The sequence below is a fragment of the Nicotiana attenuata genome, unplaced genomic scaffold, assembly GCF_001879085.1.
Source record: "Nicotiana attenuata strain UT unplaced genomic scaffold, NIATTr2, whole genome shotgun sequence".
In the NCBI taxonomy this organism is placed as follows: Eukaryota; Viridiplantae; Streptophyta; class Magnoliopsida; order Solanales; family Solanaceae; genus Nicotiana; species Nicotiana attenuata.
The window spans coordinates 10,662-82,750 of record NW_017674851.1 but is presented as its reverse complement, the minus strand read 5'-3'; the positions used below and the strand labels follow the sequence as shown (position 1 = coordinate 82,750).

The following is a 72,089-nucleotide window of genomic DNA, read 5'->3' as shown; positions in this document are numbered from 1 at the left end:
GAAGTTTGAGGCCGGGGGTGGAAACTATTGGTGTGCAGCAGATTTGGATCCCTCATCTATCTTATGACAAAAACTCCTCTCTTCACCGGGACAGTTTTGGTGGCTATCTGATCATGGGCGGGTACCCGATTAATTGTTGGGAATGTAATGTCTCCGAGTAATCACACAGGTAAGTCAGTGCGGGTGATCAGAAACTATCCCTTCCCCAGCTCTCTTGACCATGTACTTCATGGGACTCTCAAGGTTGAAAGAGCGCATTTGATTTTAATCAATGTAAAGCAACGGCCTGTTCTCATGTATAGCATGCAGGTGATGACAACTACCTGAAAATGTATAGAACTACAAGGAAATCAGCCACTGCTCTAAGATGGCCAGTCTTGAATGAGTGCCTAAGTTTGTGGAGTGGTCTACTGTGACCTGCTTCCTACACAGCTAAGACATCCCCTGTGTTCCATTCCACTTAATGTAAGCAGTCCTATACATATCCACTCCCGAGCCTACCCGTGACTGCATCACCCGACTTGCGCTAGGCTTTCCTCAGCATCATCATATGTGATGCGTACAGCTTCTATCTCAAGTTGTTCTGTCCTCACCACTACAGTAGCAGTCTCAGTCGGCACCTCCATGCGCTCAGGTCCCACAGTCTATTGAGAATGCCCTCAAGGAAGATTTCTAGAAAAATAGCAGAAAATCCTTGATAACTCAGAACGAAAGCTACGGAAGCTATGGATGCTCAATGGGAAAAGCTCTCAAAGGACCTTCTAGGAGGCCAAGAATATGAGAAGGACTCGACTTCCAAAGGAAGTCCGTGAAGGAATTGAGGGTTGAGGTTGACAGATTGAAGGCAGATCATGCTGCCTTTGGATTTACTTTTCAGGACCCTGGTGCCCAGCAGCCCATCCCCAGCCAGTGCAGTCAGAGAGGCCTCACAAAGAGGCAAAGGGTGATTCCCCGTGCAGAGATCGCAGTCATCCGTGGAGGACCCACCCGGAGGCCCTTCCTCCCAGTCAGCCACAGGATACAGCAAAGGAGCCTGCCCAGGTCCCAGCAATATGAGCAGCAGGTCATAGGGAACCAGTCTGAGGTTCCGAGCAATATTGAGGACCCAGGACCACTCAGGATCCCATGCAGACAGGCGGGCCATAGGAGTCCTCTATAGATCCTTTTTTTTCTATTTTGTGCTTATTTTGCTTAGTTGGTCATTGAGGACAAATGCCAGCTTTCATTTGAGAGGGGTAGGCCCTACTTTGATTTGTATGGATGACTGTATATTTTAACAGATTTTTGCTTTCTTTATTTTTCATCTTTGGTATGTAATATAATTTTGGTACTTCATTACATTTTTCTGTACTTTCACTTTGGGTCTGTATATAAAAGTATGTTACATTGTATCTTACTGTTATATTCATCCCTGTAATAATACATTTCGATTAAGAAACCCTCTTGTAGCATATTCATTCTACCTTTCCCAGCATTTTCTTCTTTTCCGTAGCTTCTTAGTTATGATTCGTACTTCCTGTTTTGGAACGTTTGCAATAAAGCCTTTGGTTTTCTTAAATGCCCACGGTTCTTTCAAAGGTGGAATTTGTGTGAACCGGGTGGCTCTTCCCATGATAGATTGGCGTGACAACCTTCTTAAGGGTTTGAGTCCGTTTTTTTCTTTTTGTTTTTAGTAGTTAGTGGTTAAGGGTGCCTCAAGCAAAGCTTCACTTGGGCCCTAGCAACATTCGCCTTTGGAATCTCCATGGGTCAAAAAATAACTTGTGTTGTGTTTAGGATGGTGAAGTCGTGACCTTGAGACTCTTGTGTTGTCCGATAATCATCAAGTGGTTTTTCGGGACCATTGTGTGTTCAAATCTTCATTCTAAGGTCGTGTGGGGACCCGAACTCTGTGTCTTAGAATTCCATAGCGTGTTGTCCGTGAGAAATTGCATTGGCCAAGTCCAAGTCCCGGGCCCATTGGTCTAAGAACTTGCCCTGAATATTTGTTAGGCGAAATCCTAAGTGAATTTTTGGCTTGAGACATGAATATAGGCTCTCCTTGAATTCCAAATGATAGCTTGAACATTTTCCATAGCTACCCAAAGATAAAATCCCCTAGTCAAACCCTTTTGCGCCTTAAACCTTTTTCTTCAAGAAACCATGATACAAGCCTTTTACATTCTAAAAGATACCCTCTCTGGCACCCGATCTTTCCTTAGCAACATGGAAAGTATAAGTTTGGGGGGAGAATATAGGATTGCAAACAAAAGTGTAAAAAAAGTAACAGAAATGAAGAAAAGGGAAAGGCAATGAAAAAAGAAAGAAAAAAAAAAAGACAAAAAAGAATACTCAATGAGGAAATGAATAAAAGGGATTCAGAAAAGCAAAGAATGAAAGGTGTGGAAAATTGGAGAAAGGAGAAAACATTTGAAATGTATAAAGAAAGAGTGATAGTGTGTCCTCTCTAACCCCTGAAAGAAGTGAATCAAGACTCAAAAAAGTCAAGTGAATTTGTGCCAAAACATGAAACAAAAGAAGTGCTTAAGGGAAGAGGAACCCTAACTAAGCCCCAAACATTGCCTACCCAGAATCAAAAGCCTTCACCATTGACTCCACAAAAGCCTTATATGCTCTAGTTGAATGAAGCTTTACTTAATGGTGATCACATAAGGGGCAAGCATATGTCTTAGAGCGGACTTGTGACTTTACTTTTTGAGAGATGAGTGAATTTTTCATAACCTGTTCTGAGTGCCACTATTCTAAACAGGTGAAGGTTTGCTTAGGGAGAGCTGAGGATGTGTATTTTGGGTTCCAGAATGACCAAAGTAATAGAAAGAGTTCTTTATGTGTCGAGTCAACTTTGATGCTCTTGTGTCGGCACTTAATCCATGGTGATTTGAAAGAGTTTAAATGTTTTAATGATTCATTTGTATTGGAGGGAATTGTTGTCAATTAATGCCTAGATGAGGTCATTTAGGATAGCTGAATTTTCATGGATTTTCTCTTAAAGGGTGGGTCCTTTATTTGGTTCACTTTGAGGAAAAGCAAAGCTTAAGTTCTTGGGGAGTTGATAACTAGGAATATGACGCATTACACCCTTCATGGCTCATGTTTGATTAAAATGTGTACAAAATAGTCCAAGAGCTCACTAAGTTTGTCTTGAATTGCAGGTTTGATCAACAGGTGACAAGTGTCTATAGATCAGTCAAAAAGGAAGTAAACTTTGCACAAGTACAAGACAACGACAAAGCTACAGGCAGAAAGGCCAGTGCGGCCGCAAACCATTCCGTGCGGTCCCGCAACAGTGGTTCCAGAGAGGCTGCTATTCAGGCTACAAAGGCATGCGGCCGCAGGAAGTTTTTGAGGTCTGCACTGGGATCAATGCGGCCCAACTCGATTTAGTGCGGTCCGCAGAGGGAAGACGTTCAGAGAGTTGCCAATCAGTTTGAAGACCAAATGCGGTCCGCGCTCCATTTATGCGACCCACTAGAAGCACCGCGGCCTGCACTACGACTTTGTGCGGTCCGCATTGCCAAGTTTCATAGAAGTTCTGGTCAAGTAAGAGCCTAGTGCGGCCTGCACGTGATTATGTGCGGTCGACTACCCGTCAGGGGTATTTTTGTCCGAGAGTTTGTCAGCTTATATAATGCTTCTTTTCCCATTTTTAGAGGAGACAGATATTCTTGGCTACGTAGAGCTGCGCTCGATGACTTGGGTCTATTTCCTTCTATTTGAGAATTTATTTTAGCTTAATTTTACCATTGAATCTTCAAGTTCTTCTTAGTATAATTAATTATATGAGTTATCTTCATCTATTCTTTTGTTTTTCTCTCCAATTATGTGTAGCTAGAACCACATAGCTAGGGTTATGGCTCAACCCTAAGATGTGGGTAATTGAATGGTCTTGTTATTTCGGGCTTGATTTGAACGTAATGGATGTTTAATATTGGGCTAAATTTCATGTTTTATTGCTAATAGTGGTTGCCAAACACTAGTTTGTGTTTATTGCTTTATGCTCTTCTTGAGAAAGACGAGCCTAAGTCTTAAATTAGCCCAACAAGGAATTGGGCGATACTCAAGAGAATGATATCCCCAATTCAAGAGGGTTATAACCGAGAAGATCGTAATCCCACTTGAACTTAAATGCTTGTGCAAATTTTCATACCCAATTGTCTTGAAAGCAATTCGGGCAAAATCACTCGAACTACCGAGAAGTATAGAGTGAGTAGAATCGAGCAATGGTTATATATCAACTCCCAACACTGTATCAATCTGCTTTAGACATCAAGAATCACTCGAATTGACACCTATAGGCGAAGTCACTACCCTAGTGCTTTTAATATTTGAACAACTCTCAATAGTTAATTCCTAGCTTATTTTAGTTTAATTGAGCATTGCTAGTTTATAAAATTAGAATCATAATTGAAAACAAAATGTGTAGAAGTGAAATTTGGAGCAAAATAAACAACTCCACTTTGTAGATAGACCCCTAACTCCAATAGCTAGCTCCCTGTGGAATCGTCCTCGATCCAAATCGGGTAATAGCCCTGCGTTCGACCTCTCTCGACTCAAAGAATAAGTGCAGGGTTGGCCTCTGGATCAGCACCACCACCCTGGTGCTTCAAGAACTGGCCAGTTGGAGCAGTGCTGTTCCTTGAAGTCTTGCCTTTTGGTTGTCATCACCTACACTGATGTCACGAGAATGGGGCCTTTTACTTTGACTTTGATATCGAAGCCGCTTTTTAAACTTTTAGGTCGCCGGAAGGGTAACATGGTCAAAGCCAGCTGGGGAAGGGATAGTTTCTATCTCCTTCAGCTACTACCTGTGTGATCACCCGAGACATCACATTCCTGACGTTAGTGGGTACCCCTGCCATGACTGATGCTACCAGTACTGCCCGGTGAAGAGGGAAAAAGGGGAGTTGTCAATAGTACTGGGGTCAACCTGCTGCAAACACGAATGTTTTTCTCCATCCCCTTGGCCTCGAAATTTCAAACCTTCTTCTCAAAAAATTTTTACTCCCTGCATTCAGCATCGGGGGTGGTACATGGTATTGCCAATACTATCTAACCAAGGGACGGAGGCTCCATCACCTAATTCGCATCTTCGCCAATAACAGTGACTCATACTCTCATCAAATATCCAAGTAGTCATTTATTGAACTTTCAATCAAACAACACTTTCAAATTTCGCACTTTGGTCACTTTGGTGCCTTTTAATGTGGGCAAACATTGTATTGATCCTTGACAAGTGCTCGTTCGCCTCCACACAAATCCCCAAGAAGTATGCCCAGCCTATTCTCTCCTAAATTGCTTCTAACATTGGGTTTTGAGGCAATAGGTCTCTTTCAACAAAGCTTTCTCCTCTGGAATCATTTCCTCACCGGGCCACTCATTCCTGAATTATGGTAGGCGTACCCTCACTTTACAAATTCGATCTGCCACACTTCGGGTTTCTAGTTCTAGAGCAAACACCTCCCACCTGAGGTTCACCCCCTTCACCTACTAACCCTCTTCTTCGCCTACTGCACCCCTCTCCGGATAATGAAGCTGTGGAGATGGTGGATAAACTCATCCTTATGCTTCGGCTGAGCCCATTCCGACGACCCAAAGATACATGCACTGAAGCTGAGCATGGGAGATGCTGGAGGAGTGTTCATCTGTCAGCCTGAATCTGTTCCGGGAATCAATCCATAAACCCGGAACAGAATCAGAGTCAGTAAGCTCATTGGAAGGTACATACTCACTTCCCGAGGAACTGGGAAGCAACTCTATCAGCGGCCCGAATCGCCTTCCTTGTTGCTTTTATTTCCTCCGAACTTTGGGGAATTAATTTTATCTTTCCAACGTCCCCTCCCCCGGGAGAACTCCTCCTCTGCTGGGTTGTTTTAGCCATCCTGGCTCTTGATTTTACCATTGTTCTGCAAAACAAATTCAGTCATGCTTTGTTAGTCTCAGTTAATATAATGAAGTTCAAGATTGCAGTGAAAGGAGAAATGTTGCAGAAGTTAATTTGTTGAACAGTTGCGGTCCCGCACAAATTAGATGCGCCGCGCTGAGAGCCAATGCGGACCGCAAAAAATCCATTGCGGTCCGCAACAGAGGTGGGGTTCGAATACCACTCTCTGATCTAATGCATTCGGACCATACACAAATGTAATGGCATCTGCATTGAGCACCGGCGGACCGCACAAAATGTTAAATGCACGTCGCGGTCCTCCAGTGTCAGGTTTCAGGACAATCTTCAAATGCACCTCAGTATAACGTGCATGCCTCCCCGGCGATCCGCTGAAGGTCCGCCACAAAAAACAATGCGGACCGCACAGGGTCACCGCGGACCGCACAAATATCCATTGCGTTCGCACATGAGTGCCCATCACACATTCAACTTAGGGTTGACGGTATTTTTGATTTTAAGTCCCCATTTTTACACCTAAGAAAGGTCCCTTAAGTATTTGGCCAGTGATGTTAACTACCTAAATCTAATTTTAAACAGAATTTAACTTACCCTAAGCTACCAAATTAACAGATAATGGCGAAGAAAAAGAGAGAAGCTAAGAAACAAAAAATAAAAGACAATAATCAATCAAACAATCAAGAGAGAAGTAAAAATTACAGATGTTAAGAGTTCCTGATGATTAATTAAGGACAGCATGATGAACTTGTGCAAGAATAAATGTAACAGTAATTTTATGAGGTCTGAGAGCAAGAGGATCGAAAAGTTTAAATGTTGGGCTCAGTACTATTATAGAAAAAGTCCTGGGGCCCAAGCTTACTCTACCCCAATGCGGACCGCACAAAAATGGACAGCGGTCCGCATCACACAGTGTAATTCCAAAGTTTAGAAGGCAAACACATGCGACGCACAATGTAATGCGGGCCGCAGTGGTCCCACCGCGGACCACACAAAATGTAATGCGGCTGCGGTGGCAAAACTTCAGAGGAGCTGGTATTTTCAATCCTTCATCAGTGCGGTCCCGGCACTTTCAAATGTAGTAGGCCGCATTGAAAACTTCAGAGCCTTGAACAATTTTCCACTATGTCCGCACTATCATCAACACAATCCTGAACAAATCTCACAACCAGTCATTCAAAAATAATCCTATACTACAATGAAAATCAAAGGAAAACAAGAAGAAAAACACATGGGTTGCATCTAAGGAAGCGCCTGATTTAACGTCGCGCAACGACGCATGTTAATCACATATTTGAAATGAACAAGTGCCACCACAATGGCTATCAATCAAATTTTCCCAAGTAGTGCCTTGACCCTGTAACCATTAAACCCCGGAAAATCTCCCCCATTTTTGTTCTTCAAAGGGCACCAAACGGGTCAACAAACACCACTCAAAAGGTCCGCCCATTTTGACTTTACTTTTCTGGAAACAACCGTAACCGAGAGTTGGAAACAAGAGCACAAAATCACCTACTCCTAACTCCTGCCACGAGCAATATTAAATCATGAAGGTACTTCATCTTGTCCTTGTACAAGGAAGAAACTGGAGTAGGCATGGAAACAGAATTCATCAATGTTCATTGATTTGTTCCAACCGAGATTTGCAAGCCACGTCCATTCAAGGTTCATTTCTTCAAAGCCACAATGGCCTTGTGCTCTAACATCCAACGGTAATGCAAGCTTTCCCCCAAACCCCAACGGGTAGGAGACAACCAATTCGGATCTTGTAAAGCAGTTGGTAAGCCCATCAAGCATCGTCCCCAACTTTCTTAGACCCAATCGGTCCTATTGGCAATTGACTAATTTTAGACAAGATGCTTTGATTTCCCTGTAAGACTGTCAACTGGCCAACCGCCTGAGATGATAAGGAGTAGACACTTTTTGTGGGTTGACACCATACTTGGCAAGCAAGGTGTCAAAAGCTCTACCCTTGGCAAAAATGAAATCCTCCATCACCTATAATTCACGAAGTGCCAAACCTTGAAAAAATGCTCTCTTTAAAATGCAACCACACTCCTAGCTTCATTGGTTGGGCAAAGCGAAAGGCCTCGACCCATTTTGAGACATAATCAAAGCCGCTACAAGAGTAGGTGTTGCCGCACGAACTTACAAATGGGCCATGAAAATCATACCCATACATCAACAGATATCCACTTCTAGAAGGTGTTTGAGAGGCATCTCATCTTTCTTCGAAATATACCGCCCGCTCTTGACATTGGTCCACACTTTTCAACGAGATCAATTGCAATCTTTGTCATAGTTGGCCAATAACAATCCACAACTTAGAACGTTCGAAGTGTCCTTGCCCTCCATGATGGCCAACCATAGGGAGAGGAATGACAGCCTCTAAGATACTCGTGCCCTCCTCCCGGGACATACCTCCGGATCACTCCGTCAGTGCAAATCTGAACAGGTATGGCTTCATCCAATAGAAGTCCAGACTATCCCGTTTGAGTCTCCTTTGGTTAGAAGAGATCTCCAACGGGATGATGCCAATACAAGGAAATTAGCAACATCCCGCAAACCATGGCAATATCACATCATCACACAGAAAGTACTGCTCATCGGGAAATGTAATCAGTTGATCTTAGGCCTCCACATACGTTCCTTCCTCCCGCTCCAAAGCGGGACAAGTGAGGTTCCGGCCACTCTGGTGTTTGGCCCTCACCTTTTCGGTTCCCCCGTTATGGGAAGCCCGGTCCTCGTGGCACCATCGATCATTGCATGTCTTAAGTACTTGATGCCAAAGCAAGACTCCAAAGCTAGGACTTATGCGATGGGTCTTATTCTTTCAAGAGTTTTGATTTGGTTTTAGATTTGCGGTCCACCATTTTCAATCAAACTCTTGAAGTAATAAGACCCATCGCATAAGTCTAGCTTTGGAGTCTTTCTTTGTCATCAGTACCTAAGAGCTGCATGATCGTGGCACTATGACCTTGGCTCCCATAAGCTAATGGCCGAAATTTTCCAATTGCGAATACAATAGCAAACAACTCTTTCTCAGTTACGTGTAGTTCCTTGTGATCCTCATTTCATTGTCTTGCTCACAAAGTACTGGATGAATCATTTTTATTCACTGCCTTGATCCCACAACTGCCCAACGCAACATCACTCGCGTCGCACATGAGCTCGAAAGGCAAGCTCCATTGGTGCAGTAATGATCGGGGTGGTGGTCAACTTATGCTTGAGAAGTTCAAAGGCTTTCATACATCCCTCATCAAACACGAACTTGGCATCCTGTTCTAGCAGCTTGCATAAAGGATTCACTACCTTCGAAAAGTCCTTGATAAATCGCCGGTATAACCCCGCATGCCCAAGAAAACTTCTAACCCCTTTGACAAAAGTGGGGGGAGGAAGTCTTGAAATCACATTAATTTTGGATTTGTCAACCTCAATACCATTCTTTGAAATTTTATGACCCAACACTATGCCCTCCTCAACCATGAAGTAGCATTTTTCCCAATTTAGCACAAGATTGGTGTCTTCACACCTGGCCAACACTCTATCCAGATTTTTCAGACACTCATCAAATGAATCACCCACAAAACTGAAGTCGTCCATGAACACCTCCAAAATATCTTCCACCATATAGGTGAAAATGGCCATCATACACCGTTGGAATGTTGCCGGTGCATTGCACAACCCAAAGGGCATCCGAGAAAAGGCAAAGGTGCCATATGGACAAGTAAAGGTTGTCTTCTCCTGATCCTCTGGAGCTATCAAAATGTGATTGTACCCTGAATAACCATCCAAGAAACAATAGAAGTCACGCCCAGCAAGACGATCAAGCATCTGGTCAAGGAAAGGCAACGGGAAGTGATCCTTGCGGGTCACCTTGTTCAGCTTGCGGTAGTCCATGCACACCCTCCATCCAGTCACTGTCCGGGTTGGAATAAGTTCATTATTAGCATTGGTCACCACGGTCATACCACCCTTCTTTGGCACACACTGCACCAGTGAAGTCCACGAACTATCAGAGATAGGGTACACCATTCCGGCATCTAACCACTTGATCACCTCCTTTTTCATAACTTCTTGCATTGCCTCGCTTAGCCTCCGTTGATGTTCCAAGGAGGGTTTTGCATCATCTTCCAGAATAATCTTGTGCATACAGAATGCGGGGCTTATTCCCCGAATGTCAGCTAAAGTCCATCCAATTGCCTTTTTCCGCTTTTTGAGCACCGCCAATGTGGCATCTACCTGCATGTTAGTAAGACAAGAGGAAAGAATAACTGGTAAAGTTGAATTAGGGCCTAAGAATTCATACCTGAGGTGTGGAGGCAATGGCTTCAACTCCAACACCGGATGTTCCTCAATTGAAGGGTTTGTTGGAAGGGTCTTTCTATTTTCAAGATCCAAAGAGAGTTTCCTAGGCTCATAAGAATAAGAGCCCATTCCATGTAAAGCATTCACGCACTCCACTCGGCCCTCATCATCATTGACATCAAGATTCAACAATACGGCCTCCAAAGGGTCCTCCACATTGATCATTGCACTAGTATCATCAATTATCACAGCCGTGACAAGATCCACAAATGAGCACACTTCTGTACAATTGGGCTGCTTCATTGACTTGCACACATGAAAATCGACCTTCTCATCACCCACCCTGAAAGTGAGTTCCCCTGCTTCCACATCCACTAGAGCCTTCCCCGTAGCAAGGAAAGGTCTCCCCAATATGATCGGGACCTCATAATCCAGCTTACAATCCAAGATCACAAAATTAGCTGGCAAGATAAATTTGTCCACCCGGACAAGCACATCATCAACAATACCCAATGGTCGCTTCATTGATTTGTCTGCCATTTGCAATCTCATGGAAGTTGGCCCCGGTGGCCCAATACCCAAAGTCTTAAAAACTGAGTAGGGCATCAAGTTGATACTAGCCCCTAGATCACACAAAGCTTTAGCAAAGTCTGCACTCCTAATAGTGCAAGGGATAGTGAAAGCACCGGGATCCTCTAACTTCGAAGCCATTGAATGTACTATAGCACTAACTTGGTGGGTCATCTTGATAGTTTCACAGTCCATGAATCTTTTCTTTGTCACCAAATCTTTCATGAATTTAGCATAGCCAGGCATTTGCTCTAAAGCCTCCACCAAAGGCACATTAATGGATAAACTCTTCATCATGTCAATGAACTTTTTGAATTGATTCTCATTTTTCTGCTTATCTAGCCTCTAAGGATTAGGGGAAGGTGGCCTAGGCAAGGGTGCCTTGGCTTTTGGCACAACCGGCTCCGGCATGTCTATTATGTGTTCCCTAGACGGGTTCACGTCATTTCGCATTTCCACCTCGGCATCTTGAATATCAATCCTCACATCTTGATTCACGTTTTCATCAACCACATTCTCAACCACCAAGGAACTTCATCTTCTTACAACTCAACTTCATCACCCAAAACTTGCTTTTGTTTGGAGGCATTCACATCACCGCCTCTTCCACTCCGTGTAGTTACCGCCATAACATGATTGTTACCACCCTTTGGGTTAACCACCGTATCACTCGGTAGAGCCCCTTTTGGGCGAGTATTCAAAGACTGTGAGATTTGGCCTAGCTGGACCTCCAAATTCCTCATTGAAGTGTTGTGAGAAGCCAATTGCGCATCGGAGTCAGCATTTTTTTTCATCATCTGTTCAAACATCATTTCAATTCTACCCATTTCATTGTTGGAAGAACTAGGACCCAGGGATGGAAAAGGCGGTGGGTTGCTCGGTTGTTGGTACATTGGGGGCCTTTGAAAGCCTTGCCCCTGATTTCCTTGGTTATTGTTCCATCCACCCTGGTTGTTGTTGTTTCCACCCCAATTGTTGTTGTTGCCCCAGTTTCCCTGATTGTTCCGATTGTTATATTGATTTCCCCAATTGTTGTTCCCTTGTTGTTGATTGTTCCAATTATTGTTGCCTTGTTGTTGGTTACCCCAATTGCCCTAGGATCTCCATTGTTGTTGTTGGTTAGAAGAATTGCCTCTTTGGCCTTGGTAATTATTCACATATTGCATCTCTTCGTTCTGCCCATCATAACAATCATCTTGGAATCCACCATAATCATTGTCAAATTGATCTGAATTCCCTTGGTTCTGTTGACCTCTCTGTCTTCTATTGTTCACAAGCATGTTAACACCCCCCATGGCATTTACTTGGCGAGGATTCTGAACTTGTTGCAATTGTGCCTTTGCTAATTAGTTCATTGTTGTTGTAAGTTCTGCTATAGCCTGTCCATGTTCATGTAGTTATTTGTGCAAATGAGTGACCGTGGGATCACCCTGTGGCACATTGGCTCTACTTTGCGAAGCGAAGGATGTGCCGGCCATCTCGTCAAGAATAGCACAAGCTTCATCATAAGGCAGCTTCATGAAATTTTTCCCAGCCAATTGATTCACTATGCATTGATTCGTTGTATTGATTCCCCGATAGAAGGTATGTAGTATCATCGCGTCTGTCAATCATTGTTGGGGCATTCCTTCACCATAGTTCTATATCTCTCCCAAATCTCGTGTAATGGTTTGGTGGGCTCCTGCTTGAAGGCTAAGATCTCATCCCGTAGTGTTGTCGTGTGCCCCGGTGAGAAAAATTTGGCAATGAACTTATCCGCCAACTCATCCTAAGTTGTGATGGAATGGTTGGGAAGTCGCTCAAGCCAATCCAATGCCTTCCCTCTAAGTGAAAATGGGAAGAGCCTCAATCGAAGTGCATCCTCGGACACATTGGTTTTCTTGCTCCCCCAACAGGTATCCACGAACCCCTTGAGATGTTTGTAAGCATTCTGAGTGGGAGCACCCGTGAAGTACCCGCGCTGCTCCAACAATGTCAGCATCACATTGGTTATTTGAAAATTGCCCGCCCGGATCCGGGGAGGAACAATTGCACTCGCATAGCCTTGGTTGGGAAGAACTCTAGGAGCCACTCTTGGAGGTGGCGGAGGAGGGTCTGAAATGTTATCATTTGCATTGTCCTGGCGGCTTCTACGTTGTCCTTGAGGCACAAGAGACACCTCATCCTCTCCATTACCATCAACCTCCTCCCCCGCAATCACGTTTCCAAGAGGGTCATTAGCATTTAATGTCATTTTGTACCTGAAGTTGAGACACACACAAATTAGTAACAAAGAAGGAAAGAAGATCAAAACACAAAACTATCTAGATAGATAGCCAGAATCGTTAGCTCCCCGGCAACGGCGCCAAAAAGTGATTGTAGCCAACCTGCACTACTCTTGAGTAGCGAGAGAGGGGTCGAAGCAGCTTTTACCCGATTTAGGGTCGAGATCGATTTCCACAGGGAGCTGGATATTGGAGTTGGGTGTCTATCTAAAATGGAGTTGTGTATTTGCTCCAAATTGCACTTCTACACATTTTTGGTTTCAATTATGATTCTAATTTTTATAAAACTACAATGCTCAATTAAACTAAAATAAGCTAGGATTAAACTATTGAGAGTTGTTCAAATGATTAAAAGGCACTAGGGTAGTGACTTTCGCCTAGGTGGTCAATTGACGGATTCTTGATTCTAAAGCTAGATTGATACATTTGGGGAGTATGATATAACCATTGCTCGATTCTACTCACTCTATACCTCTCGGTAGTTCGAGTGATTTTGCCCGAATTGGCTTTCTCAAGACCAATTGGGTATGTAAATTTGCACAAGCATTTAAGGTTCAAGTCGGGTATTACGATCTCTCGGTTTAACCCTTTAATTGGGGCTATCAATTCTCTTGAGTACGCCCCAATTCCTTGTTGGACTAATTTTAGAGACTTGGCTCTCTTTCTCAAGAAGAACCAAAATCAACTAAACACAAACTAGTGTTTGCAACCACTAATTTAGCAATAAAACATGAAATTAGCCCAAATATTAAACACCTATAGTCAATCAAGCCCGAAAATACAAGACTCATCAATTACCCACTCTAGGGTTGAGCCATAACCCTAGCTGATGGGTCTAGCTACTCATAATTAGAGAGAAAAACAAAGAAATAGATGAAGATAAACTCATAATAATTAATTACTAAGAAGAACTTGAAGATTCAATGGTAAAATTAAGCTAAAATTACTCAAAATAGCAAAATAACCCAAGTCACGAGCGCAGCTCTACGTACAAAACTATCTGCTTACCTAAAAATGGGAAAAGAATCTATTATACTAGGCTAAAAATCTCGGACAAAAATACCCCTGCGGGGCTAGTGCGGACCGCACAATATCACGTGCAGCCGCACTAAGGCTCTTGACTTGAATTTCCAGATCTCTGAACTTGGGCAATGCGGACCGCACAAAGTCTAGTGCGGCCGCGGTGGCTTCTTGTGTGGTCCGCATGAAATAGAGCGCGGACCGCATTGGGCTTCAAACTTGAAATTGGCAACTCTCTGAACCTTCCCTCTGCGGACCGCACTAAATCGAGTGCGGCCGCATTGATCCCAGTGCGGACCGCAAAAAATCTCATGCGGCCGCATTGCCTTTGTGCCTGAATAGCAGCCTCTCTGAAACTCACTTGTGCGGACCGCACAGAATGGTGTGCGGCCGCACTGGCCCTGTTCTGCCTGAGCTTTGTCTTGTCTTGGTACTTGTGCAAGTTTCACTCCTTTTTGAGCTGATCTTAGACACCTTGTCACCTTGTTGATCAAACCTGCAATCAAGCACAACTTATGAGCCTTTGGGACTATTTTGTACACATTTCTAATCAAAACTTCAGCATGAAGGGGTGTAAAATGTGTCATATTCCCTAGTTATCAGGCTTCATATACGTTCCTTGTTTCTTTTGTTGCCTATGTTATCCAGATTATGTTCTGTTTTCCATCTCTTCTGTTTGTTTAGCGGTGAGGACAAAATATTTAATCAGGTATAAGCTTCAAGACAGATGTTCACTATGGTAATTGAATGCAATTCGAATGTGACAAATTCTAAATTTCCCTATCTCTAATTCTTTTTTATTTTCTATTTGATTAGCCGATAAACCGGTCGATAATCGCTAATTTGTTATCGATCAGCCCAATGTCTTATTGGTTTGCGAGCGAGTTACTATATTTATAAACAGATAACAGATAAGCCAAACCGTTAAACTGAATATCCACCCAATATGCCCGATAAGTACCCCTACTTAACGGCGTTGCACTAATTTTCTTATCTCTACCTTTTTTTTGGGGTAGTGCAACTCTTATTTTCAATTCTCATGCAATGTTTGCTTTATATAAGTTTTTTCTTTGTTTGGTGTTAAACAATAAGTATCTAGTGGTAACAATTTATCATTCATTCATACAAGTCTTGCAAATGAAAGATAAACTTGGAAGTTATATTAGCAAAGATTGTGTTAAAAGTACGCAATGGTACGGTCAAACTAAGAATAACTTTGATATTACTACCAATGTTTTCCATTAGATATTCGTATTTAAGAATGAAATTTTTACATTCCTATACCATATAGTAAACTATATTACCCTTAATGTTTAAGGTTTGATATAATTACATTTAGTATACCTAATTATCAATTATATACCATTATGTATTTTAACCGTACATTAAAGGTACCGTATATCCCTACTAAATTAATGGTACCGTATATTCCTCAAAATCGCCCCTCCCCCCCCCCTCCCTCCCCCCACGTTTCTCTCTCCCAAACCCACATCCTCACCCACGTATCACCCCACACCCACGTTTCTTTCCCATTATTTCCTCTGCTAAAACCATAGAAACATATGTAACCCCCGCCATTAACATCCAATTTCAAGTTTTTTCTTCTACAACCAGTCAAAATTGAAGTCAATTCTTCAAAGTTCATACACACATTTACCTTCAGCTTCAAATTTTCTCAATGAAGAAGAACAAACCTTCAAAGCACAACCCTAAAAAAGCTAGAGAAGCTGATATACCTTCTTTCAATTTGGGTGTATTATCACCACATTCACCCAAAAAGCATGGAAAATCTGCACATGCAATTGTAGATAAGAAGCATAGTCTTTCTCCGCGTCAAATCAGGGCTGAAGCTAAAACTAAACAAAAACATGATTTCGATGCTGGAGAATCTTCGAGGCCAATCAAACAAGCGAAAGGAAAGGAAAATAGATAGTGTTCGATGATGACTTTGTAGAAGATGTGCCTATCAGTAAACCTGGAAAGAAAGCGAAGGTGTCTCCCAGTTCAAAAACTCCCAAAAATAAGAAAAATTCAAAAAAAGCCCCTACTGTTAAATCTCCTAAATATGTTCGAAAACAGTCATTGGTGAAGGTAAGAATTTAGTAATTTCTTCACTAGTTATTTCGTTTGTTTTAGTTGTTAAAAATCTACATAATCTGTGTTTTTTCTGCTTTGTAGATAATTTGTCTTCATTTTGAAGATTAATTGTAGCTATATTGATCCGTTTAAAATTGTAGATATTTTGTAGATTTTTTATAGTTATTTTGTGTATAACTAAAAATTTAACCCTTTTTTTTCTAATCGTTTGGTAAATATTGATATTTTTTTATCTTTGCATTAATTGTGGTGTATTTGTTGCTGCTTTTGCAGAGTATGTTAGTCTTGGAGAGTTATCAATTCCGGCAGAAGACCTTTCTGATATTGACCAACATCGTAGACGCTATGGAGCGCTACTTTGGGACTATGCTAGAAAGAAGCAGGAGCATGGGGCAATCAGTGAAAGTGAGGTAACTGGCAAATTGGCAAGGAGAAAAGGTGCACCAGCTTTGAATGAGAAAACACGAGTCCAGAGAAAGAAGAAGTAGTTGTAATATTTTGTATGAAACATGTGGTACAATTGTTTAGTTGATGCTAGTTTAGAAGAAGATGGTAGACAAGTTCTTGAACAATATTGTTGTGTTTTGATTGTAGCAGACTTGCACTATAATTATAGTAGCCTTTATTTTTTTTTTCTTATCCAATATAGTAGTTCAAATGGAAATATTCTGTTGGTTTTATATTCACTTGTTGAATGTTTACAGTACTTGATCTTCATTATTTTAGCATATAAATCCTTTCCAACTGAATTTTTATACAGTTATTCTGTCAACGCAAAAATATGTAGTTATTTTGTTTTTTTCTGTAGATACAGTGTAAAAATCTGTAACTAAACATTTTGTTGCTTTTACATTCAATTTGTTGAATGTAAACAGTACCTGATCTGCATTATTTTTAGCATATAACTTCTTTCTAGCTGAATTATAATCTAGTTATTATGTCAGCTCCAGCTATTGTAGTTTTTTTGTAGTTGAATTTGTAGATAATTTGTAGAAAATATTTAACAATGTGTTTTGTTGCTTTTATATTCATTTGTTGAATGTAAATAGTACTTGATCTACAATATTTTAGTATATAACTCCTTTCCTACTGATTTGTAATGTAGTTATTCTGTCAATTCCAGTTAATGTAATCTTTTTGTAGTTATATTGTAGATAAATTACAAAAAAATATTAACAACTATGTAAAGGATTCTATGAAAGTATTATCTCAATACAGAAAAATCCTAACTAACTACATTATGATCTTAAAAAACCTCAACAATTACACATCAAATTCTGTTATCCTGAACTCATCAATAATTTTTATGAAATATTCTGTTAACTACATAAAATTTTATTTCTTTTTGGGTGCATTCTTGCAAGATCTTTTGTTATGCCCTTCTCCTCCGCAGTTGCCACATGAAACCTTGTACTTCTTTGAATTTATTTCATCATATGTTTTGTATCTTTCTTTTTGAGGTCTTCCTGGCTGCCTTTTCCCTTTTGTAGGTGAATTTACTACTTCTTCAGATATATGTTGTGGCACACTCCATTTGCTTTCATCAGGCAGGGGATTTACTGGTATTTCATAAGTACGCAATAGGTTATTCCTTGTGTAATAAGGAGAACAATATTGTTCAAAAGACTCATCCCTGTGTCTTAAAGCAGCCAAAGCATGTGGACAAGGAAGTTCATCAAGCTGGAATTGCCCACAACTACATCTCTTGTTTTCTAGACAAATAATATAGCGCCCCACACCATCTAGTACTGTATGGATGTAGTCTGTTGAAACCCTCACCTACAATTACATTACAAACAAAAAAACAATTCATATACGGTTAAATACAAAATATCTACAAATTATCTACATTGTCATGTATAAATTAATTTGATGCAAGAAATGATCAGATCTTACTCTAAGCTTGTACGACAATGTTCTGTTGTCATCCAACTCTTTGTTGAATTTAAACCCAAGGTATGTGAATGTACCATTTGCTTTCAATAACTTTTCCTTCGTCCAACGTTCAAGAAGAGTCCTCATATACTGTATTTCATATTAATTTTTCAAATGATATGTAGTTTTATTGTAGAATAAATGTAGAAATTTTGTAGATATTGTAGAAATTTTGCAGATAATTTGTAGAAACATTGAAATTCTGTATTTCATATTAATTTTTCAAATGATATGTAGTTTTATTGTAGAATAAATGTAGAAATTTTGTAGATATTGTAAAAATCCATACTGATATATATATATTTACTCTGACATGTAGTTTATTTGTAGATAAAATGTAGATAAAGTGTAGGACATTGATATACAACCAGAATTTGATAGAAAATGTAACAGCACAAACCTGCAACTGTGTTCTCATTGGTGATACCCAATTCCATATTGAAATCGCGAACAGTTATACATAGCGGATATGATCCTAAGTTTTTGTTTTCCTTTTTCGTCTCCATGTATACACGAACACCCATATCGTTCCTAATTTTCATTGGAGGACAATGCTCGTTGACAATGTATTTAATTTCTATATTTTTCTCGGATGTATCGATCATTAATTTTTGTGCTATTGTAGAAATCAATATACTATAACTCGCGTCCTCATCGACTACAATGCCATCGACCTGAAATTCTCTAAATCTCCCATAGCTATCCCAATTCCCATTCAGTTGTAGCATAAATAGGATTTTGGACATAATTGCGTTTGTTGCATAAGAATTGTAGAAGATTTAGTCGTTTTTGATTTGTGAAATCAGAAAAAATGTTGAAACACAGTGTATCGCAAAAACAGAGTCGCTAAATTTTGAATCGAAACAGCCGATAATTATTAATGCGTGATTTGCGTTGTAAAATATCTAGAAGAATATTTAATTCCCCAATATTAGCGCGCCTAAATAAGGAAGCCTACAGCTACAATGATTCCTTATTTAATGAATTGTCTATATTTCGTAAAAATATTATTAGCATGGCGGGTAATATGCAAACTATGAACATATTTGGTAATATAGTTTCATATATGGTATAGGAACGAAAATTTCCCTTTAAGAATTGGTTCTGTTCATGGACGGAGAAGACCTGAACCCATGCTAATAATGTGATCTTCGTGCTTTGTGGGCCTCCGCCTTAAGAGGTTTTTTTGGGAACTTATAAGACCTTAAATATCTTAGGGAAACTATCAGCTATGTCCATTTATAAGCAGCTCATTACGAAAATTGGTCAATTCATAAAATATTATTAATATTAGCCAAATATTACTAATATAAGCCAAATAGCTATTTGTAGCAAAAAAGTCAAATTTTGCTTTCTTTTGAGTGGGTGTTATTAGAATAGATTGGGTAAATCTTAAGAAGCTTGAATCTCAGTTTTGAGATAATTTGATGAAGTTTTGAGGTGATTTGAATTTGAAAATTCGAATTAAAAACTTAACATGAAAAAAATGATATGTTTATCACACTGTGTATCATTTGTGTATCACATATGTATCATATTCGTATCAATCGTGTATCACATGTATATCCATGTATACCTGTGTGTGAGATGCATACGTGATACATGTTTGATACATGTGTCGTAGTCTTGCAGAAGACTTTTTTTAACTCAATTTAATTACGAATTTTGATACAAAACAAGTCCAAATCACCTCCAATCTTCCTCGAATTGTGTATATAGACTTATTTATTTGTTTTTAATGAATTTCAACTATACCCATTGAAACAAGTTCTTTTTTTTTTCTTAGATTTTTGGAATATTGGAATTTTTTTTTTTTTGTATTTCACCTTATTTGCTACCTCATCCATGAAATTTCCTTTCCGTCTTGCATCTAATGTTGCTAATCACGCTTAAAAATATGGAAGGTGATTTTTGCATGTAATGTTTTGAGAGAAAGAACCTTATTTATTTGGTTTTTCGATTTTTACATGTATTTGGCTAGTTTTGGTAAGTCTATGACTAATGGCTAGAGGTTGGTTAAGACTTACAGCTTGTTTAGATGGTTGTTCTCCGTTGTATCGTATTGTATTTTTATCCCAAAACAATGTTTGTTTTGATTGTTTCATTAAAATTGGTTGTATTGTATTGTTAAATCCATTATTCCGGAATAATGAAAAGTCTCCCTTTTTTAAACAACCGATTTGGTGTGGTGGGATTGTTTCTTATTTTTCTTTTCAATTAGCCCTAACTTATTACTCCAAAATTCTTTTTTTTTTATCCGTGGTTTCCGGCATCGCTTTGCGAACCCGACTAGCTGTACCCACCGGGACCCGCTATTTCAACGCGTGTACCACGGTTAGTTCCACGGCGCCCTGGAGACGCGGCCGGTTTGTAATGCCTCCAGTGACCCTGCGGGGGCTCGAACTGGCGACCTGAAGGACTTTGTCCTCATGCCTTTACCAGTTGAGCTACCCCTGAGGGTTTACTCCAAAATTCTATATTACCCTTTACCTTTTTTTTCTATTTTAACTCCAAATCGCCAACCTATAACCTACTTCGTTTTTTTTTTCAGAACTTTCTGCCGCCGACGTTAAAGGTGTTTTGCCGCCTTTTGTTTTATTTTTTCTACTAATTTTCTTTTAACTCAATTCTAATTAGTTGTGCTCCTTTATTTTGCCTTCTTCTGTCTCGCTCCTTTGTTCTGCTTTCTTAAGGTGTTTTGCCTTCTTCTGTTTTGTTTTTTAAACTATTTTTATGCATAATTTTTGTTAAATTTAATATTTAAACAATTGAGGGTATTTTAGTCAACTTATCAGTTACAGTACAGTACGATACAGTTAAACCAAATAGAAAAATATTATTTAACAATAACAAACAATACAATCTATCCAAATATTGCATTTATAAAACGATACGGTACAATACAATACAATACAATACAATACAATATATTATAAAACGACAGAGAACAACGATCCAAACAGAGTGTTATTTGGGACATTTGTGTAAGTTTCCCAATATCTTACGGGTATATTGTCCCGTCAAGATTTAAATCATTAATGTGTCTATTTCCTTGAAAAGCCCTGATTAATATACATCTAGTATTAATGCCGCAACAATTTTAATAGTCAAAGGCCTTTCATCATTTTATACAACATGGGGAGTTAAGATGAAAATTCCTATACACAACAACAACAACATGGGGAGTTGATGTTCTTCTTTTGGGGTGGACGGTGGGTTGGGTGGGAAGCTGCGTTATTAAAAAGCCTAAGTAGAATAAAAGTGCATTAAGACCCTATAAATTAACTAAGACAAAGTTTTCTTTACATTTAAAGAAAAAATCCACTCCACGTTTGAGTGGGATACGTTTTAATTTAAAGATACGCTTTGATATTTGACACCATTCTCGTGCTTCGGGGAAGAGGTGTGAAAATACCATTACTGCCATTACTACCATTCACATCAAGCTGCTAACCTTATCAAAACAAAAACAAGAAAAGCATGGAGAGTTGTTGTTGGTTTTCCTTTTTGGGTGGGCGTGAAATGTAATCTGCAGTCAAAGAACCTAATTGGAATAGAAGTGCATTAAGACCCTACAAATTGACTAAGCCAAAGTTATCTCTACATATCAAGATAAAATCCACCCCAAATTTGAATGGACACATTTTAATTTGAAGATACACTTTGATATTTGACCCCACCATTCTCGTGCTTAGGGGAGGTGGCGTGAAAAGCACCATAAGTAGTGCCATTAGTACCATTTGCAGCAATATCCTTTGTCCTAGTCTCCACATACTTTCCGGCCATAGAATCAAACAAAATCCCAGCGCCAATGCCAACTGCCAAATCAATAGTGTAATGACCTCTAGTGCTTAGCAACCTCACCACTTGCAATACATTCAAGGTGTCAAATGCTCGAGCCAATTCCCATCTCTGCATGCGTTTCATATCCAGCGAAGCAATCACGGAGGCCGCAACATGTCCGGAATAAAACAAGAAAAACGACACATTCCCGACTGGAAAATCAACGCCCGACCCCAAGAAATCCTACAATCAGAAAGCGATCTATCGGTGATTTTTTATACTAGTATTAAATTGAATCGTAGATTGAAATTGGCGCACCACATGTAATGTAATTGAATAAATGGTAAAAGAGTGACCACTTGTCAGCTTCAAAGCTGAGTAATGCATATTTAATGTTTAAAAAAATGCAGAACTACCACCAAGCAAATAACATACTAGTACCGTTTCGCTAGGACAAGTCCAAGCAACTATTTATTAGACAGCTACATAATACGTGACATAATGTGCAGTTGGGCCATATGGTCCCCTAATTATTTAAGAAAAATAAGGTACTATATATGGAGCAACACTTTCGGCATTATTACTCCTTTTGTTAAAATAAAATATTGTTTGAAACATAACGTAATTGCTTCTTTGAGCACAAGACTACACGAAATTTCAAGGCAATCCGTCTAAAATTACTATTTAATTCAAGAATTCAAATTATATACGTCGTCACTATTTTTTTTTACTCTATCAAGTCACTCAACCGATATCTAATATGACCCTTACACTGATGGCTTAAGGTAATGGTTAACTTGTGATCTAAGCGAATAAAGTGGAAAGAACACTTATTTAAAAAAGCTTTAAAGCAAAAGACATCTAGCTGTAAACAAAGAGAAATTGTCGAAAAAGTACCTCAGGCAATGGCAGCTGTGTAGCATACCCAAGAATGCCTCTGAACGTAAACATGAACAGCGCCGAAATTGTCGCTCTCGGCCGCCCTTCTATTAGAAAAGTCCCCAAAATGTACGCCGTTTGCATCGCCACGAACACCTAACCAAACCCAAAGTAGATTTGTTAAAAACCAAAAAAATAAACAACCATCAACATGCACTAGCAAAAAAAAAAAAAAAAACTACACCAAGAAAAATCTAAAAAATGGATGAATTTTGATAAATGGGAAAATTCTTTCGATAAAGTGCAGACAATGTAGATCCGGTCAGTTGCGAAGCCAGGAATATTTGAATCTATAGACACAATATAAGTTTTTATAATATTTCGTGTTCAGTTGACCACCCTTCAATATGTATGTGGCTACACCATTAGATCCATTACATAGCAAGAAAACATAGACATGCACAAATTTAAACAAGTGCGTACCGTGTTTAATCCAGCAAAAATAGTGTTGAGAGCGGGTTTGGCTGCAAGCAAACGATTGAGAGGAATCGTAACAATGAATCCCAGATCAAACGGTGGAGAAGTAGATGGGACCATACGAAGAGTGTATTCCACTCCCATGAAAAACAACAGCGAAGCAGCAAAGACACACGGTATCGGGTGGTACTTCACCACACCGAATACATCCTCCACCCTCCACTTCATGAAATACGCATTACCTAGCCACCCATTATAACCACCCAAATCGGACGACGATTTCTTCTTCATTTCTCTAATCTTACCGTTCTGCTCAATTTTCTCCTTGCCGTTATATTTTCCGTTAATGCTACGTCTATTGCTGAGGGTAGGGGAAGAACCATTACGAGCGTCTCCGTTCATTGCTGCCGTTAGAGATGGCGGAAACGGAGACGGAGAAAAACATAGTGAATGTGGTTGTATTTATATAAATATGGGAATGAAAAGTGACGGATTATCCAAAGATAGGGTGTCGTGGAGATTTTGTAGATCTTAGTCTAATGGCACTCACAGAGGGGAAAGGGATAGAGTTTTCACAACAAGTGTAGGAAATGCAGGACAATAGGGATACCTACTTGTCGACTATAACGCCAAATAAACGATGATGTTAAAGATTCCACACGCGACTCTGAGCGCGTAACATAAGGAGTTTTCGCAAATGGTGCGCTGTTTCAATAGCAGGTGGGGTGACACTCACGTTATTATATATACGTTATAAAGGGCAGCCAAATTGCCTCTATGCGCGGGATCCAGGAAATGGCTGGTCCACAAGCAATGGCGAAGCTAGAGATTTTATTTAACGTGTTCAAACTTGAATAAGTAAAAAAAGTCTCCGATAAAGGATTTCAGTATGTGTTATATATCATTAAAATCTAATATTTTACCTATATATACAGTGTAATTTTTCGATAAAGGATGGTCGGTTAACCACAAGGGTCTATTGTACGCAGCCTTATCTTGTATTTATGTAAGAAATTATTTTCACGGCTTGTACCCGTCATCTTCTGGTCATATGACAACAACTTTACCAGTTACGCCAAGACTCTCCTACCCTTACCGAAGGAAAGAAAAACTTTTTTTTTGGGGTAGAAGAAAGAAAAAACTTAACACGGCATGGCCATCACTCTCACTTGACTAACTTCCTATTTGGGTTCTAAAACTTTTTTAGTATAAATTTCTTAGATTCACTCCTACGCCTTTAATTTACTTATTAGTAAAGATTATTATAAGCCTTTAAACACTTTCTAGAAAAGTTGATGAACATTCAAAAATATCTAGCTAAACATTAGGAGAAATATGATGCTACTTTGTTTTGTTCGTATTATCTGGCTTTTAAGTTTTTTATACTTTTTAAAAAGAGGTTTAATAATTTAATCCTTAAGTATTTATCAGAAGTCAAAACTACCAATTTGTATTCTTTAAATGTCTCACTTAATAACTAATGCCTAACTGAACAAACTGTAGATTTGAAAAAATGAAGTAATAAATGACTAGTCTATACTCTCTCTGTTTCAATTTAGATGAGGTAGTTTTACTCGGCAGGAAGTTTAAGAAAAAGAAAAAAAAAGACTTCTGAAACTTTTGGTCTAAAAAGCTTAAGGGGTATAAGTTTTGTTGGGCTGCGGCATTTTTGTGGTTAAAAAATCTTCTCATTAAGGGTAAAATGAATAAAATAAAGAGTTTAAAGTTGAATTATTTTCAAATTTAAAAATATGTCATTTATTTTGGAACAGACAAAAAAGGAAAGTACCTCATCTAGTTTGAAATAGAGGCTGTACTATATTAAAAGCACGAAGGCCCTTAACAAAATATCATTCGCCTTCTTTACCTTTTAAAAATAGAATTTGCACTAGACAAAATAGTCATTTAATTATTATCCTAATATTTTGTACTTTGAAATCGACTAAAATTTTAGTTAGTAAATCTTTTCCTATTTGAACTAGGTAGAATTTCCAAAAATTTAGGAATTTAAAGTCCATTAAAATTCTACCTTAAGTAAATTTTTTCTTATTTGAGCTATATATGTAACTTAATTATCATTTTTACATGTTACTTTTCGTGGATAAAAAAGAGTAAATTAATGAAACTAACAGCTTGTTTGGATGATTGTTCCCTGTTGTATCGTATTGTATTGTTATCCCAAAATAATATTTGTTTTGATTGTTTCATTAAAATTGGTTGTATTGTATTGTTAAATCCATTGTCTCGGAACAATGAAAAGTCCTCTTTTTTGAAACAACCAATTTGGTGTGGTGGGATTGTTTCCTATTTTTCTTTCCAATTATGCCCTAACTTATTACTCCACAATCCTATTTTAACATTTATCTTTTTTTCTATTTAACTCCAAATGTCAAACCTACTACTTTGTTTTTTCCAAAACTTCTGCCGCCAACGTTAAAGGAAATTTTCCGCCTTCTCTTTTATTTTTTCTCCTAATTTGCTTTTAACTTAATTCTAATTAGATGAGCTCTTTTGTTTTGCCTTCTTCTGTCTCGGTCCTTTATTCGGCGTTCTTAAGGTGTTTTGCCTCCTTCTGTTTTGTTTTATAAAATTACTTTTATGCATAATTTTTGATAAATTTAATATTTAAACGATTGAGGGTATTTTAGTAAACTTATCGGTTACAGTACAGTACGATACAGTCAAACCAAACAGCAAAATATTATTTAACAATAACAAACAATACAATCTATCCAAACATTGTATTCATAAAACGATACGATACAATACAATACAATATATTATAAAACGATGGGAAACAATGATCCAAACAAAGTGTAACTAACTGATCCTACAATTTTTATGCTAATATTTAAAAGGGAACGTAAAAAAAGTGCATGAAAAACATAAATTGATATAAAAATAAAAAAAAATAAAAAAAAGTTAACGATAATTCATATTTGAGGTAAGAGGTAGGGATGAGTTTAGACTTTAAAGAGCATTAAGGACGTTCTTTTTTCTTTAAACATGCTCAAATTCTTTGTCCACTTTTATTGTTATATTAGAAACTAATCAAATAATATTTTTTAAAATGTGAAATCTATTTTAAACGGCGAAAAGCTTGATTAATATTTTGTACAAAGGAATATGAATAATAAAATGACGTATATATACAATTGGTCCCGAGTAAAAGAACTACTTTAGAAAAAAATCATAGGTAATATAAAATAAAGATCGAGCTAAAAATTTATAAGAACTGTTAATAATAATTGAGTTTGGATGCCTATGTGATAACAAAGGTATGAATAGAATAGAGTGGATCAAACTTCTAAATGTGATTAATATCAATCATTTTGAAACATGCAAATTTTTATGAATTTTTATATTATAACGCAAATATATCTTTTAAATATTTTTCTATATTATTTTTAAAATTTTACTTTCGTTAACACGAAGGATACCCATAACGCGTGTACGCTAAGACTAGTACAATTAAAAGCAACAAATAATTATTCCTTCCCTTTCAATTTATCTGTCTTAATTTAATTTGATACAAAGTTTAACTACGAGAGAAAGACCATTGAAACTTATTATGTTAACTACGTTATAATATTTGTGTGACTAAAAAGTTTTAAAATTTGTTATCTTAAAAAAATTATAGCATTTATGTGATTATAAAAGCTTCTCAATAATATAGAAAGGTACCAATCATTTTAAAATGACTATAAAAAAATAGTATTGTATCAAACTTTGCTGAACCAAGGAATTATTTGTTCTATGTAAATACTGTAAAGTTTTATGGGATATTGGTCCACACAGTGAGGTCTCCAGCTGTTATTAGCATAATATTAATAGTACATAGTAAATACAGACTAGTACGTCAGTAGTTGCCCTTATTTGTTTCTATTACAACATATAGGGTACATATTAAATACAGACTAGTACGTTAGTAGTTGCCTTATTTGTTTCTTGCTGCTAATAATTAATACAACATAGGGTACATAGTAAATATAGACTAGTGCATTAGTAGTTGCCTTACTTGTTTCTTCATTTTTTTTATCTCCAGTCATTATATTGTAATATAATACGATGGATGTTATCACAATGTCACTAGATTTGTCAGTCGGCATGCATTTGCTCTCTTTCTTCCTCTAAATCCGGAATCAAAATGTGGTTTTTTGGACTCAAGAACAAAAATATGTGGAAAAAAAATATAATGACCAAAATATATATAACGTCTTTTTAAAGACGCTATACCTTAACGACCGTTTGGCAAGTTAAGTATAGCGTCTTTTAAAAAGACGCTATATATAGCGTTTTTCACTAAGATGCTATATGTATTATGTGGGCCCACAATAGTTCTTCTTCGCTTAATTGACATGACAATAACTCAAATAATTCACCTCCGAACTGATTTTTACCTTATTTAAGGACGTTTAGGATTTTGTAAAAATCCATTCAGAAATATTCTCAAGTCTTGTGAAATTTTTCTTTGTTAAATTGTTTTGCATTTTGTCATAATGTCTGAAGAGCGAAGAATTAGAGTTTCATTATATTTGGGGGGGGGGGGGGTGAGGTTGTGGTGGCGAATAACTCAGTAAGCTATAGTTTATCTCCACAGTCTCATGTTAAGTTGCCACTTACAATGGAGTACGATACATTGGTATCGTTGGTATGTAAAAAAATGAGTGTGAGCAAACGTTCGGTGAATCTTAAAATAATCGGAAGATATCCATATTATGTGACTCCGCAAGGGGTTGCTTGTTATGCGGAGTTTAACATCGAAGACGATGAAACATTGAGAGATTTTTTGAGGACTCCGGATGAATACCGGGAATTTATTGTGATAAAACTGTTGGAAATGTACGTCAAGGCTGAAGACGTTCGCAATAATGAGGTTACACAAAGTAGGGAAATCCCTCAATCATCGGTTGGTTATTTTGGAGCAGGTTCCGGCTGAAAGAGTTTGGCCGGATCTAAACTTATCTCCACGGGCGAATGAGGAGCGAGGAAATAATTCTCCCCTAGTATACATAATCTACAAGCCGAGTGGTAAACTTCAATTTTCCTTTGTGTTACGATATATATTTTTGTGTATTGTATTTATATTAGCACTTATATATTCCACGTGGGTACCGACCAGATATGAATTTTACAAGTTATGAACCAACGGCCAGTTGGAATATGCCTAGTTTTGGTGTGTTGGATCATGGCGGTCCATCCGGGAGCCAGCATCAACAAGATAATGTGCATCAGGGGATATCAACACATTATGATTTGTAAGTGAATATACAAAGTTATATGTATTGTTTGGACAAATTTGAGTAACTCATTATTTCTTTGGTTGTGCAGTGAAAACAAGCAACTTGATGGTCCTGTCCTTACTCAATTACCTGAAGACGACGTATTTAATCGGGATCTGGCAGATGCGCAAAGTCAGGAAGAGAATAGTTATGACAACAATGCCGATGAGTCTGGAGATGACACACCCTTCCCTGACGAGGGTGATGAGGAGGAGGAAGAGAATGCCGAACCTCATTTGACGAGGGAGCATGCTCCACCTCCCATTAGACCAAGAGTGTGCGAGTCCCACGTGTCGTTTCATTCAAGGCATATTCCCTACTTTGATCATTTTCCAAGTATGTCGTATGTGGATGTTCTCACAAGGGATATTGACGAAATTCGGACAGCAATGTGGGATGAATCTAGACCAACGGTGCTGTTAAAGGGCATGTTTTTTCCTGATAAGTCGCGCCTAATCGGGGCGGTGAAAATGTATCGCGTAAAAGAGTATAGTGAGATGATGGTATGGGAGTCATCTCCAGATGTATACAAGATTGTTTGCCGTAGATAGTAGAGGTGGCTGAAACTGCAGGAACTGCTCCAAGGCCCGAACCTAATATACAATTTGGACGTAAAATTTAAGGTATATTTTTATGATGTATGTTATAATGAAGAGAGTATTTGACTATGTTTTCACCTACAGCAGCGGCATAAATCCTGCAACGTCTCGCTGGGTGCCCATGCATGCCCGGCACTTCTGCCTGTACAAGTAACCAAGAACAGCAGCACCCCATCTGTACTGATATAAATCATCTAGCCGCTCAAGATGATGAAGAAATCTCAAGCTGACTAGGTTTCCCGAAGTGTTCGGGAACAATACGCCTCCAAACATAAGCAGCAGCAGCAACCTCGTGTACCGGTTAATATAAAGATCCGGTGTATCATGAGTAATGTCACCATGCATGGCCTCCAAATGCAGCTGGACGGGCGTCAACGCAAGACGACTAGCCCAACTAATGCACCCTCATCCTCTGGCCGAAAACCGGTAAGACGCTGCAACGTCTCCAGGTACTGATCTCCCGTATAATCTCTCATGGCATGCAGCAAAGCAACAGGAAGTCCATCAACCGGCAGCCCATACAGAACCTCCACGTCCTGCAGCGTGATAGTGGCCTCGCCAATGGGCAAATGGAATGTGTGCGTCTATGGTCGCAACCGCTCTATCAAAGCCGTGATCAATGGCCAACCCAACTGCAGCCGACCGATCTCAATGATCCTATAGAGACCCGTATCCTGCAGGTGTGTGACTATTTGGGGATGGAGCTGGCGGGTCTTAGGAAAGTCCCACATATCGTCTACTCTACTAGAACGTAAAGTCTGGGCCAATAACTGCCCCTCCCATATGTAGAAAGACCTATGCTCGGCCTGTAGCAATAGTAGCTCTAGGGAGGCAGGTCTGGGATACAAAGGCGGAACCTCCATGACGACTACTGTAAATTGAACAAAATATTACATTATTTTTCTTTTCCATTGCTTCAATATATTGCAATACCTTGAATATTAAATTTTATTCGATATTTTTACTATATTGTTAACTAGGTTGATATATTTTCAATATTATAATTTTAAATTTTATATGTTACTTTAATATGTTAATTTTATTGTTTTATATGTTTGTTATTTATTCACCTATTTTTAACTATACAGGATTTAATTATTAAATATTCGCATTTTGGTCCCGGACACAATATTTGAGGCCCAGTAGCACCAATGTATCCTGAATTCTTACGTTCATGATGAGAAAATTTTTTCGATTTATCACTCAATATGTCTGTTATTTTATATGTTAGTTTTATTATTTAATATGTTTGTTTGTTTGTTACTGACTTATTTTTTACTATACTAAAATTAAATAATTAATTTTCACAAATATACAAGATTTAATTATTAAATATTCACATTTTGGTTCCGGACACAATATTTGAGACCCAGTAGCACCAATGTATCCTGAATTCTTATGTTCTTACGTTTGTTGACTATAATTGGAGATACTTTGTGTTTGAACTATCAGCTTTGTGACGTATTTTTTGGATTAATAGATACTTAAATGATTAATTTCTATAACTAAAAGGATATGCTAAGGGCACTACTTTTTACTACACTAAAAGATCACTACATTACAAATACGAGCACTACAATAAGCCACAAGATACCACTACAGGGAACTAAAGTAACATTTTATCTAGTTTACTAGTGTCTTTTAACAACTAAATAATCTAAACCGGATAAAACTAACAAATCAATTTAAGATATAGCATCTTTTTAAAAGACGCTATATATATTTTTGTCACTATATTTTTTTTTCCACATATTTTTGTTCTTTGAGTCCAAAAGAACCACATTTTGGTTCTGAACTCTTCTTGCTCTCCCCATGCGTTGTTTTTCTTCTTTTTATGCACTCTCTTAAAGTGAACGAGAAATTTTCGCAAATTAGAAGTATGAGGAATCAAATCATACCCGTTGATAATCTATCTATCTATATCTATCTATCTATATTATTATAAAAGCATGAACAATATCGGTTTATAAAAATAACCTTATAATATTAAGCATAATAACTCATAATAAAAGGACATAACCGAAATTTTAGATATTAGCCTTATAATTCTATTAGTTTTAGGACATAAACTACACGTTAGGAATCCTACATGATTACCTTTAAGAATCCTATTAGTATAATTACTTTCGGGCTGTCTAAAAGGAATTTAAATTCATTAACGAGTTCTTCCCACATCAGGTCACACTTAACTTCTTTTTTTCTTCCGTTTCTTTTTTTAATTTGAGTATTAGTTACTAACAAATTAATTTCTTTTTTCGTATTAACATTTGATTACATATCTTGTACTTAGGATGTCCAATTGTCCATACGGAGCATAGGTCTTCCAAAAAAAAAAAAACAGAGAGAGAGAAGCAACACCATCCTGTCAAAAAAGTGAATATACTTGCCCACAAAAGTAATTTATATATCTATCTATATTATTATAAAAGCATGAATACAATGTTGGTTTACAAAAATAATCATAGAATATTAAGCATAATAATTCATAATAAAAGGACAATAAAATTTTTAGATATTAGCCTTATAATCCTATTAGTTTTAGGACATAATACTATACGTTCGGATATACTTCTTAAAATTCCTATTACCAATTTAATTTTAAAACGTATTATAATATCCTATTACTAATTTAATTTCATTGTATTATATTGTCCAAATCCATTTAGAAAAATGAGAGCCTATATTATTGTAAAAGCATAAATACAATATTAATATATCAAAATAGCCCTAAATATTAAACGAAGAACTCACAAGGAAAAGATATAACTGCAATAACCTATTTTTTGGACTACAATACCTTCTATGCTAATTTTTAATATTTAATATTTTAAAATTAATAAATTTTGTCTATTAAATTCTTATTAAAAATATGTAGGAAGGTTTAATAAAATCAATTTCGTAAGAATCTTCTGTATTGGCAATACATAACCACTACATAATATCCAATAAGAAGAAAAAATAAAAACAAAAATTAAATGGAATGCATAAGAGTTGAAATTGAGAAGAAATAAAAAATACTCCCACGATAATATATTTTTTTTGTTATATTTGAACTATTTTTTTACTCAAATAATATTTGTTTAATCAATTTTTTAGTATAATATTAAAAATACCCAATAATTAAACAACAACTACGAAAATATTTAAGAATATAAATGAGTGAGAAAGAGAAAAAAAATGGTTCGTAAGAGTCAATACCACTAATGATTCTACAAACATAAAGATCTAAAAGTGAAATCTCATATCAATCTTTTACTCTTTGAAAATAAAATTTATGGTGGATAAAATTATAATTAAGATTGAATATTCAAAACAAGAGATGAACTAATATTAAGATCTAAATTAACATAGAATAAAAAATTTTTTTTGTTAAAATCAAATAATTAAATCTTTTAACTAATTATTTAGCAAGAGAATCCAATTCAATTATCTTTTTATAAATTCATCATATGAGTAAATTCTTATTCAAGTTTAAAAAAAAAAATCTTAGGGTGCATAAATTTATCCCATAAAAAAGAGCGTTATAACACAAAGTAAAATGTTAGTATATTATCAAGAAACAAAGTGCTATACAAGTGTCTGAGGAAGCACAATCAAAGCTAAATCCTACGCAAGAACAAGTTTTCGAGACTATATTATAAAGAGCCGACACTGGTATAACGGGATTATTCTTTGTAGATGCCTCCGGCGGAATCGAAATAATATTTCTATATCATGCATTACTTGCAAATATCATATCAAGATGTATGACATTGTTAGCAATAATAGCAAGTGGTATACCAAAAATGATTTTATTGTGAGACCACCCACTTTAAATTTGATATACCTCTTCAAACAACTTAAATAACCATACACAAATATATCAAAGCAGAGCAATGGTGTTAAATTTATAACGGAAAGCAAAATTAATAATATGGGATGAAGCACTTATGGAAAAGTGTCAAACGATACGAAATAATTGCCTGGAGTTCTTATTAAGTGAACCGTTTGGTGGAAAGTTAAAGGTTTGAGAGGTAATTTTGTCAAGTACTACCAGTAGTTCCTAAATCGACAAAAGCAGATACTGTAAAAGTTAGCTTGCCAAATTTATACTTCTGACCTCAAATGAAAAAGATTCAACTGACAAAAAAATATAAAGTAAGAATAGATCCAGTATTCAATGTCTTCTTGCTTCGTGTCAGAAACGAATAAGTGCATCCAATAAAAGAAGATATGATTTTTCTTGAACACTTGGTTATCAATCCTAATGCTAATAGTAGTGCATTTAATAAGGGAAATATTTCTATCATTAGATTAAAACGCAATTTGTGCAACCGCATGATAGAATTAAAAAGATATCTTAGCTAGCATAAATGAATATGTTGATCAACTAAAAAAAAGGTTATTGCAAAATTTTATAATAAAAATAAAATATTTTTCAGTTTTTGACTCAACAAAAAATAATACTAATAATTACTACCAAGAAGAATACTTAAATACTTTAATGCCAAATGGCCTTCTACCATACATATTTGTTGCCAAGTTTATTATTTCTTACATATGTTAGTGTCACCGTATATATAGTAGACTAAGTTAAACTTGATCTTCCATTGTATATAGGTTAATTATGGGGAAAAAATGTGTCCGTCAAGCTACTGAAAAACTTAGATACGTCGAATAGCTTATGNATATAAAGATCGATAATAAGAGTTATGGTTAAGGCAGAACAATCAACGCATTAGGCTGAAACAAACAAAAAAAAATATTGTCCACAAAGAAGTGGTCGTTAAGATACCATCACATTAAATACTTTTAAACTATAATATATAATTATCTAACTAACATAATAAAATTGATCATTTGGATAAATTTTGATGACGTCCTTTTATTTTAAATTCATGTATTATGCTAATGTAATAGTATTTTTCGGCATTTAGATGATTGTTGTATTATTATACATAAAATTTCTCTCATTAATTAAATTTTATTGTTCCTTTATATAAATAAATATTTAAATCATCACCTGTCATTATTAACGTGCAGCTCACGTTCATAGATACTAGTTACTAAAAAAACAGAAAGAAAACTTCAAAGCAAAAAGTAGGCTGATCTTTAATGTAAATGAAGGACTTGCCTCGGTTGAGAAGCTATTTCCTTTTAGATAATCTAGTTGGTAAATTTTACAAGGAAATCGTAAATAAGTGAAATATAGTACTACTGTATAACTAATGCATTTAAAATGATTCTTTTCCCTAATTTGAACGTTTAAATTATTTCAAAAATCGAAATCGCTATACCGTTTATACTCCTTTTACATAGGGCTACTGTTATGTTTTCCCCTTAAATTAACACTCCTATAACTTTTATACAGTACTACTACTTTCTTTCTTAATTTATACTCCTACTTCCTTTTACAAATTATGTACTTATAAAATCATTCGGGGGAAAATGCGCTTTTTAACTTGATTTAGTTCCTTGTTGAAATGTTACGCTTGATAATGCCGATAGGTGACTGACTTTCTGGAGCTGTTGATAATTACACTGCCATAGTTTTAGTTCTAGAACAGAAACAACTTACAGGCAAAATTTCTCAGAGGTTGAACTGATTCCCTATTCCTTTACCTATGAATATCAACATGTTGACTTTCCTTGAACCCTTCTATAAATGAATACTGATTTCCGTACTGTCTCAGCTTCCAACTGGAGACACCACCCATCTTCTCATCACTGGTGTCAGAGATGTATCCTAGATCTGAAAATCTACAGCTCCGTAGAAAATATAGTACAAGGGCACTTGATGGGCAAATTAAAAAGTTGCATCAGAGAGGCCCTTTAGACAACTACCTTGATGCTTGATCAAGACCAGTGGCAGCAGAGCTTATGCCAGCGGCAACACCATTTTCATTTGGAGGCGGCGTACCCCATTTACCTTCCGACTCCAGAGGCTCAAGCACATACACTCCGCCATCAGTAAGTCCTACTGCGCACTGGTTTGCTTCAGATGGATGAGCAGCAATGACTAGTGGATACACTCTGGAGCTGTCAAGAAAATCATCAGACAACTACAGGACAAACATGAGAGAATGTGAAACTAAACCCAAGTTTTAGTCTGTTGTCCCTGATATGATTCATACCTTGGGTTAGAAGGCAAATAGGCAGCAGGATTCACCCGACACCTCAGTTTGAGTGCTGCAGCAGTAAAAATACTCACACTTCCATCATCAAAACTTGCATAAATTGACTGGCTATCACACGAGTACGTCGCATCAGTAATTGCAACATTTGGTGAAACCCACTGCAAGGAAAGACTTTGAATGAGTTCAACCTCCTTTCTTGAGTTGATCAGATCAGACAAATATACAATGACTAACAGCAATAATTTTGATGATAATTCCAAGTTTGCGTGATTTGATCAGTCTATTTATCTGAAAAACCATAGAACTATCTCCCACCATGCAACAATATAATGTTTGCCCAATAAAATAGGACATAACATTATCGTAACCCACCAAGAGCAAAGCAATACGTGAACCAGATGTATGCCTTACAAACCTGCTTCACGCATTCAAGCTTTGATGCCTCATATATAGCTATTTGCGTTTCATGAACAACCAACAAGTGCGTCTGATCTTGATGGAACTGAACACGTGTCTGAGCAAGAGGATTTATTGCTCTACCAGAGGGAATCTGCAAAAACTTGCTGGCTTTCTTTTCCCAGCCATCCATGCTCCAAACACAAAGCTGAAGAATGTAAAGGTAAGAAACACAGTTAAAAAGAGACATTCATGCCACACTACAGATGTCGCACTCGAATATATTACAGGATGGAAATATTCTGGAGAAACCAAGAGAAACAATTTTGGAAGGAAGCTGCTGTGTTTTAACTTTTCCACCATAGACGGATAATAAGAATGACAAGGTAGAAAGCTTCTTTATTTTTATGAGAAATTCTACACTCTTATCACCCACTGAACTTTCTTAAGCGCCAATCACAAAAGCATCACTCAAGTCCCTAAAGTCCCAACAGTAAAATCTGGGTCCTGCAGAATTTCTAAGTAGAACTCGGGATTTACCTGAGCATCAGCTCCGGATGATACCAGAACATTCAAAACACTAGAGAAGGCCAAGCCAGTTACTCTCTTCTGATGACCTTTAAGTTTGCTTTTCACCTGTAGATATCACATAGAACTAAATTGTCACATAAAGCAAAAAGTAATTCATCACATTATGCACACATCAGATATCTGTATGATATTTAGTCTTAATTTATTTCAGGACCTCATCAACGCGAACATTGTAGATTTGTATCGAAGAGTCCTCCATTCCGATAGCAATAATGTTATTATCCTGTGGATGAAAGGCAAGAAAAGTTGCTGCAGGTGGAGGGGGCATGAAAGTTGTCATTGTCTGCAAGGCATTAAGTGCATGTTAACCCTAATATTAATCACCGCCAATCACACCGATACACAAGCTATACAACCAAGCCAGGAACATTGGTTTATGAATACCTTGAAGGTCATCATGTTAAACAAGGAAATTTTTCCACCAGATGCTGACATAACATACGAGTCATTCTTGGACAGTGCAAAGCATGGAACAGCTTCTTCGGGGTTTGTCTCGCTTATATCATTTGTCATCAGAATTCCACTGGAAGGTTGCCATAATTGAGGCGGGACAGCAGTAGATGCCTGGAGAGATGTATTGCGAAAGGTCTTCAGAAAGAAACATTAACGATCAAGGTAAAGGGGAAAAAAAAGATAACTGAATATGGAATATGGGAAGAGAAAAAGAACCTCAAACTAAAAGCCCTCAGTACCTTTCCCGTAACATTCCTCTCATTACGTGGCCATTTCCAGAGTTTGTGTACAGCATTGTATGCCAAAGCCAGAATTGCAGCTCCAGAATTTGTATACATTAATCTAATAATCTGAATATAGCAAATAAAAAAGTATATCCAGAATACGTCTAGTTAGTTTAGATATCTGAAATATAAACTTGATAGTAGATCAAAGGCGAAAAGCGCAAAAAAGCTCTAAGACCTGTTGGGGCTTTAAGCGCAAAGCGCAAATACAGCATGGGCTTTAATGAAAAAAGGCGCAACTGAAGAAAAAGTAAAAATATGTATATGTAGTCCAAGACCAATTTCAAAGCACGCCTTTGACAACACTGGAGTAGTTATGAAACCTAATTTACAAAACCAGTGTAGTTACCTATTTTTTCTTTCCAGTAAAATAAATTGACCGGACAAAAACTTGTTCGGGAACAACTAGCTAACAGTGAACTCCTAGACACCTCACCCCCAAGCAGAAGAAATAAAACAAATAAGCAACAGAAAGGAACCATATGCTTACTCTCACGGACAGTAGACTATCTGGAAGCCTCGAGGAACGAACTTGAGCAGGTTCACTAATTTCAGTCAGTTTCCAAATTTTGGATTTCTCCAGCTCATCAGAAACCCTGGGCTTGGCATCTTGCAGGCTGCGATTATCTCCATTCTGAAAGGTAGTCTTAGACATAGTCAAGAAAATATTCAAAGAGTTCAGATTGATGAACATACAATATCTTGCACATGGAAACAGAAACATAACAAGAGCTGATACCATTTAATTAGAATGAACATACATATCTTGCACATGCAAACATCAACAAAATAAGAGCTGATATCATTTAATTTAAAATAAGTAAAGAATGTTATTCAGTGAAAACCCGGCAGCTTTGAAACCGACTCTTTCAACCGCATAAGCTAAGTAGAAAAACCTACCAGCTGAACAACGGCGTTCACTGGTGCAGTTCTATCTGCAATACTCATACTAGTTCCAGCAGTTGAACTAGAAGCACCATATGTGCTAATCATGGGTGCCTGCCAAGAGTTAAAATATAAAATGAAATAATAGTCTTAAACTAATACTGATGCCACCAAACAAATATACCTTCGCAACAGCGCCAGGAGGAACTCTGGAGGGATCAAGAGCACGGCTTTCAATAGCACGGATCAGGCGAACACCATCAGCATTTGCCAGTATTTTAACACCATTCTCACTGGTTGATACGGCCAAAAGTGTCCCTTCTTTACTAAACCGGATGCATGGAGATGCCTAAAGGTGAATTTGCATTTTTTTAAAAGTGCGACATTTTACGCAATAACCTTCAAAGTAGTAATAACAGTTTAACTACATACTGGTAATCCGCCCTCAGCATCTATGCTTGTTAAGAGGTTTGTATTATCCATGTCCCAGAATTTGATTACAAACTCATCACCAGCAGCCAAGAATCTGTTTTTTGTTGTATCAAACTGCACCACCCCGACAGATCTCTTCCCAAGACCAATATAAGTACGTTTAACAGCACCTTCACTTTCATTCCACTCCACAAGGTATGATTCACCATCTTTACTGGTGCCACAAGAAAAGAGCCTACAGTTTTTGGAAAAAGAAAATATACTTAGGCACTTTAACCTATCACCATTACCAAGAGCAAAGGCCACTAACTAGATTCCTACCTTGCTCCATCAGCACTGTAAGCCATTGTAGTACATGAGTGGCCTGGAGCATCATAATCAACCCTGGATCCCATGTTGTCATACAACCAAGCCTTGATCTTCCCATCAACCGCAGTTGCAAAAATGAACTAACACAAAAAAAAGAAGACTTTGATGAGATAGAAAAAAGATCTGGTGAGTAGGATAGATAAAATCGAAGGAACTCTCTCAAAACAAAACTCATTAGGAAAATACACAAAAGTTCCTTGTCCTTCTGCGAACATGCCTAGCAACATAGCATATCAGATAGTTGAAGCTACACAAAGTTTTATGTCTAATAAATGCTGTCAAGAGATAATTACAAAGATGCCTAAACAGTAAGCAGAAAGACAAGATTAGAATAAAAAACACATCCTAATAATTCAGAGTTGATTAATGCAAGTTTAAAAATATGCAGTGGCCACAAAAGGTAAACAGCGATGCCCAAAAGCGTATGTTAGCAAAAATAGAAACATTTGTTGACATTACATTTTCTCTTGCAATGGTTGTCCACATTTTTTTGGGGGAGGGAGATAAACTTGCATAGGATGTTCCCCTATCAATTTCACACTCTTCCGTCGTCCACAAAAATCTTAAAAATCTTCCATTAAAATGAACTGCAACCAACAATCCATACATATCTCATCATTCTGATTCTATGGATGCACATATTAGATGGTACCTGAATGTTTTCCTTATAGTGAGGACACACAGAATAGACAGGCGCCTCATGGCCCTCAAAAGTATATTGCTTAGATCCAGTGGCAGCATCCCACACCTGTGTACACCAAAGACTCCAAAATGAGACCCTTTGATAATTTAAATTCAGCTTTAGAAGACTGACAACTAACAACAATGCATACCCTGATAGCCTTGTCATCTCCACAAGTTATGATGCATAATTGTTTATTTGGATGAGAGAAAGCCAGATCATTAACATTGCCAACATGGGCATCAATCTAGAGAAAAAAAAATCAGGTGATTGTTGCTTATAAGATGGTGACAAGATCTCAGACAAATAAAGCTTAATATAACTGAAATCTTAAGGTCAACACAAACCTCAAGGTGGTTCCTCAAATCATCACCACCGTGGTAGGAGTATAGATGAACTATGTGCTTAGAATACGCAACACCTGGATCAACATTGAGAATCAAGAAAATAGCATGATTAAATAACAGAAACCACTGACCTTATAAATTTCATTTGTAATATCACATACTAAAACAGAAAACAGTGGCCCAATTCACTTTCACAAAATCTTATGGAGTGGAAGAAACTTGTCATACTCGAATCCTACTTATGCACTTTTTCAACGTGTCTGTGGCTAGAAATTTCTATTCTAGTCCATGCTATTCTAGTCCATGCTACTAGTGTAAACCAAGATGGTTTCGCTTATCTAAAAGCATTTCATACAACTATGCTTAATTTTACCAAATATGAATCCATCATAATCTCCTCTTAGCACCTGAAAACCAAATGATATAGTAGAGAGTTTTTTAAAATTTAACAATGAGCTCTCAGTCCATCAAAAATTCTACAAACTACAATTACTCTCTCCATAGCAGCAGCCCTATCATAATGCCTCCACCCAAGAAAAAATCCTCACTCAAAATGACAGGAAGGATGATTATTACATACCAAGAAGGTTCCCATCAGGACTCCACATCACACGGTTGACTGTAGCAGTATATTCATTCGCTAAAGAAGCCTATAAGTAAGAAAGAGGAAATTAAAATCTACCTAAATTGGAAGGAGGCCCTTAAAAGTTTAATCAAATACTCAGTAGAGAATAGAGATACACTAACCTGAAGATTCATTGAACAATTACTTATCTCCCAAACTTTGAAATTTTTAAATGCAAGCCTCTCCCTGCCACCAACCTCCCATATAGCAATGTCGCCAAGGTTTGTTCCAACTGAAAAGGTAGACAAGCGCAATCTTCAGAAAGATAAAACATCACATGCTTAGAGTTAAAAGCAACATGTATCTAGATAATTCAGTAACATGGAAAGCTGACCAAGAAGAAGGGTTTGTTGCACAGGGTGGAAATCCATGCTCTTAACAGCAGACCCTTGATTCAAGTTCACCACGACAGTCTTGGGTAAGTCATCAGAAGAACACATATTATGAGCATGGCTCTGACCAGGATATGTGACAGGGAAGATGTTGACGGGGAGATTATTGACCTGCAGACGTCCATTTAGACCAAGAAATGAATACCGGATATCCCATTCTAAAGCACAGTTTGACATTTCAAGATGAGATGGTATAAAAAGGAGAAGTCTATAGCAGGAGTTAACAATTCACTTACTCCAAGTCTCCAACAAAAGTATCTCAAGAGCTGCAGAACAACGAACTAACCCAAGAAATAAAATGACAACACCCCCACCCCCCCAACCACCACACCCACAAAGGAGAGAGAAAGACTGTAAATGGCATATTACGTACCTCCTCTGACATCCCAAAGGGTCTTGGCCTCTTCAGCACGTGCTCAGAATCTGCAGTTTGGTAGTCCAATGCTGGATTATTAGCAGGAGGAGTCCTAGGATGCTTTAGCATGGATGCTATCGTATTGAACACAGACAAAACAAGTCAACAGATTAGCCAGAGGGAAAAACAGTAGGAAAAGAAGAACCATAAAATTAGATTTTTTTTCAATCGTCAGAACTGTAAAATTAGATGTTAACACTGATATTGCAACAGGAAACAGATATAAACACTCAAATGACACTCATTAGTAGGAAAACCAAAATTACCGGCATTAACAGGAGGGCTTAAGCCTATTGGTCCTCCTGAGATAGCTTGGTGTGGAATAGAGGGTGGATTAGCCATCCATCCTCCAAGTGAAGCAATAGGTGCTGGTGCTGGCTGGAAGGGCTTTCGAGACAAAGAAACAAGAATAGTTTCAAAAAGAAGTTTAAAAATATTCTAAGTGAGCTTATACTATTTATAAAAAGGGGAAAGAAAGAGAGGAGGTAGTTGTTTTAAGGAACACATACTCCATGGGCGCCAATAGGTGGAAAACCACCTACTTTAGGCATAGCACCAATAATGGGATTAGCAACTGGAGAAGGAGCCCGAGCACCATTTGCTTGCCCACAGGCATGGTCCACAAAGAGAGTTTTTATGTCAGGATTGGGCTTCGGATTCTTGCATAGCTGATGCTGCCAATTTAAACTGCAAGACAATAGAAAGGAATAATAATGATAAACACTTAAACTTGGCCAGAAGAAAAAACAGACTCTTCTGTTGTTGAGAGACACGGTGTAAAAGGATAAGTGTGTTCCTTGCTCACCTCTGGTTTATCAATGTCCGCAGCCTTGAGTTCTTTAAGCTAGGAAACTGAAGCTTGTCGCGGAAAAGAGGATTTGCCTCGATCAACTTTTTTAACTCAACAAGCATTATAGCCCTAGCAGATTTGGTATCTCCATACTTAGAAAGCTGTTCATTCTCCCTAGCATTAAAGATTTTCCACCATAAATTTTTTATCACGAAATAAGCAATGAAAGATAGACGGGAAGGAAAAGAACATAACCAACTGCTCACCAACAGATAATTTCCTGTCCCACAGTAAACAATACTAAAGGCAGAGAGATACTAGCATATTAATATAGAAACCTTACAATTATGAGAAAGGAGGTCTTTTTTCTTTTCCCAATTAATCATTTTCTTCTTTATACAACTTTGTCAAGTAAAAGTGCAAGCCCCAAGAAAGTCAGGATATATACAAGTAATAAAATTATTTTGTCAACCCATCCAAATGTTATAAATTCAAACCGCAGAAAGAGTCTCTTGCAGAAATGCAACGCAGAAACAGCCTCTTACAGAAATACAAGGTAAGGTGCTTACATAAGGCCCAATGTGGTCTAGCCCTCTCCTAGACCCGACGCATAGCAAAAGCTTAGTGCACTGGGCTGCCCCTTTTTATCCGGACAACACAGAGATCACTTAATAGAATGGACCTAGCAACCTTTTATCTAGAGTAGGACGTAATCAGTACCAAATCAAACCTCCCCGCGAAACAAGAAATAAACTAGCTGTGTAATCTTTGATAGTAGTTGCACCGAAGCAATCAGATTATAACTAAATTCTTAAGTATCTCTTTCCAAATTCAAAAAGGCAAAGGGACAACTCTTGGCTTTAATGCAAATAAAAGCGGGGCCGAATAAATGAAACCAAAGCAAGATCATCAAGATCTCCTAAATCTATGTTGCACGGATTCTTCATATCCCCTTGCAGCAACGTATCAATCCAACACGATTTGGTGCGCGTGTGGGATACACATTGGATTTGGTCAACTTATCTTGGGTGCTTTGATTGAGACTAGGGCAAAAATGTATTGGATTGATGGCTTTTTGGTTTCTGTTTTTTGGGTTTTTAGATAAATGGAAACATGTGTGTGTGCGCGTGTGTGAATATATATATATATTCACATAGTACTAGAACATTGTGCTATTACATGAGATATCTTACTAGGTATTAATAGGAATTTAATTAAACCAGTTTTAGTTCAATGAATTCAACTATTTATGGAAATATAAACTTATCTATGTTGTACTATACATTTATAGCCGTATCTCAACACCTATACTCATACTCCTTTGACCTTTCCACAACCCGAATCCTAAGATAACATTTAGGTGATGATGAATCCGACATCTAGATCTGCGCCCGTACCCGTGTAGATCAAAATCCAAGAAGGAAATTGTCCACTTCACAACAAACCTGCTTACTTATAGCCATTTATATACCAAAAATATAAAAAGCAGATTGCCGGGAAAACAGCCATTCTGCATTCATGCTGAATAAAGTATTTTGCTCAATTAGTACTTCTCAATTTCTCAACCAAAGAAAACAACACACCAAATCATGAATGCTAGCATCTCTTCACTTTAATAACCACTACCCTCTTAAATTACACCAACATAAAAAAATTATACCTAAAATTCTGCAATGTCAAGAGTAGTGTTATTTCCTTAAACAAATCTTCATTAAATGTGGAAAATACTTTCAGATCTTTCACTAGAATCTCCACAGCCTTTGCTTGATCATTCCTGCAACAACAAAAAGAAGTTAAAAAAAAATCACCCAAATCAAATCAACAACGAAATGGCTAAAAACCAACATGGCCAATAGGGCGCCATAAGAGCCGGTAGTACCTGTCGAGTGCTTCAAGATACTTCTGTTTTCTGATCTCAAAAAATATTTTCATGGAGTAGCGGTTATCATCTACCTTAGTAAAACCAGATAGATACTTTTCCACATCATCCCACTCTCCATTAGTAACCGAATCCTCAAAGTACCTCATGTTGAAGAAGAAGCCCGACTCCTTCTCCAACCTTTAATCAGAAACAGACAACATAAAACAACCAAAAATCCTTTTAAAAATTAAGATTACTAACAAGAAGAATTATTAACAAAATTAAAACTAGAAACAGAAAGAGCAAAAAGGAGCAATCTTTACCTGTGAACTGTTTCCTTGAACTTCTCTTCATCTAAGAACTGAAGTATAAGAAACACCAGTTCTCTGCTCAACGAAGTCATCACGTTGACTGATCAAACTAACCTCGTACCTAGATCCACCTTAATAACCGCCATAGGCAAATCAATTTAGGGTTTTCACGACCGATCGAGTCGAATCAAAAAACCAATGAACAAACATGCACCAACACTATTGAAAAAATACAAACGACAATTAAACAAACACACACACAAAAAAGAACAAAATTAATACCAACTTATACCTTGAATTCAGCAATAAACACGTACAGATCGGGATTTGCAGAAAGACGCAGACAACGACGAAGAAGAAGAAGGTGAGGTTTTTTTTTGGGGCTTTTGCGGTGGGCCTCCGTCTTTTTCCTTACTTTTTTCCTTACCCTCTTCTTTCTCTTTCTAATCTAATTTTGTGCTGCTTCTTTCACTCTCGCACTGCTTTTTATTTGAAAATGGAGAAAGTGTGGCGAGAATGTTCCTTACGCGCCTGCATTAGTCGTGAAGTAAACGATAACACAAGAAATTTTGGTCCACCAAACGCGTCGACTATTGAATAGTGCTATAGCTCGCCACGTCGCAGTATGAAGGTGTGATAGGACACGAGTCATTATCATTTAAAATAGTTTGAATAAGGTGATAAGTAGAATAACAGATCGATATAGGATTCCAATAATGATAAGCTGAAAAAGAACAGTTGATGATAAGTAAGATGACTTATCAGCGGTAAGTTTTGCGTGTTTGAATGGGAAAGGGAGAAGGTATAATAAGGGTACAGCGACCAAGGACCATTCTTGAATGTGCTTTAATAATTTGATTTGATCTGATTAAACGGTGGTCCCCACTTTCTTCAATTATTATTATTTATTTTTTTTGATTCAATTCAATTATTAGTTTTTTATTATGCTATAAATAGAGTATCTAGTTTTTCCGCAAATGAATTGTTTTAGCATAAATGTATGATACTCCCTCCGGTCCAAAATAAGTGATTTTTTGGCTATTTTTTTGTGATCCAAAATAAGTAATTTTTTCAGATTCCAAGAATGAATTAATTATTTTTTTCCTTCATTATCTTTGGAGTAAATAGTGTTGGAATATGTGTAGGAGTGTTTATGTTAGATAGTAAAGGTTAATATGGTCAATTCCATTGCTAATTAATGCTAAAAGATGAATTTCTTAATCTGTGTGAAAACATCCAAAAAATTACTTATTTTGGACCGAAGGGAGTAATTGAATAGTGCGACGTTTACCACTCGGGTTGATAAGATGATAAGGATCCGTTCACTTTTAATTACAAAATTTGAATTTGGATTTTAAACATAAAAAAATCATAACAGATTTTTTTTTATTTGTGTCGCGATTAGAAACTCAACCCCCAAGCTAACACAAGCTGAAAAAGAAAGAAAGAAAAGGTCGGAGCTCAAAAACTTTCCAAAATAATAGAACATACAAAAATATTTGCACAAATATAGAAAATATAGATATATACATGTGTCTACTCTTTAATTGGCTTACTAACCCGATAACTTATTGCTTTAATCTATTAACAAAATTTAGATTCTTTCGTCAATAATTCTAGTTCATTTCATAAACACTTCTGTTTATATCGCTATATATGAGAAATAGCACAATTACACAGTAGTTCATTTTCTTTTACAGGATCATCATTTTTTTTTTAGTTTTATAAATTTGTCAACTTTATCTTTTGTTAGAAAAGCTAGGGGTAAAAAAAGAAGGCCTTTAAATTCTTAGATGTTGACAAAATTAGTTCCAACACGCACAACCAAATAGTAATTGGGAATATCGGCAAAGCCATTTATTTTTATGATTTAATTTTCCCCAAAAAAGAAAGTGGAATACACAAGCTCTACTTTTTAATTCCACATGCATTATTTTTGTACAATTTCTCGTTTGCATTTATTTGAGCGTGGGAAATTAATAAAAGTAGTTGCATTAATGCAATGCGATTCTCCACAAATGACACCCTGTACAAAGAGAGATGTAATTAATTAATCACCTTATATTAATAACAACTTAGCACAAATACAAGATGCGGTCAAAGAAATATTTGACTTTCAAGTCCGTCTGCTAATTAAAAATCATTTTTATAAAGTGTGCATGCTTTGTATTTAAACCTAATTAAATAGTTTAAAAAAATTGTCCCACTCAAAATTAATGTAACTATAAGTCAGACCCGTGACAAACTTACAATACCATACAGGCTGTTGTCACTTAAAATAAAGTAAAATTAGAAAAGGCTAAAGCCGAGCTAGTTCGACGTTGAAAATTTAATTGAGGGGTTGTTTCATTTATATCCGTAGTTTGACTTTTTCTTAATTTCAAGCATAGTTTATTCTTCCCATTTTACTCGTAACGTGTTTAACAACAATAGTTTAACTAGACTCTAAACTAAATAGTTTTATCCAAGAACATGATATTTCCTCTCATATTATCTCTGCGTGTGCGTATGTGCTTTTTATTGAATTTCTTTATTTAGGAACCTCAATTATATAGTATATATATAGCCAAATACATAGATAGCCTCTTAAACTTGTTCAATTTCTTTTATCTAAACACTTAGATTAAGCATATGACATATTAAACATCTGAATTGTACTCAAACTGTGACTATGAAGCACGAGATGCTTATATAGCATATGATGTGATTTCTACACAAAGTTGAGCGCTTGAAATGACTTTATAACAGTTACAGCAAATGCACTTTACTGGATAATATCAAATTGGAATTTTTACCTTCTATAGCAAAGGTTGATACCTTATTTATTTTAAATAAATACCCTTTTAAAAAATTATATTTCATAGCTACCTTTTGATTTTTATAGCCAAATATCTATTTATGGTCACTGTATAGGGTCAAATTTGACCCTCAGTATCTCTACGCCAGCGGGTATGCCCAATGAGTGTACGCCAACCAACGTAGCGGGTACGACTCGGCAGTGAGGACAAAAGCGACATCGTTTCGAACTCAGCGTCTACGCTAGGGAGACGTTACCTATTTTTGTAACTTTTTGATTCTTTCGAGGAAGGTCTCCTATTATATAAAGGAGACCTCCACATTGTAAAAGGGGGATCTGATCAAATACAACTCTCTCATTTTTCTGGCTTTCTCTCTCTATATCTCTACTTCTAACGAAAATATCTTATTGGTAAACATTGTCACTTTGCAATATTAGATCTACAACAATATTATCATCTTTGCATCTCTAGGCTTATTATATTTGATTACGATTTACCCCTCTTCTATTTTTGATTGTTTTATCTCTTACAAAGTATATCGTTAACTTTTGAGCCAAACAATTTGGCGCCGTCTGTGGGGATTTCGAGAATCAAAACCATAGTATCCACCTAGAGATCAAGCAACTACCACTCTCTACACCACACAAAAACAGAAAATGGCAGAAAATAGCACAAGATCGAAAGCCATATTGGGTGTCACTACCAATCTCCTGGGCCCTCTCAACGAGGCCAGTGACGATAGCATCTTGAATGCAACCCCTAACATCACACCAGGTGCAGAGATCTCACCTTCCCCATTCGAAGGCCTGACGATCTTGCACGAAAAAGGAGCTTCCACATCTGCGGCTACGGAAGCACCCTCAGCGGTCAAAGAGCTACTGGAAAGATGGCTAACAAGCACTCTAAGTGGCTTGGTTGAGAGGTCACCGCAAAATAACATCGTATGTACACCAACGGTAGGAACCACTGCTGCCGTGGGTGAACCGGAAGCTACACTAGTAAATAACAGACCCATTGAGACACAGACCAACGATGGCACGCTAACTGCCATCCTAAAGAAGATGGAAGAAATGGAAAATGAAAACAAGGCGCTCCGCGGTCAGATGAAGGAACATCAGGAGAGGGTCGACAAGATCCCCGGTGCTCCCAAGTTGCTACCAAAACGCGACGTGGGAAGGTTCGTTGAACAACCATACACCGAAGAAGCTGCTCCTCACTCCACCCCAAAAACCTTCAAGATGCCACCCTACTTAAGGGTATATGACGGAACCACAGATCCCGAGGATCATCTGATATACTACGTCACCGCTGTGAAGGGCAACGACCTATCAAAAGAACAGGTACCGTCGGTACTACTGAAGAAGTTTGGCGAGACGTTGACAGGAGGGGCCTTAACATGGTACTCTCAGCTACCGGCTAAGGCAATAACAACGTTCGAGGAAATGGCGGATAAATTCGTCACAGCCCATGCAGGCGCGAAGAAAGCGGAGGCCAGGGTCAACGACATCTTCGCCATCAGGCAAAACACAGGAGAGGGACTCAGGGACTTCCTGGCAAGGTTTAACAGGGTAAGGATGAGTCTACCAAATGTATCGGAAGGTATGGCAGTCGCCGCTTTCCAGAACGGGCGAAGCAGAGATGGTTCGAGGGCAACCAAGAAGCTGCTGAGCCGCCTCATGAAATATCCCCCTACCACATGGGAGGAAATCCACAACGCCTATTGTGCCGAGGTACGAGCGAACGAGGATGATCTTAATGGGCCGACCCAACGGCTAACAACGATACACTCAGAAACAAGGAGAGATCGACGGAACGAAGGACGACGGGAACAACTCCCCCGCTCCAACAGAGATCGACACCAGCCATACACCAGATCCTCCCATCCGCCACCAAGGCATACAGACGCACTACAGCGACACGTCGCCCCACTGCGAAACGAAAGAGGTACGCCCCCTTTATTAACTGCTCATAACTTTTGTGTATCTCCTTCAGAGATAGTGTACGCACTGGAGAAGCTAGGCACCAAGGTGCATTGGCCGCAGAAGATGAAATCAGACCCCGCCACAAGGAAATCAAACGCCCTATGTGAGTTCCATCAGGAACGAGGACACAAAACCGAAGACTGCATAGGCCTACGGCAAGAGGTGGTCAGGATGCTGAACCAGGGATACCTAAGGGAGCTACTCAGTGACAAAGGAAAAATCAACTTTGCACGCGGACGGGAACAACTCCACGGGCCGCCGAAGCCACCTTCCCCAGCGCGCACGATAAACATGATCGTCGGAGGCGGCGACGAGTCAGCGATCAATCACGTCAAACTCGCCACCACACACAGACTAAAGCGGACCATCGCCCATGAACGGTATGAGGACTTCGAAGATTGTATCACCTTCGATAAGTCTGATGCCGACGGTTTGTCTTTCCCTCATTATGATGCTTTAGTTATCACTTTACGTATCGCTGATACAGATGTTAAAAGAGTCATGATCGATGACGGAAACGGCGCCTGTATTATCCACCCAAGGGTCCTCATACAAATGGGACTCGAGGATAAGGTAATACCGCGCTGCATAACACTAACCGGTTTTAACAATGCAGTGGAACGGACGTCCGGAGAAATAGCACTGCCCGTCATAGCGGGAGGAGTCACGCTGGAAACAACTTTCCACGTGATGAACCAAGAAACGGCGTACAACGTCATCATAGGACGCCCGTGGATACACTCCATGCGAGCGGTCCCTTCAAGCCTCTACCAAGTGATCAAATTCCCTACCCCATGGGGAGTATTCAGTATTCGAGGCGAGCCACGCACCGCACAAGAATGCTACAAAATAGCCCAAGACTGCGCCCACACCCAACAGCTCAAGGGGGCGAGCGTGGAGGCATAGCAATTAGCCGTGTCGGGAACTAAGGTCAACCCGACAACGGACGCCATCAAAGACCCCGACGTCGTGGAAGCCTGTAAAGCAACGGTCGAAGACCTCAACCCAGTCCAATTGGACAAAACCGATCCTACGAAGAAAGCCTATATCGGGCACGGTCTCGCCAACCCAAGTAAGTATTGTGAATTCTTAATTAACCATGCAGATTTGTTCGCCTTTTCCCATTCAGATATGCCGGGAATCCCGCGAGATATCGCCACCCACAAGCTGAATGTCGATCCATTACATCCACCCGTGCGACAAATGAGGAGAAAATTCAACGCCGCTATCAATGAAGCGGTCGGTAAAGAAGTAGATGAGCTACTGGCCAACGGCTCCATCAGAGAATCAAAGTACCCCGAGTGGGTCGCCAATGTTGTCATGGTAAAAAAGAAAAACGGGAAGTGGAGAATGTGTGTGGATTTCACCGATCTGAACAAGGCATGCCCAAAAGATTCATTCCCACTACCCCACATCGACCAACTGATCTACGCCACTGCAGGACATGAACTACTGAGCTTCCTAGACGCCTACTCCGGCTACAATCAAATCATGATGGCCAAGGAGGACCAAGAGAAGACGACTTTCATCACCCACCAAGGGACTTACTGCTACAAGGTAATGCCCTTCGGGCTCAAAAATGCGGGGGCTACATACCAGAGACTGGTAACCAAAATGTTCAAAGAGCAGCTCAGTAAGACTATGGAAGTTTATATCGACGACATGCTGGTAAAGTCGACAAGAAAAGAGGACCATATCGACCATCTGAAAGAAACCTTCGAGATATTGAGAAGATACGGGATGAAACTGAACCCCGAGAAATGCGCCTTCGGCGTGGCATCAGGGAAATTCTTAGGGTTTCTCGTATCACAACGAGGTATCGAAGTCAATCCAGATCAGATTAAGGCGATAGACGCAATACCAGAGATACTGAACAGCAAAAAGCAGGTGCAAAAGTTGACGGTGCGAATAGCCGCCTTGTCTAGGTTCATCTCACGGTCCTCCGACAGATGCCACAAGTTTTTCAATGTGCTAAGAAAGGACAATGGGTTACAGTGGAACGAGGAATGCGTCGAGGCCCTAAGGAAATTGAAAGCGTACCTGTCTTCACCGCCACTGCTAGCCAAAGCAAATCCAGGCGAACTATTGCTGGTGTATTTGGCCGTATCCGAGGTCGCCGTCAGCACAGTCCTAGTTTGCGAAAATAAAGGTACACAATCTCCTATTTACTATATTAGCAAAACCTTAGTGGACGCCGAAACACGGTATCCACACCTTGAAAAATTAGCTTTGGCATTGGTCGTGGCTTCACGGAAGCTCCGACCCTACTTCCAATGCCACCCCATAAAGGTAGTGACAACCTTCCCCTTGAGAAGTATCCTACACAAGCCTGAGTTATCAGGCAGACTCGCCCGATGGGCCATAGAGCTCAGTGAGCACGATATCTCATATCACCCAAGGAGCGCCATCAAGTCGCAAGTACTTGCCGACTTCATAGCCGACTTCAGCGCAGAGATATTACCAGAGGCGGAATTGGAGGCACGCCGTGCCCCCTCCAATGCCGACCTATGGACTCTTTACACTGATGGCACCGCTAACGCCTCGGGATCGGGACTGGGACTCGTTCTCGAGGTCCCCACGAGTGAAACAATTCGCCAGTCCATACGATGCCCCGAGATGACTAACAACGAAGCCGAGTACGAGGCTGTTATTGCAGGTTTGAAACTAGCCATCAAGTACGGAGCTCGACGACTCGTTCTCCATTGCGACTCTCAGCTCGTGGTGAACCAGGTCACTGGGACTTACCAAATCAAGGAGCAGAGGTTGCAAAAATACCAGTCAGAAATCCACAAGTTAATGACCGGGTTCGACGAGTGCCGCTTCGAACAAGTTCCGAGAGCACAGAACATTGAGGCAGACGGCTTAGCAAAATTAGCCGCAGCCACTAAAAACTTCAACAAAGAAAGCGTGGTTACCCTTCTCCATTCAGGCATTGATCACACTGAGGTACTCTCTTTAAATTTAACTTGGGACTGGCGCAACCAATTTGTATCCTATCTGCAGGATGGAACACTCCCACTCGACAAAAAAGAAGCCAAGAAGCTCCGCGTGCAGGCCGCCCGTTATTTCTTAATAAACCACGAGCTCTACAAAAGGACGTTTGGCGGACCCCTAGCCAAGTGTCTAGGGCCGCAACAAACGCGGCCAGTGCTCGAAGAGGTACATGAAGGACATTGCGGTGCCCATACAGGCAACCGCGCCCTCGTGCGCTGCATAATACGGGCCGGATACTATTGTCCCACCATGAAGAAAGACGCAGCGGAATATGTCCGCCGATGCGAACAATGCCAAAAGTATGCCCCCATGATACACCAACCAGGAGAACCACTTCACTCGGTCACTTCCCCATGGCCCTTCATCAAATGGGGAATGGACATAGTCGGACCCCTACCAGCGGGACGAGGAAAGGTACGATTTCTATTAGTTTTAACTGACTATTTTTCCAAGTGGGTGGAAGCAGGAGCGTACGCCCAAATACGCGAACAGGAAGTGATCGCCTTCATATGGAAAAATATTATATGCAGCTTCGGCATCCCCAAAGAAATCAGTCGTGACAACGGACGACAGTTCATCGGTCAGAAAACGACCGAATTCTTCGAGAAATGGCGCATCAAGAGGATATTTTCCACGCCATATCACCCTGCCGCCAACAGCCAAGCGGAATCCTCCAACAAAACAATATTAAACATACTGAAGAAGAAACTCGAGGACGCCAAAGGGCTATGGCCCGAGCTGCTACCCGAAGTGTTATGGGCACACAGAACCATACCCAAATCCAGCACGGGGGAAACACCGTACTCGCTGGTCTATGGAACCGACGCGGTCATACCCGTCGAAATCGGCGAACCAAGCCTAAGATATTCACACACCAGTGGAACAGAAAACGACACAAACAGGCTCCAAGACCTCGACGAGGCTGAGGAAAGGAGAGAAATGGCCCATATCAGAATGGTAGCCCAAAAGCAACAAGTCGAAAGATACTACAACAAGAGGGCCAAAATAAGACCACTCAAGGTGGGAGACTATGTCCTTAAAGCCAAGACATTGGCATCCAAAGACCCGAATGAAGGGAAACTGGGCACCAACTGGGAAGGACCCTACAAAATCACAGCAGTAGCCAGCAAAGGCGCATTCCAGTTAGAAACAATGGAAGGGAAAACGCTCCAAAACAACTAGAACGTTACTCACCTCAAGTATTTCCACTTCTGAAAGGCGTCTCCCGAGTCGTACTCTTTTTCCCTTACCCGAGTTTTGTCCCAATTGGATTTTCTCGGGGAGGTTTTTAACGAGGCGACAGAGGGGACACCTGGATATATTTGAGAAGCAAGTTTATCATATCAACCTCTCCTTACGACCTCCAGGCCGACATGATAAAGGGACTGGACTAGCTTGATCTCCAATGTATGAAAGGCTACGGCCATCTCCAATGTATGAAAGGCTACGGCCATCTCCAACGTATGAAAGGCTACGGCCATCTCCAATGTATGAAAGGCTACGGCCATCTCCAATGTATGAAAGGCTACGGCTATCTCCAATATATGAAAGGCTACGGCCATCTCCAATGTGAAAGGCTAAGGCCATCGCCGCCAACAGTCAACCTAGATTCGACTAAGGTGAGTAAACGACTCGACGACAGTCGAAATCGCCTACATGGCTAAGGCCATCAATTATATTATGGCTAAGGCCATCGCCGCCAACAGTCGACCTAGATTCGACTACGGCGAGTAAACGACTCGACGACAGTCGAAATCGCCTACATGGCTAAGGCCATCAATTATATTATGGCTAAGGCCATCGCCGCCAACAGTCGACCTAGATTCGGCTAAGGCGAGTAAACGACTCGACGACAGTCGAAGTCGCCTGCATGGCTAAGGCCATCAATTATATTATGGCTAAGGCCATCGCCGCCAACAGTCGACCTAGATCCGACTAAGGTGAGTAAACGACTCAACGACAGCCGTTCACCTACACGACTAAGGCCATCAACTGTATGATGGCCAAGGCCATCGACGCCGATAAGTCGACCCAGCTCGACTATGACAGCGAGTAACTCGACGACAGTCGAAGTTGCGTACACGGCTAAAACCATCAACAAAACTAAGGCCGAAAATAAAAGATACAGAAAGAAAAGAACAACAGCAAAAGTATAACTTCCATTATCATCCAAAAATGCATGTACAAAAGGACCCATTTACATCTCCGAATACAGCAAAACAAAATGAATACAAGTCCTAAGGGGCTTCGCCATCCTGATCACCGCCTTCCGACGGATCACCATCCCGTCCGCCGCCATCCTCTGCCTGATAGGCCGCAGAGATCCAAGAGCCGAATTCTAGACGGTTGACATCTTCGGAGTTATAGCCCGCCCGGTCTGGGGAATCAGAACTATACCCACAAGTTTCACGAGCGACACGGACTATGCGCCGGCAGCTAAGAACTCCTCGAAGACGACCAACCTGGCCTCGGCGTATACCCACATGTCATGCGCCTCACGATGCGCATCCTCATCAGGCCTTGACGCAGCAGTCCGCTTGAGGACTTCAATCTCAGCCGCCTTGGCATCAAGTTCGGAGGTCATGGCGGCAACCTTGATCCGCAAATCAGCAGCTTCCGCCGCTACCCCCCGACCAACCTCCAACTCTTCTTCTTTAGACTGGAGAAGAGTCTCCAGCTCAATATTCCGGGCCAGGGCGGCCATCAGCTGCTCATCGATCTGCTCTAACTCGGCCACCCTCCGTCTCAGCTGGGCCTCCGACTGCTCCAACCCCTCACGGAAAACCCGAAATTCCGGGTCTTGCTTGAGTAGGTCCGCCAGCGCTTGATGCTTGACTCGGCACCGCCGATATTTCTTTACCACCTTGTTAAAGGTGGCTGCCTTCCTTTGCGCTCGCCGCCCCCTCTCTATCTCCAAAATAAGAGTCTAAAAGAAAAAGAGGAAAAGGATGAAAGGCAAGTCAGCATGCATCAAAATTTATTTTACGATGCATGAAGAGAATCGAAAAATACCTGTAATGTCGCACCGGCAACCCTCCGGGATAGTTCCCCGTCGCTAACCCCTTGTAACGTTTCACGCTCAGCGGCCGCACATAGCAAGGTCATATCCGCTGCGGCCTGCTCGCTGTGTTGCAACAGGTTATAACCCCCCCCCTCCCGGGATCAGAATTCGACGGTTGGATCTACCTACCGTCATCCCTACACGGGCCGGACCCCGCGTTGACGCTTCTGCATCTGCCTGGGTGACCTCAGGGCCCATCCTCTCGGCATCATCATCCGCCTCTCCAACGGCAGCCGACGAGCCGATCTCCGGAATGCGAGTTGGCCTGGAATCGAGAACAGCCCCCCTTTGGGGAGCCGACCTCCCGGAACGGATGGCATCCGCCATAAAAACGGGCCTTGACTCCCGACGGGGCTCGCTCGCCCCCTCATCTGTCGTGGCTACCCCCTTGCCGGTTACCAACCGACGCCTTTTTCTTTCCGGCGTCTCCTCGCTCGTAGAGGTCTCCTCCACAGCCCGAGGGGATGGCATCGAAGGAGTCGCTCCCCTCGCGGACGCCGCCACAGGCAGCGGTTGAGGAACCTCCGCTGCGTCATCACTGGGCGAACCGCAGGGTATGTATCCATCTTCAGAATCGGTCCCCGCCCCAGGTAAGATGACGACGCTCTTTTTCTTCTTCTTAGGGGCGCTCTGGCCTGCCAACGCGAATAAGTCAGGTAACAAATATGTAGGGAATTCCCCAAAACCATAGCCAAAGAATTACCTGACGGGCCGTACTGTCGAAGAAATGCAGCCCAGGTACGGCACTCCTCCGCATAGGGTATTATTCTTTCCATCCACGCTTTAATGTCATCGACGAGCTGGGGTGGAGAGGCCCTCGCTGCAAATAAAAAAGAGAAAGAAAAACAAAGGTCACAATGGCCGTATGGTCGAAAGCGCAAGCAGCGCTGAAATCTATAAGTAGAAATACTTATGCTCTGGATTCCATCTCCCCAGGAACCCCTCGGGATTCGACACCAGGTGCTCCGTCCTGATGTAGAAATATTTACGCCAAAAGTGGCGGTTGGGCTTATCATCGGCTTTAACGACCAAGCCCTTTGCGCCACGACCTTTCAACTGCAGCATGGTACCCTTCAGGTAACCAGCGCTGAACAACTGTAAGAGGTGGTGGACCGAAATGCTACACCCAGCCCTGGCCGCATAAGTGGTCAGGATACGGCACACCTTCAAAGTATAAGGAGTGAGCTGGGCCGGACACACATTGTAAAAACGGCAAAGCTCCTCCACCAGAGGGTAGACCGGAAGGTCGTAACCGATCAAGAACGGGTACTTATAGAAGGTGCAATATCCAGGCCGGTGCACGTTGGCATAATCCGTCCCGGCCGGAACCATTTCCACGTGGTCCGGAATATGGTGCGTCTCTCGAAGATCGTCTAAATGGGATTGTAGTAAAACACTGTGCTCCCAGGGAAGATCAGAGCTTTTAGTTGGAAAATCCCTGCGACGTGCGTCTCCTTCGGAAGGACATTGTCTACGCTGAGAGGAACAAGGGCCTTCTCCGCCTTTTCCCCTTGACCACCGGAAGATGGCGGAACCCTAGACGGGGCATTGTCTTTGGCCCTTTTATTATTCTGTCCGCGTTTTGTCATGATTATGCTACTTGAGAAACGAAGCACTGACGATAGGGAGTGTGGTTTCAACAGAAGTGGAAGAGTCCCTTACGAAATAACGATTACAGGAAAGAAAGGCAAAGGAGCGTATCAGAAAATACTTTTCAGAGGCTTGAAAGTGGAATCAGATCAAACCTCTCTCATACTTATAAGGATAAGTTGCACAGGAATCGAAGAGTCATGATTCAAAACGTGCGCCGGAAACCAAAACGTCACTTCATCCTCTAAACCGCCTCGGGGGCAAATATAATGATGATGCATACAGGCGATGACATCATCCCAAAAAGGAAGCCACGCGTCAGCGGCTCAACAACGTCATATATTTCACTTCATTCATATGGCCGCCCCTGGTCGAGGTCAAATTCTCCTAAGCCGAGGTTCGCATTTCCGCCCGTCGAAGACGCCCACCGAACGCATCTCCAACGAGCGGAGGGACTAACTGTATAGGGTCAAATTTGACCCTCAGTATCTCTACGCCAGTGGGTACGCCCAATGAGTGTACGCCAACCAACGTAGCGGGTACGACTCGGTCGTGAGGACAAAAGCGACATCATTTCGAACTCAGCGTCTACGCTAGGGAGACGTTACCTATTTTTGTAACTTTTTGATTCTTTCGAGGAAGGTCTCCTATTATATAAAGGAGACCTCCACATTGTAAAAGGGGGATCTGATCTAATACAACTCTCTCATTTATCTGGCTTTCTCTCTCTATATCTCTACTTCTAACGAAAATATCTTATTGGTAAACATTGTCCCTTTGCAATATAAGATCTACAACAATATTATCATCTTTGCATCTCTAGGCTTATTATATTTGATTACGATTTACCCCTCTTCTATTTTTGATTGTTTTATCGCTTACAAAGTATATCTTTAACTTTTGAGCCAAACAGTCACATCCTACCCTTACGCCACAAAATACGCTTTGTATTATTTTTCTCTCTTATTATTTCAGATTTTTCTTCACCCTCTCTCTCAACGCCAGTCTTTCTCCATGAATACAACCACGATTCTCCACTTATCTATCTCCATTGTCTCGCGAAATTTTCATTGTCGGTGGGCTGGGGCTCTGAATCAATGTCGAAATCAAGCCCTAGAGAGAAAGATGGAAGTTCAAAATCTGCTATTGAAAGGTAAATTGTGGGAAATTTTGGAGGAGTTGTATATTTGAAATATGAATTGGAGGGATTTGCAAATGAAATTATAGTGAAATTTTGGGGGAATTTCTTTCGTTTTTGTGCCAAATTTTGAGAATTTCGAGTTAGAATCGCGGCCCTCTTGACGAGACGATATTAGAGTTGTTCTTGAACAAAGACGACGGAGTTTTGGGCTGAGCAACTTGAAGATTTCATTGTATTCACTGTCTCGCTATATTCCATGAATGTATTCATATGTTTTTTTTTTAATTAATATAATTTATGTATTCAGATGTATATATGTATTCAAATGTATCTGCAGTATGTATTCATATGTTTTTACACTATAGATGACCTGCTATACTTCATGTATTCAAGGTATTTTTATCTAATTAACTGTATTCAGTGTAATTATATAATTTCAATATATAAATCTATCTGTAAAGATACCACTAGAAAATATTTTAGTAAAGGTACCACTAAAAAAAGAAAGGATCGATTGAATCTCTGAAGATTGCTCTGTTTTTGGAGTGTTTTTCGGTTGAGAATCTTTTTTATAACTGGAAATACAAATTTTATGTGTTATAATTGAGTTTGTTGAGTTATATTAGGAATCTATTGTGTTAATTGATTCACTTTCCGTTTAAAAATAGCTGAATAGACCACGATTTACGCTATTTACGTTACTGTATTCACAAATACATATCGTGAATATAGTCGAATACAATAATTGCCTAGTTGTACTCCCCTGTTTCACGCCGAGTTTTGCTACTGTATTCATTAATACAGTAGCTTAAATACATCGAATACACTCTAAAAAAACTGAAAACATAGCTATAAGAAGTAATATAGTAAATGATAGCTATAGTTAGCTAATAACCACTAAACAATGTAAAAATTTCTCTATAAAATTTCGCCAGAAATATGAACTTCCATAGGTTCAAACAAATTCTCTTATTCATGTCATCTAATTTGTTCTGCTTATATATTTAAACACTTTTCTGGTCAATCACCAAAAAATAATTTCTGCCATTTTGAAGATCGATGAAGTTGTGATTGTAGAAAACTTACGATTTGATTTGAAAGGCGCACTGTTAAGGAACAATAAAGTTTATCACTAGTACACTACAACCCAATCAATATACTTCTTTGATTTCAATCTGATCTGAAGACCTACAAACACCATTCAGCATATAAACAGTTTTCGTTTCTTGTGTTCAACATATTACACGAGAAATCACAAAGACAAACACAACAAAAACATCCACACCTGCACAAACCAATGAAGATACTTTGAGTTCAAATAAAGTACCTTCCATTCCATGTAATGGATGTCAGTATATCTTCCCGGAAAAACATAAGTAGTCCTACACAAATTCGATATCAACAAACCACAATCAAATAATCCAAGTTCCAGATTCTCGTGGCCTATACCTCTACCTTTTCAATTTCTGGTTTTGGTTTTTTTTCCTCTGACGCAGCAGCATCTGTATTACCTTCTGCTCCTGTCAACATATCATCATCCGTAGCTGGAGGAATCTTGAACATTTCGTCATTTTCCAATGCCTCAAACTTCTCTTTTGATTCCCCTTTCAGCAGCTCAACAACCTCAAGCATTGTCGGTCTCTTCTCAGGTCGATTATGAGCACAAATGAGTGCAATAAGAACCATTCTTTTAAATTCTTCCTCCACATAGTTTCTGTTCAACCTTGGGTCTGCAAGTTCGCTGAACTTCCCTTCACATGCAAGGGGTAGAGCCCAATCAGTGATTGTGCGTTTCACAGTTGGATTAAGCTTCTCAATTGGTTTCTTGCCACTAGCAAGCTCTAGCAAAAGAATACCAAAGCTGTAGACGTCACAGCTCTCTGATGCCTTCCCTAACATTGCATATTCTGGTGCAAGATAGCCTAGAGTGCCTTTTACTCTAGTGGTTACATGTGTTGCACCATCTGGGATGAACTTAGCAAATCCAAAATCAGCAACTTGGGCTTGGAAATCAGAATCGAGCAGTACATTGCTTGCTTTGATGTCTCTGTGGATGATGTGTGGGGTCGCATGGTGGTGTAGATAGCTGTCATACACATTACAGTCAAATAAATGAAGAGAAAACATAAGACCCTGTAACATCTGTGGGGGAGGGGGGGGGGGGGTAGTCAGAAAGAAGGATCAAGGATGTTACAAATACTTACACAATTCCCTCAGCAGATCCAATTGCAATGTTCATTCGTCGCTTCCAATCAAGAAGGCTTTCGGCAGAATGCTGCCCGTGAAGATGAGAAAGTAAGCTCAAATTAGGCATGTAATCATATACAATCAGACGTTCCTGGCCTTCAGCACAGTAACCACGTAAACTTAGCAGATTTTTGTGTCGTACTCGAGCCAGAATTTCAACTTCAACAGCAAATTCCATCTCGGCTTTGTTGCTCCACACTTTTAGCCTTTTAACCGCTATCTGAAAATAGGCATCCATCAAGATAAAGTCTACGCTCATGCGCAGTAGGTGAAGTTCTACAACTTATTGTAGATACACATATCATATGGAAGGACTTAAACTTCAATGGCACGTGATGTCTTTTCAATTTAAAGATATTTCGCCAGTCTTTCATTCTCCTTTTTATATGTGCATTCATCAGGAAATACGTTAGTTCAAGAAATGAATCTTTTTAAGACACGCAGACACGTGAATGCACACGCGCACAAACGGATATATAATTTGCATATTTTCTTAGTCACGGGCTCACGGCCACTGTCAGCTCTCTTCTAAACGTGCCTACACCACTCTGTCCACCTCCCTCCTTTTATATGCGCATTCGCCAGGAAATATGTTAGTCCAAGAAATGAATCTTTTTAAGACACGCAACGCACACAAACAGACATATAATATGCACTTTGTCCACCTCCATTTCTCAGAAGAAACATTCCATTCCATGGTTGCAGACTTTCAGCAGAAGCATTCCATTCTATGGTTTAGACTTTTAGCAGAATCATTCTTCTTCTTATTCCTCCTTTTTTCCATTTCTATACCTTGTTTCTTTTTGTTTTGGGGTTGGGGGGTTGGGGGGTGGGGTGGGGTTGTCCACAAGAGGCAGGCGTAGATGCATCCATTGTCCCCAGAGCGATATTAGCATATATGCAGTATTTGTCTCTATACACAGATGACACGAATCCAGCAGAAAATACACAATTTTGCCTTCAAGCTTTAGAATGATTGTTTCATTTAAAAATATATTTGTTACGGAAAAAGGAACTTGACTCAGTTTTGAGAATAATTACTGGTTGCTGGAAGATAGACATGAGCTTTAGATAGTTTGAATAAATGCAGTACAAACAAGAAAACCAGGAAATCATATTAGAGAAGTAGTGAGATAGGAAAGAGGAGAAGCAGTGATAGACTTTTGCAGAGAAATCCAAAGAATCAAGAATATTACAATGAGGAATATATGGCAAAGTAGTACACTAACATTCATTTGGAATTGCAAGTTATTATCAAATTGCAGCATGAAAGTCCTGATCTCGAATTATATAAAATTAAAGAAGTCCTGATCCTAAGACAAATGGGTCGAGTATAAGGATTACAGAAAGGAAGAATCAGCACCGACGACAGTTATCCTGTAAAGCTAAGTTTTAAGAATGATTAGTACCAAATAACGGATTTAATACCATAAAGTAATACAAGCAAGAGAAAATTGGGATTTTTAGAACCGCCTTTCCCCCCAATAAAGGTAGTGTCCACGCCTTGGCTAATCCATGGGTACCTACCACCTACTACCTCCCACCCAGCTTAGGTATGTGGTAACTCTACCCACCATGGATTATACAAATGGGGAAAATTCACGTAATGCGGCCACTATTAGGATGAGAACCATGGTATTTCACATTTCACACGAACAAACCTAACTTCGGCTGAATTCAACATCTAGTTCCAAACTTTCAATTCAGACCAAACTATCAATCAATTAACCACCGCGCAAACCCAGATTAGTTCGATCAGAGGAAAAGGACCCACATTTCAAAGACACAATTGAATTTTATTATCTCTTTAGGCAACCTTGATACTGGTTTTCACTATCTGATGAGAGATGGCCAGTGAATCAAACAAAGAAGAGATCCTTTTCTTTTCTTGGGTTGAATTAAGTGAAAAAGGACATAAAGAAGAGATTCTTCATATAACTTTTCACAATGTAACAAAAAGTCAGCATAATAGCTTACATGCAGCCTCCAACGAAGATGTGATTTGAATAGTCCAATGGAGGCCGTGCTCATGTACTCTTAAGCACCAATTATTGAAAATACAAAACTCTGAGTTGGTTTCAAGAAGAAAGATGCTCCTATGCACATAATTCTTTTAGTTTAAGTTTCTACATGACGAATACCGAACACAGTAAAATCACCATAATGTGTACGAATATTAGATCAAAAACAGTCTAGGAATGTCTCTAAACCCATTTAACCATATCTGAATTTCATTTTCATCATTCGAATACCAGGCCTAATGCATACATGCCGTTTTTTTAGCATTGTATTAGATGATGGACAAGAAATCCAAATTTCCTTTGCTCTATGTATCGTTTATGATTTGGAAATTGTAAAAGTGGGTCAAATAAACATAAAAGGAGAGAGCGGGACTGGGAGAAGAATAGAGCAAAAGAAATGACCAATTTTTTTTTTAAAGATGAACTTTTGACTACTAATGCCACCTCATTTGAGAATAAACTGTGATGCAGTGAAGTAACTCGTGTTTTCCTCTTTGCTATTGTTGTGACCTTAATTGTGACTCAAGTAGCAAACATACATTTGAGAGAAGAACGGTAACATCATATGGTGTTTGCTGGTGATATCAAATAGATGTTCCTCCATAGTCATAGGTCCTTTACCTTATATTTGGTTTTATGAAGGGGAGAGGGGAATTTATTTAGTAGATTTGCCCAAGTGAAGAATGTAAATTCCTATCTAGTAACTTCTTCCTGTCCATCTGGGATGGAATAAAAAAACTTAAGCTTTTTTTTCTCAAAAAGCCGAGTCCCTTTCCTAAGAGAATACAAAACTCATGGTTATCTCTTCTCTTTAATTTATCCTCTACCCAACAAAATATAGTGCAAGCGTTGACAAAATCAAAATTATTAGTAACTTTGATGATGCTCGTTCATTAAGGCTGAGTTGTACCACATTTCAAAAGTGTTTATTGCTGGATTGGACCTAACTATTCCAAAATTATAGCTTTCTACTGGAACACCATTAAATGTTTTTGTAGACTTAAGCACCCAAGCAACCTCATAAAGAAAATCCGAATTATCTTCAAGATTCATCGCTTTACCAACTAGGACTTGGAACCTGTTATATCAATAACAACATAATAACAATCACAAACTCACGACAAACTACCTTAGAAAGATTCCTCTGAGATCCCAAAATCCTAGTGAATGACCAGGATCCAACTCTTTGTATGGCAATTAATTGTGGCATTTAAGTCAATGCTATAGGAATAAACTCAAGTGTGTCAATAGTGTTCCAGCAACTCTACAATATGTTTCATATAATTGTTCGAATCAGTTAACAAAGAGAAGACATAGACTGTGTTTTTTTCTTTTTAATCAATCAATCAGCAGGTATTCACAATTATAGCAGAGGAAAATTTGATGAGCTAAATTTTTAAAGGGAAAGGAAAACCACATGAATTACCTGAGATCCATCCCAGAGCTGGCCCCAATAAACACTTCCAAATCCACCTTCTCCAAGCTTGTTATCATAGTTAAAATTATTTGTAGCAGAGTGCAACTCCTTTAGAGAAAAAACCCTCCACGTTGGCTGCTTCTTCGCTTGCCCCTTTCTGTATTATTACAAATAGAAAATCAATTCACAAAAAAAGGGGGGAAATATAAAAAAGGAAGAAGATTTCAAATAGAAAATCAATTCACAAATAAAAAGGGGGGTGGGGGTGGGGGTGGGGGGAAATAACAGAGGTTCCTGCACTTCGATTGGTAGCATTTCCTAAATCAGCACAATGAGAAGGCTACTGCACGAATAATCCAAATACAAGTAGTTGCTTTCAGATCAATTTTTTCTTTTCAACAAATGCAACTTTGTATCTACTTAGAGCATTCTAGTAGAAAAAATTGTAAAAAGAGCTCAAAATGAAGCATAATTAGAACAATATCCGGCGGAATTTAAGAAATTTAGGACAGCAATAAAGCTTTGAACGAATTTAAGCACATACCGATCTGAACCCTTGACGCAGCAAAATATAGACGAAAAAGCCATAGTCTTCGAAAAACCCAAACTCAACTTTCCCTTTCTTAACAGAAACTATCAAATAACGGATGCCAATTCAAATAATAAGCGCGTCGATCAAAAGCAATTTTTAAACCCCATAACACAAAAGAAGAGAGCCGTGAACTACACTCAGCTATCACTTTATCTGACTATTTCTGTGTTTCACTCACAGCTCAAGAAAACTAAAGCTTCTCCATTTCCGTTACAACTAGAAAATTAAGCTTCCTTCGAATCGAAGCAATTTCAGAACCGAAAGTTTGAGCTTTTAGTTGAGGGCAGATAAGAAGAAGATTCGAAATGGGAATGCGTTTTGCAAATATTAGTACTTACTTCATTTTCCTTTTAGTTGAAATGAAACTGAAAGGAGAGAGAAAGAGAAAGAGGGAGAGTGGGCGAATGTCGTGCAAAAGGAGATTATGATGGCAGGGTTAAGTCACTGTTTTACCTTTGGACTATGTTTTTGTTTTGTTTTTCTCATTAGTTGTCACTGTTTTATGCAGCAGTGCGCTCTCTATTTTCAAACTTACCTCGTCGTGGCCCGGGCCCAGCAATGGGCTGGGCCCTCTTTTCATCAAAATTACACACTTTAGGCAGTGTACGACCATGTCATCGTACTTTGCCGCAGTGGTTTCTTACACTTTGAAATGTATGTAGAACTATTACTAGATATTTATTTTTCCCGCTGATTTTGTACGTATTTGGACAAACGTATATGAACTTCAAAAATTCTGGCTACATAGAATAAAGAAAAAATATTTTAAAAAAATTACTGGTAATTTCCAAAGAAGTAATTGAACGCGCAGCTAACATACGGTGAGGCTTTTTTATTTCAGACGGGAAATGCAGAGTGGCAAATCAAACGTGACGAGTAATGTGTCATAGCCTATTGCTGAAAAGTGACCTTCCGAATATTTTGTATTTATAAATAAATCGAATATAGTTTATTTACTTTAATGTGACAGAATATAATGTTGTGATATTACTATTATAAAGCTAAATTACTGTAATGTTGTTAAGAAACTTAGAATGTAATAATATGAAACAAGCAAATAGACCTATGTAACCTAGAGCTCTGATACCAACTTGTCATGATCCGAATTTCCCACCCTCGGGGGTCGTGATGGCGCCTACTCGTGGAAGCTAGGCAAGCCACACATTTAGAATCCATAATACTTTTGTTTTAAATCCAAGTTTACCAATTAAACTAACAGGAGATAAATAGTTAAACAACAGCGAAATTCATAATTTAGCGGAAGACTTAACGAAGTAAACCAAAATAACAAGGAAAATCCACATATGTCTCTACCCAGGACTGGTGTCACAACATTCAGGGACTATCTAAGAGTGCTACATACAACTGTCTGAAACAAGGAATAAAGTCTGTCTCGGATACAAAAGGAAACAGATCATAAATAAGGATAGATGAGATGCCGGGCCTGCGGACGCCTGCAGGACTACCTCGGGAATCTCGTGGACTGAAGACTAGCTCCCGAACTACTGCTGCGCACCGTAAGCTGCTCCGACACCTGGATCTGTGCAAAAAAGCACAGAGTGTAGCATCAGCACAACCGACCCCATGTGCTGGTAAGTGCCTAGCCTAACCTCGGCGAAGTAGTGGCGAGGCTAGGACCAGACTACCAAATAAACCTGTACAGATATACAATATATTGCAGAGAATAAACAAGAAATAAGCAATTGAAAGGAAGGGGGGTACATGCCTCGGGGAAACAGTCCGACTTAGCAGAAACTAAACAAATGTGAAGGAACAGTACAGTATATAAAACAATATAATAACACTACTATTGCGGCGCGCAACCCGACCCATAGGTATATATATATAACTGTTGCGGCGTGCAACCCGATCCAATAAATATAGTATATCTGTTGCGGCGTGCAACCCGATCCAATAATATATATATATATATATATATATATATATATATATATATATATGTTGCGGCGTGCAACCCGATCCCACCAGTCCACCGTTATTGCTCCTCAATATATCACCCTTATTTCTCATGTTGCGGCGTGCAACCTGATCCCACCTGTCCACCCTTATTACTCCTGTTGCAGCGTGCAACCCGATCCTACTAGACAATATCAATTCTCCCTTATTCCTCCTCGATATATCACCCTTATTCCTCCTGTTGCGGCGTGCAACCCGATCCCACCAGACAAAAGCTTAAATCAAAAACAACAACAACTCAACAACTCAATTACAAGAATTTCTACTACCAAAGAGAATCACGTAAAAGTCAAAGGAATACAACAACCTTTACAAAAACAACAAGACATGTAAGGCACGTGATAACTACACAGGTAATCACAACAATTTAGACAAGTAGCATATATGCACAGAGTCATAGAGGAACTCACAATTAAGAAGTAACAAAACAACAAGAAAGGCAATAACTTCAACTAAGGCAATTAAGGCCAAACAACGAGCAAGAGATAAATAAATGCTAACAACATCATATAGAGCATGTAAGTGTAGCCTAACAACAAGATACCACATATTATGACAGTTTGATCAAAGACATGAAAAAAAAGACTAGACAATCTAACTGGTCAACACCGCATATAAACTGTGTACCCACCCGTCACCTTGCGTACACAACATTCACATATCAAGTTAGTACAATTGACTCAATTCCTAAGGGGTGATTTTTCCCACACAAGGTTAGGCAAGATACTTACCTCAATTCGGCCAACTCAATACTCAATTTAGCTTTTCCTTTACCAATTCACCATCGCTCGGCCCAATCTAGCCAAAGAAGACTCAAATACATCAAACAATGCAAGAGAAAACAATTTCAATTAACAAAGCTATGATCCCTATACAATTTGCAAAAAGTCAACAAAGTCAAACTCCTCGAGCCCGCACATCGGAACCCGACAAAATTTACAAAACCCGAACACCCATTCAATTACGAGTCCAACCATACTAGCTTCACTCAAATCCGACTCTAAATCGATATTCAAAAACTCAAAAATTCACTTTATGAAATTTTAGACAAAACCCCCAAATTTCACTTCGAAATCATCAATCAAATGCCTAAAACGAAGACGGATTTATGAAATATAACCAAAATCGAGTATAGAACACTTACCCCAATCCATATAGTGAAAATCACCTCCAAAAATTGTCCAAATTCGAGCTCCCCAACTCAAAATATGACCAAATGAACAAACTTTTAATATTAAGTATTTTTGCCCAGCTGCTCTGCCTCATTTTGCATGCCAAACGATCTCGAAACTTACTTTTGATGCCTCCAGTGGATTCCTTGTGAAATTTCAGTCAAGTTAGGCTTTTGAATCACTCTATTTGACCTTACAATGAAGGAGATATGTTAGTTTCAATATTTGGAAATAGTGTAGATTTTTAAATACGAAGTCAGTGGCAATTTCGTAATTAATCTGAAAAATCTGGCAGCCCAATTCTTAGCAAAATGACCATAAAATCCTCATACGATGTCCAAATTTGACGATTCTTTTTTGCTATGGCTCCTTAATTACGATACGGATCTAATGCTTCAATCAAAACAGAAATCGGAGCTCATTTGTTTATTGTGGTACCATTTATGCTTGAAGAAACGACGTCGAAACATAAGAAAAACGAGCGCAACACAACCCAAACATATCCGAAACTCACCCGAGCCTCTCGGGACCCCGTACGAACATACCAACAAGTCCCCTAACAAAACACGGACCTACTCGAGGCCTTAAATCATGCATAACAACATTGAAACGACGAAACACACCTCAAATCAAACTTAATGAACTTTCAAACTTTCGACTTCCAAAAACTCGTGCCGAAACATATCAAATCAACTCGGAATGAACTCAAATTTTGCACACAAGTCCTAATACATCATACAGAGCTACTTGTGCCCCCAAACTATCGAGCGAAGTGCAAATTCTCAAAACGACCTGTCGGGTCGTTACAGCAGGGCTCTATTCTTATTGACTCCATAAATCTGGTGGAAAGTATCACTTTATCAAAATTGTGGCACAGAAGATTGAGTCATATGAGTGAGAGGGGGATTACGTGTTTGGCTAAGAAAAGTTTGCTTTCTGAGGTGAAACAAGCAAAGTTGGAAAGGTGTATCCATTGTTTAGCTGGAAAACAGAAAAGGGTTTCCTTTCATAGTCATCCTCCTTCAAGAAAGCCCGATTTATTGGAGCTAGTACACTCTGATTTGTGTGGTCCTTTTAAAGTAAAGTCAAAAGGTGATGCACTTTACTTTGTGACCTTCATTGATGATCATTCTCGTAAGCTCTGGGTGTATCTTTTGAAATCTAAAGATCAAGCACTTAGCGTCTGTAAGGAATTTCAGGCCTTAGTTGAGAGACAGACGGGGAAGAATTAAAATGTATTCGCACTGACAATGGTGGTGAATATTGTGGTCCCTTTGATAACTATTGCAAGAAACAAGGAATTCGTCATCAGAAACTCCGCCGAAGACACCTCAATTGAATGGTTTGGCAGAGAGGATGAATAGAACTCTAGTTAAGAGAGTTAGATGCTTGCTTTCAGAGGCTAAACTTCCAAATACATTTTGGGCGAAAGCACTTAACGTTGTTGCCTATGTTATCAATTTGTCTCCTGCTGTTGCTTTGGATGGTGAAGTCCCAGACAGAGTTTGGTTTGCCAAAGATGTTTTTTATGATCACCTGAGAGTTTTTGGGTGTAAAGCTTGTGTGCATGTGACCTAAAGATGCAAGATCGAAACTGGATGTCAAAACTAAGCAGTGCATCTTTATTGGTTATGGTCAAGATGAGTTTGTGTATCGTGTTTACGATCCAGTTGACAATAAACTTATTAGAAGTCGTGATAGAATATTCTTTGAAGACCAAACTATTGAAGATATTGACAAAGCTGAGAAGATAGATTCTCAGAGTAATGAGAGCTTAGTTGATAGTGATCCTGTTAGCCCAAGTAAAGGTTAGTTTTGAAGACTGGCAAAGGAACTCAGGCATGAACCAGGTCCATCCCTCCAGGTCCATACCTTATGTGCATAATAACGGGCAGATTTGAGCATGTGGGATGCACGTGAAGGAGATAAGCTTAAATTGGTGTGTTTGATATCTCCTGATCGAAAAAGTTGCATAATTGATAAGGAGAAGGACTCCTTAATCAAAGAGAACACTATCCAAGATAGGGAAGGAGTTAGAAGTTGAAATCAACTAGAACTCTTCCACCAAGGAAGAGTTGCATCAGAAATCTAGTTATTTCTTCATCTACTAACTCTATAAATTGCAGGATGTTCTCACATTACATGTGTTGCACAAACGCAGAAGTTCAACGTGAATTGAAAGCAAAATAGCAAGGCTTTTTGCAAGCAGTTCGTGTGTGATTCAAGTGTGCAAACTTGAAGCTACATGAACCAGATTGAAGAACCAGCTCTATAAAGAGTTTTATGTGTCTTTCATTATTTCTAGTTCAATTGTAGTAGGTGTTTTCATATTGTACCTTTCAGCTTTATCTAGAAGCAATTGTAATATGTACTTTGAGTATTCAAGTTAGAGTTAACTTGAAGTTGTCGCAACAGTTAGAGGTTGGTTGCTACAACGGGATTAGAGGTAATCCTTAGGTTTACAAAGAGTTTTATAAATGTTGTTTTGGCTTAGTGATTTAATGAAGTGTTGGGAAAAATCCTACTGAGTAGTAGGTCGTGGTTTTTTCACCTTTTGAGCCGGGTGTTTTCCACGTAAAAATACTTGTGTTCTTTACTTTCTACATTTATTATTCCGCAACAGTAATAGAAGGAACGCATAGAAGAACCAGGTCCTTCCATACTCAGTTTAAGCGAAAAATTGGTCACCACAAAAATCAACCCCCCCCTCTTGTGTGGTATTGAAGTGTAAAACATCAATTGATATCAGAGCAAGTTATCCTTGAAGAGGCTAACACCTTAGGAACAAATCAAGACGAGTGCACCACCTGGAAACTGGGAAAGGCAATCCACTGACAGGACTCCACTCTTTAATGGCCAGTACTACTCTTGGTGGAAAAACAGGATGAGAGATCACATCATAGGAGAAGACTATCAGCTATGAGACATTGTCACTGATGGTCCCCTGGCTACCATGAAGAAGAATGCTGAAGGAGTAGATGTGCCAACAACAAGAGCTGATTGCAATGCTGAGGACTTGAGGAAGTGGGAAAAGAATGCACAGGCCAAGAAATGGCTTGTGTGTGGACTTGGTCCAGACGAGTACAGTAAAATTCAAAGTTGTACCACTGCTAAGGAAATCTGGGATACTTTGCAAGTGGCTCATGAAGGAACACCTCAAGTGAAGAGGTCTAGAGGAACACTGTTGTATTCTCAATATGAGAATTTCACCATGAAGGAAGGGGAAACCATCCAGGAGATGTATACAAGGTTCACCATACTGACAAATGAACTTAAGTCTCTTGGAAGGGTTATTCTTGAAAAAGATAAAGTAGAGAAGATTTTGACAAGGGCCCTGCCAGTCTCTTGGGAAAGCAAAATCACTGCTATTCCGGAATCAAAGAACATTGCCACTCTTAAGTTGGATGAGCTAAATGGAAATCTCACTGCCTATGAACTTAGAAGGCAAGCCACTCAAAATCACTGAAGGTTCTGATCTAGAGGAGGATGAAATGACCATGATCACAAAGGACTTCAAGAAGTACCTAATGAGAGGAAATGGTTCTTCAAGAAGTGGAAGCTACATCAAACCAAGGGTTCCTGAAAAACAAACCAATAAGGGATGTTACAAGTGTGGGAAGACTGATCACCACATCAAAAACTGCCCTCAATGGGAAATTGAATGGAAGAAGGAAAGAGCTGAACGAAGGAACAGGAAGAAGGAACAGGTTCAACCCAAGAAGAACAAAGGATCAACAAAGGCTATGATTGCTGCCTGGGGAGAAAGCTTAGATGAGGACTCAGAGGATGAAGATGGAGATGAACAAGCACTTATGGCAATTGGACAATCCGATGAGGAATTTGAGGTAAGTATAATTCATCTCAAAGACAAAATTAAATTTTTGTCTAAAGAAAGGCTATCTGAGTTACTCCGAGATTTCATTGATGAATCTGAGGATCTAAATAATGAAAAGGAACAGTTATCTAAGGAGTGTGTGATTTTGAAAGCTAAGTGTAAAAATCTGGAACTTAGGGCTAGTGAAAGTGATACTAAAAATACTGAGTTAAAGAACCAGGTTCATGAACTTGACACCACTGTCCTAGAGCTAAGATCTGAAAATCTAAAATTGAAATTAGGAACTGGTAAAAAGAAATCTGATCACACCCAACTCACATTAGAAGAAAACCTAGGAAAAATGAAATACGAGTTGTAAAAAAGAGATGAGCAGATAAGAGTCCTTAAGGAGGATCTAAGCAAGGTTAAGCACGAGCTAGACAGAACCTATAAATGGAATAGGTCCTCCGATGCACTTTCATGGCTACATGAACACCATAGTAGCAATAAGAGAGGACTTGGCTATGGGACCCCTACACCTAAGTGGGATCCCAAAAGCAAGTACCTCACACTTCCTGAGAACAGAATCTGCACACACTGTGGTAAGACTAGTCACTATAAAAGTGAATGTAATGCAAAAGAAAAGGCTAGTCAAAAGAATAAAATATTTGTTCAAGGGAAAAGTAAGCTACCAGGATGGGCCAAAAAGAATTTGATTCACCCTTTTGCCTATAAAAAGGGACCCAAACTAGTTTGGGTTCCTAAGACTAACCCCTGATTTCCTTTTGCGGGCCCAAGTGAAGGGGAGCAGCCAAATATGGTACATGGATAGTGGCTGCTCAAAGCATATGGCAGGTAGCAAGAACCAGTTCCTTTCACTTAAGGACCTCAAAGGAGGTAATGTCTCCTTTGGAAATGGGAAGAAAGGTGAGATCATTGGGGTTGGAAAGGTAGATAAGACTGATTCTCACTCTATTGAGAATGTCTACTTGATAGATGGCCTAAAATACATCCTAACCAATGTATCACTATTGTGTGATAGAGGCAACTTGGTAGCATTCACCTCTACCAAATGTTTTGTGATAAATCTTACCACTAACAAGATTGTTTTGCAGGGAAAAAGAGTAGACAATATTTACATTGTAGATCTGTCCACACTTTCAGAAAATAAACTCACTTGTTTAAGTGTGTTGGATAATGATCCCCTCCTTTGGCACAAAAGAC

The 72,089-nt window shown here is 39.1% G+C and overlaps 4 protein-coding genes across 6 annotated transcripts; all 4 read right to left on the bottom strand.

Annotated features, from left to right (window-relative positions):
- Positions 1-17,490: 17,490 nt before the first annotated feature.
- Positions 17,491-18,614, bottom strand: LOC109219353. The gene is made up of 2 exons (XM_019383789.1): positions 18,459-18,614; positions 17,491-17,934 (listed from the first exon to the last, which is right to left on the bottom strand). The coding sequence occupies exons 1-2, from the start codon at positions 18,612-18,614 to the stop codon at positions 17,491-17,493; spliced, it is 600 nt and encodes a 199-aa protein (XP_019239334.1).
- Positions 18,615-21,496: 2,882 nt separating this feature from the next.
- On the bottom strand, positions 21,497-23,942 carry LOC109219356 (phosphatidylcholine:diacylglycerol cholinephosphotransferase 1-like). The gene is made up of 3 exons (XM_019383794.1): positions 23,236-23,942; positions 22,771-22,908; positions 21,497-22,116 (listed from the first exon to the last, which is right to left on the bottom strand). The coding sequence occupies exons 1-3, from the start codon at positions 23,629-23,631 to the stop codon at positions 21,736-21,738; spliced, it is 915 nt and encodes a 304-aa protein (XP_019239339.1). The 5' UTR covers positions 23,632-23,942; the 3' UTR covers positions 21,497-21,735.
- A 10,601-nt stretch (positions 23,943-34,543) lies between these two features.
- Positions 34,544-44,517, bottom strand: LOC109219354 (topless-related protein 4). Of its 3 annotated transcripts, none has more exons than XM_019383790.1 (26): positions 44,352-44,517; positions 44,072-44,190; positions 43,767-43,946; positions 43,548-43,661; positions 41,903-42,061; positions 41,607-41,784; positions 41,364-41,484; positions 41,056-41,171; positions 40,625-40,793; positions 40,413-40,522; positions 40,246-40,315; positions 39,666-39,739; positions 39,470-39,565; positions 39,289-39,384; positions 38,589-38,716; positions 38,268-38,502; positions 38,020-38,184; positions 37,851-37,949; positions 37,441-37,596; positions 36,906-37,016; positions 36,598-36,777; positions 36,368-36,496; positions 36,163-36,258; positions 35,642-35,830; positions 35,224-35,384; positions 34,544-35,128 (listed from the first exon to the last, which is right to left on the bottom strand). In XM_019383790.1, exons 2-26 carry the CDS (start codon positions 44,149-44,151, stop codon positions 34,930-34,932), a joined length of 3,411 nt encoding a protein of 1,136 aa, XP_019239335.1. In that variant the 5' UTR covers positions 44,152-44,190; positions 44,352-44,517; the 3' UTR covers positions 34,544-34,929. The 3 variants fall into 3 exon arrangements, with proteins under 3 accessions (XP_019239335.1, XP_019239336.1, XP_019239337.1); XM_019383791.1 differs by having other exon boundaries at positions 37,441-37,584; XM_019383792.1 differs by lacking the exon at positions 37,851-37,949 and having other exon boundaries at positions 37,441-37,584.
- A 14,249-nt stretch (positions 44,518-58,766) lies between these two features.
- LOC109219355 (PTI1-like tyrosine-protein kinase At3g15890) lies at positions 58,767-64,370 on the bottom strand. The gene is made up of 4 exons (XM_019383793.1): positions 63,855-64,370; positions 63,320-63,467; positions 59,830-60,092; positions 58,767-59,711 (listed from the first exon to the last, which is right to left on the bottom strand). The coding sequence occupies exons 1-4, from the start codon at positions 63,896-63,898 to the stop codon at positions 59,069-59,071; spliced, it is 1,098 nt and encodes a 365-aa protein (XP_019239338.1). The 5' UTR covers positions 63,899-64,370; the 3' UTR covers positions 58,767-59,068.
- Between the last annotated feature and the right edge of the window lie 7,719 nt (positions 64,371-72,089).

Bases quoted from the DNA above. Each gene is read 5' to 3' on its own strand.
- LOC109219353 (XM_019383789.1), bottom strand. From the start codon at position 18,614: ATGGGTGTTCGTGTATACATGGAGACGAAAAAGGAAAACAAAAACTTA. The intron at 17,935-18,458 runs GTTGTATATCAA...ATGTAATTGTAG, and splicing joins ACATTTTCTATCAAATTCTG to GTGAGGGTTTCAACAGACTA.
- LOC109219356 (XM_019383794.1), bottom strand. From the start codon at position 23,631: ATGAACGGAGACGCTCGTAATGGTTCTTCCCCTACCCTCAGCAATAGA. The intron at 22,909-23,235 runs GTACGCACTTGT...GGGTTTGGTTAG, and splicing joins TTTTTGCTGGATTAAACACG to GTGTTCGTGGCGATGCAAAC. The intron at 22,117-22,770 runs GTACTTTTTCGA...TTCTGATTGTAG, and splicing joins CACAGCTGCCATTGCCTGAG to GATTTCTTGGGGTCGGGCGT.
- LOC109219354 (XM_019383790.1), bottom strand. From the start codon at position 44,151: ATGACTTCGTTGAGCAGAGAACTGGTGTTTCTTATACTTCAGTTCTTA. The intron at 42,062-43,547 runs GTATAATTTTTT...CTTTAATGCTAG, and splicing joins TTGACATTGCAGAATTTTAG to GGAGAATGAACAGCTTTCTA. The intron at 35,385-35,641 runs GTTTGTAAGGCA...CTTTCCTTGCAG, and splicing joins AGCTTGAATGCGTGAAGCAG to TGGGTTTCACCAAATGTTGC.
- LOC109219355 (XM_019383793.1), bottom strand. From the start codon at position 63,898: ATGGCTTTTTCGTCTATATTTTGCTGCGTCAAGGGTTCAGATCG. The intron at 63,468-63,854 runs GTATGTGCTTAA...GTAATAATACAG, and splicing joins TGCGTCAAGGGTTCAGATCG to AAAGGGGCAAGCGAAGAAGC. The intron at 60,093-63,319 runs GTAATTCATGTG...GCCTATTTTCAG, and splicing joins AGCTCTGGGATGGATCTCAG to ATAGCGGTTAAAAGGCTAAA.